The sequence below is a fragment of the Mycena indigotica genome (assembly GCF_014461135.1).
Source record: "Mycena indigotica strain 171206Taipei chromosome Unknown Mind.scaff0011, whole genome shotgun sequence".
Taxonomy (NCBI): Eukaryota; Fungi; Basidiomycota; class Agaricomycetes; order Agaricales; family Mycenaceae; genus Mycena; species Mycena indigotica.
In genome coordinates, this window is record NW_023503010.1 from 1,165,944 (window position 1) to 1,237,019 (window position 71,076).

The 71,076-nt window shown below is 51.6% G+C and overlaps 5 protein-coding genes across 5 annotated transcripts; 1 reads left to right on the top strand and 4 right to left on the bottom strand.

The window, feature by feature from the left end:
* Positions 1 to 1,719: 1,719 nt before the first annotated feature.
* On the bottom strand, positions 1,720 to 2,724 carry MIND_01165000 (uncharacterized protein; the record flags this gene model as incomplete). Its single annotated transcript, XM_037368170.1, has 3 exons — positions 1,720 to 1,748; positions 1,798 to 2,549; positions 2,600 to 2,724. 3 exons carry the CDS (start codon positions 2,722 to 2,724, stop codon positions 1,720 to 1,722), a joined length of 906 nt encoding a protein of 301 aa, XP_037215096.1.
* Positions 2,725 to 26,001: 23,277 nt separating this feature from the next.
* Positions 26,002 to 28,225, top strand: MIND_01165100 (uncharacterized protein; the record flags this gene model as incomplete). The annotated part of the gene is made up of 6 exons (XM_037368171.1): positions 26,002 to 26,305; positions 26,358 to 26,540; positions 26,597 to 26,750; positions 26,804 to 27,131; positions 27,328 to 27,726; positions 27,779 to 28,225. 6 exons carry the CDS (start codon positions 26,002 to 26,004, stop codon positions 28,223 to 28,225), a joined length of 1,815 nt encoding a protein of 604 aa, XP_037215097.1.
* A 297-nt stretch (positions 28,226 to 28,522) lies between these two features.
* Positions 28,523 to 31,692, bottom strand: MIND_01165200 (uncharacterized protein; the record flags this gene model as incomplete). The annotated part of the gene is made up of 5 exons (XM_037368172.1): positions 28,523 to 28,598; positions 28,660 to 29,418; positions 29,470 to 31,310; positions 31,353 to 31,584; positions 31,637 to 31,692. The coding sequence occupies 5 exons, from the start codon at positions 31,690 to 31,692 to the stop codon at positions 28,523 to 28,525; spliced, it is 2,964 nt and encodes a 987-aa protein (XP_037215098.1).
* A 22,665-nt stretch (positions 31,693 to 54,357) lies between these two features.
* On the bottom strand, positions 54,358 to 55,938 carry MIND_01165300 (uncharacterized protein; the record flags this gene model as incomplete). Its single annotated transcript, XM_037368173.1, has 5 exons — positions 54,358 to 54,941; positions 54,988 to 55,062; positions 55,107 to 55,311; positions 55,359 to 55,552; positions 55,605 to 55,938. 5 exons carry the CDS (start codon positions 55,936 to 55,938, stop codon positions 54,358 to 54,360), a joined length of 1,392 nt encoding a protein of 463 aa, XP_037215099.1.
* Positions 55,939 to 57,688: 1,750 nt separating this feature from the next.
* MIND_01165400 (uncharacterized protein) lies at positions 57,689 to 61,171 on the bottom strand (the record flags this gene model as incomplete). Its single annotated transcript, XM_037368174.1, has 14 exons — positions 57,689 to 58,422; positions 58,468 to 58,787; positions 58,842 to 59,061; positions 59,109 to 59,160; positions 59,441 to 59,482; positions 59,533 to 59,541; positions 59,589 to 59,770; positions 59,814 to 59,910; positions 59,958 to 60,122; positions 60,163 to 60,234; positions 60,284 to 60,489; positions 60,538 to 60,704; positions 60,749 to 60,983; positions 61,030 to 61,171. The coding sequence occupies 14 exons, from the start codon at positions 61,169 to 61,171 to the stop codon at positions 57,689 to 57,691; spliced, it is 2,643 nt and encodes an 880-aa protein (XP_037215100.1).
* Positions 61,172 to 71,076: the final 9,905 nt, after the last annotated feature.

Here is a 71,076-nt window from a genome sequence, read left to right on the forward strand (position 1 = left end):
CTCCCGCTGACCTGTCCACCTTCTTCCACTTCCCTCCCCCGCCCGCTGCAGCTCTGACTCCTGCGCGCCGTTGGCCGCTAGCAACGTGTGGCGCGCCCGTCTTCGCCGTATCCGGTGAGTCGTATCTCCATGGCACTGGACCTAAACGAAGTATAAGTACAGCTACCAGCCCCGCGCGCATTGGCTTTCCCTTTCCGGCCCTGGCTCTGACTCTGTCGCCCACCTCCCATCCATCCTGTCTCCCACACCACCGCCCTCACTCGCTGGCCCACGCACATCACCCGCCCCGCCCACCCTCCCTCCCCGTCTCCATCTTGTGGCGCGCGACAGCAGCCAGTCCCGCCTCCTCGGCGTCGCGCTCGGCGCCGGGCTGGGCGGCGCCGTGGCCATCGTGCTTGCGGCCGTCGCCATCGTCCTCCTCATCCGGCGCCGGCGCACTGCCGGCCCGAGCTCGCCGCGCCTCCCGCGCACGCGCAGCCGCGGCCAGCGCTCGACCACCATCCCGCCGGACCAATTCGTCGTCAACCCGACGTGGATCGAGCTACCGGCATCACGGCGCGGCGGCCCCGCGTCCTCCGCTGCCGGGTCCGTCGGCGGCTCACAGCTTAGCCTGCCGGAGCGGAGGCCCAAGCCCGCGCCGCTCTTGGTGCACCACCAGCTCAGCATGCCCGAGCTCGCGCTCTCCGCGTCGTCGGCCGGCGGCACCCCGAGCACCCCCGCGCCGCGCACGCCTGCGGGCTCCAGCATGCGGCGCGAAACGTCTCTCCACGTGATCGCTCCTGTGCGTCGGCCGCGGGCCAACACCGCGGACAGTGTCCGTGGCGCCACGTTGGGCGCGGGTCCGGGCTCGATGCGGCGCACGCGATCGGCCGCGGCGGTGGACGTCGCAGCTGACCTCGCCGCGGCGGGGCTCGGGCGGGCGCAGTCTGCTGGCGTTGGCCGGGCGCAGGAGAGCGTCCGGCCCGCGCACGTGCCGCTGCCTCCCTCTGCGCACTCCCGCGCGTCCTTCCCGCGGCCGCTGCCCTCCCCGCCGACGCCGGCGCGCACCCGCCCGCGCGGGGCCTCGGACGCGAGCGTGCGGCCCGGGCCCGGCGAGGCCTCGCCTGCGCCGTCGGCCAGTCCGAGCAGCTGGCGCCCGCGGAATAACGCACGCCCGTTCGTCGAGTCTGTGCCGGGCGAGTCGCCGTCGCCTGTGTCGCCGCGCACGCCGCCCCGGGCCCGCGATCCGGGGTTGTGGGCTGCGTAGCCCGGCCCGCCGAATCTCAGATCCGTCTCTTGTGTATGTAGTATGTACCTATCCTGCATAGAGTTCTTGTCAAGTTGTATCCTGTGTAATTGTGTAGCACCTGTAATGCGTGTATCGTTCATTCCGCTGCCCCGAGCCAATTCATCTCCCGCGGACAGATCATCTGGTGGTGAAACAGTTTCAGTGATCTGTGGACAGGTCTGATCTGCGGGCAGGGTGACTGACTCCCATCATGATCCCGCTCCCAGCTGTGCAGCAGATGGAATCGCGGAGATAGCACTCAAGCAAAATTCACAGTTAATCGGGGCTGCAATTCAATGATTGCTCAATGTAGTCTGGGTTTTGGATAAAATTGTTCAGAACCATGTTTTACACAAACCAGTTTCCAAAACCCTTGGCGGCGGCCAAATCCTATCTGCTGTATTCTCATCTACTTAATTGCCACAGTGTGCGACCTCGCGGGGAAAATTATATCACTCTGGTGCCAACCACATCTCTGCAGCTAGAAAAGGGTCAATTCGCGCCAGATTGTCAGGATCCAGTAGACGCACCATTTATCCGCCCCTCGCGCTTCGCCTGGACGAACTCCTCCGCACGGGCCCACAGATCCGGCACCCGGCCACGCAGCGTGTCCTCCCACGCGCGCCAGAAGCGCGCGTAGTCGTGGGACACCGCGGCGAACACGAGCCGGATGTCCGCGTCCCCGTCGGCGGCCCCCAGCTGCAGCGCCGCAGGCCCAAAGGTCACGCCCGTGACGAGCAGCACGCGCAGCGCCGGCACGCGCCGCAGCACCGCGCCCAGATCGCGCAGCAGGTCCGCCGCAACGCCCGGCCGGCGCGCGTACTGGATCGCCGTCAGGCGCACGTGCGTCAGCGCCGCCAGCCCCGGGAGCGCGGCGCACACGGCGGCGCGCGCGGGCTGCTCGGTGATCTCGTCGAGCAGACACAGGTGCGTCACGTGTGCGAAGGCCGGGAGGAGGCTGTCCGCACCGCCGGTTCCCAGCGCGTGGCGGAGGACGGTGGTGACGTTCCGGAGCCGGCCCGGCCCGGCGGCGAGCGCGGGGAGGAGCGCGGCGTGCTTGTCGTAGTGCGGCGTCGTGCCGAGCGCGTGCAGGTTGGGGCAGCGCGCGACGATGCGCTCCAGGACGTCCGCCGGGAGGAGCGGCCCGGCGCTGCGGCCCTCCAGCGCGAGGTGGCGCACGTGCGGCAGGACCGCGGCCGGTCGGTGCAGCACGGCGTGGAGGAAGGCGAGCGCGTGCGGCCAGTTGTTCAGGCGCACGGTCCGGAAGACCAGCGGTGTGATCCTGGATGAAGTGAGCACAAAGCCGGGGCATGGGTAAAGCTGTATGCGCACCAGGTATGCACTCTCCGGGCAACCAGCATCAGCGCTGGCATCATCTCGGGCTCCGTTATCGCGACGTGCTCGAAGATTGCGTGCTTCAGGTCCTCTGGGAGACGGGGATCCATGCCAGCGGCCATGGTGGTCGGGAGGAAGAGGGAAAACACAGCATTGTCGTACGTCTCCGCCCGGTGTCGAAATGTCGGTCACGATATGATCCCATCATGCTCAGCGCATGCGCAGGCACAAGAAAAAAAAAGCTTGACCGCACAAGGGGGGTTCAAGATCCTTATCAGGCACATGGGGTAGGGGGGAGGGGGGGGGGTCCCCGGGGGGTAAAAAAACTTTTTGTATATAAAAGATTTGGGCCTTATATGGGTATAAAGGCACTGAAAATATAGTGTATACCTTCTAATTTCTATAGTTCAGCACTCTCATTACTTATATCTATATACTTTCAGGCCCATGTGCTTGGATAGCCCACTCTGTCAGAGGCCTATCATCAGATAATTGATGATAGGTGAACATGTTGGAGTGTTGATATGGCCTGCCATGTGTGTGTTTGAAGGCTCTAGGTAAATACATACCTACACATATACATATACACATGTATAAATTTTTTGCAAAAAAAGTTTCACAAAGAATGAATTTTTTATCCCACTTTTTTGATCGCATCAGTGGTCACATGACACTGATCGTGAGAATATATTACTATATATGGCAGGAGGGGGAGGGAGGGGGTCCCGGGGGGGTCGGAAAAAAACTTTCCGACCCTATATCCATGATTCGAACTTTGAACCCCCCTTGTGACCGCAAGGCTTGACCTGCTAATATGTACGTAGTAATGAGACTTTTACGATAGGATAAATGTTAACTATAATTGCAGATTATTGCACAGACTACTCCAATGGACATTTATAACCCAGAACCTACCCAACATCCTTTGTTTTGACAGAAAAACAGAAATCCGACCCTATATCCGGGATTCAAATTTTGAACCCCCTGGACGGTGATCAACCTTTTCTGACTCTATGGGGTAGAGACCGTGAACGATCCGACAGCATCACGGTCCTCATATGCCGGGCCACCTTGAACACGACACACCCAATGTCGGATTGAACACAATGTAACAACCTGGACACAATCACAAAATGTTAAACACAAAGCTATTTACATTGAACACAACTTTTGTGGAAACATCGAAACAAGTCCGACTCATTTGATCGCCAAAATGGGACCAGTGCGTGCATTAGAGATTAGAGTGAGTATATCTACCTACTGGCTACCTTCATGCCCTTCTTTGACTCGGGCTTCGGAGACACCCAGTTACGTGCTGTCACGGATAAGACCCGGCCCGTCCGCTCCGGCGCTGGTGTCGGGCCATTGCGGGCCCGTAACACGCAGCACGTGACGACGGGGAACATGCGCCCCAGTAGGAGGAACGCACACGTGGGAATCACGTGACCGAGAACGACGTGTCGAGCCGTCGCCGAGCCCAACTCGACACCAGGGGACTGGGGAGGAGTGCTAGGAGGTCAGGAGTAGCGCCTGGCCCGCAAGGGATGTGCGATCGTCCCCTCTGCGGCCAGGAACGGGAGCGAGGAGGAGGAGGAGAGGCCAGGGTGTCCGGTCACCCCCTTTGCGGGCCTGCGTATATAAGGCGCGATAGTGTACCCTGTACTCTATCGCTTAGATCGTCTGAAGAACTACCTTACTCCGTGCGAGGAGACGCTATCGACTCATCGGGCCCGACACGACCCGATTCGAACCTTCGACCACCGACTACGGCAAGGGACCGAGTTCACGGGCCCTTTCGGTTTCGATCTACCCCGCCCGCCATACTTGCGGGCCCGACTATCCGTCTGTTCTGTTCCGGGCGCGCGTTCTTAGGAGAAGTCCTCGCACGGCCCGACCCGCAGTCTGACAGAATCTAAGCGATCCCCCTACACCCGCAACAGAATGGACACTACCACCGTCATCGCACTCCCGGCGTGGGCTACGATAGTGGCTATCGTCATCGCCTCCCTTGCCTACCTATACGGACGCACCCTCGAAGCCCAACCCGTGGTCTTAAACCGCGTCCTCTACGGGAGAAAGGAGCCCGCCCTGAAGTGGGGCACCCCTAGGCGGGTCTCCCTGGACGAACACCATCGGCACATGGAACACGCTTGCCCGGCCCATGGTGCCAGGCCCGCCGCAAAGCGCCGACGCCTCAACAACTCACCGCCTCTCCCCGCGTACGGCCGAACCCCGATCCGAATCGTCTCGGACCGCCCCAGGGCCCCGGCACACTCTGCCTGATGAAATGAGGCACATCTCCCCTCCGTACGAAGGCCCTGGGGGCCATCTTTATTCCTCTCATAATCTGCTCTATTTTAACCTTTGACGGGACCCTCGGGCCCCTAATAATAAAATCTCCTGTTTTTACCCACCACACGACGAACGAGCGCAAGACGACTAGTTGATTGCAAAAAAATACAAAAAAACACGAACGAAAACAAGAAACAAGATGTAGTCCGAATCACCACGGGGAAGTCCTACGGGAGGGGGCCGACTCGGCAAGGCGCGCGAACAACAACAGCCGACGAAAGGACGGGAATACCCGAACGCCGAGACCCGAGTAGACGGGGAACTCCGGCCGATGTCGCCGAAAGACGACCAACGACCCGCCGAAGCTTAGTCCAGGTCCATCATGTCGAAGCTCAGGCCGTCCTGACGGCACACATTCGCATACACCTCTCGTTCAGCGGCCCGACGCTCTAAACCCTCCGGCGTTTCCCAGAATCCCGACCTCTCTCCCTCGGACCGATGGATAGCTAAGAGGATGGCGCCCAGATAGCGGCATACGTCGGCAACGTCTCGCGATGCTGTCAGGGATTCCAGCGAGTTCACCAACCGGAGGTCTGCGTCCAGGGAATGCATCGACGACAACTCCGCGAGGGCGCGGGTCCGAGCATCCGGGAAGCCCCCCGTCGGCCGAATGGACCGCCGATTGTTGCAACAACAGCACGCCCAACGGCGACAAGCGCTGGTCGGCGGGTACCGACAAGTCCCCATGCAACCGGCGAGACTCGGCAATAGCCCGATCCAAGTCCCACTCTCTCCCGAACCACAGGGAGACTCGAGGGAACGAGGGCACCTGGAAACCCATGGTGGGATAAGAAGGAGGGCGGGTCTCACCCGCACGAACGTATGGCCGGGACGATGCCTCTCCTAACGAGCGATCCGCGACAGGGGAGGCCGGCCGGCGGAAATTGGGGCGAGGCCTCGGCGGGGGCCGACTCGACGATGGTGGGGGGAGATGGCGAGCGGGTGCGAACTCGTTTTCGCACGGGGGACGGGGAGGAGTCCCGAGAAGACACTGATGAAAGGACGACAGGGCGGCGACGACGGCCCGGAGAAGGCCCGACCGTCGGGGTCGGGAACCGATCCTCGTTTGAATGGGGCAAATAGGAGAACAAGAATGATCGGTACGGAACCGATGCGGACAGCCCGACTAGATCGGCGAAGCGGGGATCGGGACGTAGCAGCGCAAACTCGCCATCCTCGACTTGACGCTTGTATGCATCTGCAAAAGACCGCCAACGCAGACAGGCACGATGGAGCGGGCTGCACGCGTCACAAGCCCGACGCACGGGACCAGGGAGTTTCTGAGGAGAACTATCTGGGACGCCCCACGCGGTGCACAAACGATCATGAGCGATGCAATACTCGCAGCGAGGGGAAAGGGATCGGATCACTGTTCCTGGTTGACGAGAGGGCTCCCCCCGGAAAAGCGCCAGCTGTCCAGTGGATTCTAGACGAGGGGCCAAGGGGGTGCCGAAATCCCGTTGCAACGGGGCAGGCGACACGGCTGGGGAGAACGGAGGGTCGAGGGCATCCGTAGCCGACTCGTGTTCAGAGGCGTCGATCCCCACCGAAGACAAACGACGAGGGCCGGCGATCACCTCCACATCCGAATCCGAACCCGAGTCGGAAGGTAGGAAAAGTAGGGTCGAAACCAGCGGGGCACCATCCCGTTCCACGTCGACCTCCATCGAAGACGAAGACCGCGCCCGAACCACTGGAGCAGGGGGAACGCGCGCTTCATAACCGGGGCCGTCGACTCGGAACCCTCCGGATCACTCTCGGGGCTCGGGAATTGATCATCCAACCAGGCCGCCAACGGGAGGAAGCTGAACGAAACACCCGCTTCCGCCTCATCCAACGAGGGGCCGCCCGAGAAGGCAAACTCCTCCCGAGGATCAGGCAAGGAAACTACCCGAACGAAGGACGACCACCGGTCGGCATGGAGGAACGGCGGCACGAGAGATGGAGGGAGAGGGCCCAGTAGTCGGGCCAGCGTATCAGGCCGAGCTACGTTCTCCCCGGGAAACACGCGAAAAGCGGCCACGTGGGCTAAGACGAGGAATCGGTCTGAGACGAAGGAGGGGAGGCCGATAGAGGCGGCGCAAGACAAGGCGTGAAGGATGAGGCGCTGAACGGAGCCAGTCAGCACACAGCCGAAAGCACACAGAGAGGGAGACATACCACCCAACGCCACAGACGGGGAAAAAACGAATGACTGGGAGAAGCAGCGTCGGCAGCGAGGAGGTGCGCAAGAAGGCCACGACCCAGTTGTCCAAACAAGGGGCGAACATCCTGCAGAGAGCCGTCCTCACGACGCCAGACGAAGGAGGAGGGGAACGCATCAAATAGAACACCGAAATAGAGGTGATGAGGCCCGAAGACAAGCGGCTGCCACAGACCGGCCTTCATTAGGCGGTCGAATTCGCCCTGCCACAAGATTCGGCGGGAAGACGACGGCAGCCGGGGGCGCTGCAGGGGGGACTGGGAGAGCGGGAGCTCGATGTGAACGGACTACGGGGGCCAACCGAGGGAGCAGCTTGGAGGAATAGTCGCTGGCTTGAGACGGGGGCAAGTCCTCCAACGGGCGGAGGGGCTCGAACGACTCCCGGTACGACGGGTCTCGCCCTTGCGCGATGGGCCAGGAAGCAGGAAACTCGACGAGAGACATAGAGGCGAAACGGACGAACAGACGACCAGGCTCCGAGGATGGGGGAACCATCTGAGAGCCGAGAGGGGGCAATAACCCGGAGCGGTACAAATTGGGGGACGACATGAAGAGGATTAGAAGGGGAAGTCCCGGCTTATATGGGGGAACGAACGCGTTCTATATCGAACTCGACCGAGGCGCGCAGCACAGCCTACTCGCAAGCAATACGAACAAAGGACGCGCAACTGAATTGAAAAACACCTACGCTATACCGCACGTGACCGCGGTGAAACACTTGATGGACAGGAAGAATCGATCTGCGGATGCCACGAGGCGACAGAAGCCGCGGGAGATTAAAATGCGCAGCCGAAGCTTAGCTTAAGCTTATGGGCTGGATGGAATTTGCGATTGGAAGGACGAGCTAGAGTCAAAATTAAACCCGAGAAACCGGGGCGACCGAGCCACGCCGACTCGAGACGAGTCGTTCCTAGGGAGGGGGTGATGTCACGGATAAGACCCGGCCCGTCCGCTCCGGCGCTGGTGTCGGGCCATTGCGGGCCCGTAACACGCAGCACGTGACGACGGGGAACATGCGCCCCAGTAGGAGGAACGCACACGTGGGAATCACGTGACCGAGAACGACGTGTCGAGCCGTCGCCGAGCCCAACTCGACACCAGGGGACTGGGGAGGAGTGCTAGGAGGTCAGGAGTAGCGCCTGGCCCGCAAGGGATGTGCGATCGTCCCCTCTGCGGCCAGGAACGGGAGCGAGGAGGAGGAGGAGAGGCCAGGGTGTCCGATCACCCCCTTTGCGGGCCTGCGTATATAAGGCGCGATAGTGTACCCTGTACTCTATCGCTTAGATCGTCTGAAGAACTACCTTACTCCGTGCGAGGAGACGCTATCGACTCCATCGGGCCCGACACGACCCGATTCGAACCTTCGACCACCGACTACGGCAAGGGACCGAGTTCACGGGCCCTTTCGGTTTCGATCTACCCCGCCCGCCATACTTGCGGGCCCGACTATCCGTCTGTTCTGTTCCGGGCGCGCGTTCTTAGGAGAAGTCCTCGCACGGCCCGACCCGCAGTCTGACACGTGCGGGCCGGAGCATTCCGTATACGGTCTGTGGCCGCACTCGCTTCCCTGTCGGTGCTGGCATCTCTTCAGCGCTTGCGCTCGGCGCTTCTTTTCCATCGTCCTCCGGATCGTTGAGAGCCTTCCACTTCTGGCCGTGGGTTTGTGAGTCCAATGGTCCATGATGGGGGGACTTGGAGTGGGGTAGCTGGGTCGACGATAATACACGTAGAAAATGAGCAATCAACTCAACTAATCAAATCCTAATTTTGTGCGGTTTGTGTTCGAGGTTCGAGCTGCAGGAAACAGCAAACAGATTTAGATATTCTTATGGGATTTCAGTTATAATTGGGATGTTGTTTGAACTGTGTTTAAACTGTTTTCACTTTAGATGAACAAGAGAGCAGATGGTTGAGATGGGGTGAGATTGTTGAGAGGAGCAATATGGCTCAACTCTCCCTAACTTGACCTTACTTGACTTAAATTAACTTGACCTGACTTGACTTGTGACAATTGCTGGTTCGAGGGGGGCTGAGGAGAAGCCGAAGCCACGGCCAGCGTGTAAGAAGTAGCGAGCACGTTAGGCCAGCGCGCTAGTTGGTATTCGGGAGCCCTGTGCAGGGCTTGTGGTTGCCTCGCTCGCGGTCGAGGACCGCCACGGGAGTAGCATGGAGCAGTTGCACGCGTGCTCAGGCCTCTGGTGGGTCCAAGGTGGTGCGGTCGTCGCGCTGTTCTCACTTTGTCATGGAAGGCAAGAGCAAGATTATATTATGCACGTGACTCTAGGTCATGCGCTGATGTAATTACAGTCGATGCAAAAAATGTACTAAGTCCGGATAAAATGTTCGTCTTGAGGCGCCAAATGGCTGACCCTCTTCACAGTGCCCCCCGCACCTCAAACGGACGTTCCAGGAGGACCTCTGCCCGGCCCGCTGTCATCACGGTCGTCGTCATCGTCGAACCCACGTCTCCATTTTCCTCGGGCCAGCGGCGGTTCGAACCCATGAGCTCTCTTCTTTTCATGGTATTCACGCTTGAGTTTCCGCAGCTTACGGTCCCTGCCGGCTCAGGAGCGCCCTGACGCTGGACGTTTGTCGAGGTCCTCGTACCATGGCGTGGGCTCGCCATCCCAATACGGGAGGCTAGTTCCCGTGTCCTGCCTGACACTGTCACTGAGTCCCCATCTTTCCCCTAGCGTACGTCGTGGCGCTGCCGGGGGGCTGAGTGAGCGAGCCCTACCCCTGTCTCTCCGCTCCTCTCTCCACCGCAAGAATTCGCGGAACTCAGCTCTTTCCTTGGAGTAGGATGACGACGCACGTCGTCGGCTATGACAGTGAGAGCTCCTTGGTGACCATGACCTTGAGCGCTGACGAGGACTCCGCCTTCTAGGCGACCAGGACCTTGAGCGACATCGAGGGCTTCGCCGGGATCGAGATCTCTCACGCCTATGGGAGCGGGACCTAGACCGTCGCGGCTTCGGTCGCGTGGCTGGGGCCTGGCGGAACCCGGACCGGTAGTCCGAGCGGGCCGATCGGTCCGAGGACGATGAACTCTGCCTCCGCTTCCCCTTGCAATCCCGTGCCCCCCGTGATGCTGATCTCGGGCGTGGGAATGCGCTCCTGTTGCGAGAGCGAGACCTCAGTCTACGTCGCCTGCCGGAAGAGGAGCTACGATGGCTAACCAAGTGTCGTCGAGGAAAAGGGGAGACGTGCCGCAGAGCCGCTCTGCTTCGCGACCGACTCCTGGGCGACCAGTAGCTTCTGCCTCTAGGGCCCGTGGGCGTGATCGGTCTACGCCTCTGTGATCCGGTCGGCTCGATCCCCGCTCTGATCTCCGGGGAGGGCGACCGCATGTGCACGTCCCGTGACGTTGTCGAGAGCAGTATCCACTGGTCGTGCAAGTAGGTACGCGCGTCGAGAAACTCGGCGGACCCCGCAAATCGGGCATTATGGTGTCCCCGCTGCAGACGTGCCCATTCCAACGCGGTCGCCGCAGCTGCCACGGAGTCTAGGTGTAGCCAGGTGGCTCTCTGCCCGACGACCACTTGACGGGTATGAGCGGCAAGCCCTTGATCGGTCGCCTCCAAGGCTACAGCAAAACTCACGGCGCCGACGTCATCCCCTTCTATCCGAATGTATTCGGAAGGCACGGGCGCTTCTTCAACTTCGCCTGCTTCCGGCACGCTACCCAGGCTCACGCTGTCATCGGTGTCGGCCCGTTTCGAGTAGCTCGCCGCCCGGTAACGGGCGGACGACGGACCAGCGATGCCCAGTTTCTCTGAGGGCAGAGCTCGGTTGCGCAGAATCCTGACGGGGGCTCCTGAAGTGCTTGGCGGGTTTGTTTCCAGCGAAGGATCTCGCACTGCGGCTAGTGCGGGCGGTTCCAGAACTTTGGGGGGTCCGGCCGGCGCCGAAGGGTATAGCGGCCCGAGAATAACTGGCTGGCCGACGAGCGGAAGGTCGGCCTTGCTAGGGTATTCTTGCAAATACACCCAATCTGAAGCTTCTCGTTCCTTCTTGTCCAACCCAATCCAGGTCTTCTTGGCTATTCCGAATCCATACCGGTCAGGTTGGTATGTTCCGAGAGGGAACTGAATCTCCTTGTCAATGGCGATTCTACGACGCCGAGTACGGTCGTAGATGATACGGCCTTCCTCCAACAAGTCGTTGCGACCCTTTCCTACTTGTCGGTAGACTTGATTTTCCGGGTCTTCAGTATCCCACATCCATCGTGTCAGCGCCTTATTTACTCGTCCAGCTATCGGAGGAGGCCTTATAAACTGTCCGGCCTCATTTGCTCTAGGTTCAAGCATCTGGTCGTCTTCCTCCTCATCGTAGTCCAAGAAGTTGCCGATCCGCTCCCCGCTTTCGAGTATTACCGCTTGAGGCAGCGGGGGGAGCTGACGAGCATGGGAGGGGGACGTCCGGCCCTCGTACAGGTGCTGGGGTCCTGCCGCCATTCCCAATGGCATGGCTGGCCATTCCTCTTCAGGTACTGAGGGGCCCCGAATGCCTTGTCCAGGGAGGCTAAGACGGTTGATAGACAGCGTCGAGCCTTTGTAATAATAGCTGGACTCTTCTGCCAAGTCTCCTTCTCGCGATTTGCGCCTGTGAGCCACAAAAGCTGGAGCTCCTTTTGACATTAGCAGCATTACTCCCCGCTCCTCCATGCCGTTGACCCAGAACCCGACGAGGTCGTCGGACGCGTAATGACTAACTTGGCGTAGCTCCGAGGTAGGGCGTGTCTCGAACGCTAGAGCCGTGATGTAGGATAACCACACCCTCTTTTCCCGCAACGCATATTGTAAGCGTGTCGCTAAGGGAAGGCCTTCGTCCCAGGTTAGACCCTTTTGGAATTGTACTCGGCAATTAGCGAGACTGGTTGACTTAGGAACGTTGCTGGATTGATATTGCTCTATTGCGACACCGCAGGCCCTGTGGTAGTAGCCGCTTGGGGTGCGCTTTGGGGCTCGGAAGGGGAGAAACTCACCAATGGAGTCAGAGGAAAAGAAGTGAATGATGTGACGTGTCACTTCTGCCTCGGACTCATCATCGGTGAGGCTTCGGCCGAGACGCGGTCATGTGCATTTGGTGGCTCACCTGCTTAGCCCACAGAACACTGTGAGTTATCAGTGGTAACCCGCCAGGGTGCCATTGACAAGGCTCAGTATTTTCAGAACATCCCCTGAGGTGAATAATTGCTGGGGAGAGGGGTGAATAAAGTTGAGCTCTAAGGCAAAATTTGCACTAAGTCCAGTATGTAAGGGGTGAATAAAGGTGAATAATACAATATAGGTCATCCAGACCAAGTCTCCCGGAGTCACACTACGTGACAGGTGACACGGTGTCCTAAAAAGGAACTTTAGTCAATAGAGATTGGGGTTGGTAGTTTTATTGACTATGTCATATGGTTATATACTATAACATAGAGTGATACATATGAGAAATTTCCAAAAAAGGAAATTTCCACAATCATTGCAGAATGTCACAAATTGTCACAAAATGACAGTTCTCTATTTTGACTATACAAACAACTTTCATTATGTGATGTATAGTGGCAGCTGAATAGTAGTATCAGAACTATCCAATCGCTAGATGATGTTCAACTGATATAACTACTTGATATAAATACATGATTTCAGTACTACCAGGAAGGCCTTTCAGAGTATCATTCCTTGAACATGGCATTTAATCACCATCATATGATATAATCACTCTACTGACCATTTATTCACATGAAAGAGGATATGTGGGTGCTTAAAGTGATAAGACTGCTGACTTGAACCTTCAGATACCCTAAGCCAATGTTTGACTATGTCTACTTCCAATCCAAACTGAATTGGGCGCTGAAAATGCAAGGCATTCTCTCATCAGTGGCATTTGATTTCCATCAACTTTGGAAGATAGGCTTAGATCTCCAGCTGGCCTCAGTGGATAAAGCTGGAGGAGAGCTCATTTGAAAGGTATATTATCCTACTCCTATTTAGCCTAATGTTACATATCATCTGTGACCTATTACCTTGATCTATTTAGTGCCAAGCATGTGTAAACACTAAGTTAAGGAGTATTTTGCTGATATCTTGGGACCCTATGCATGGAATCTCATGATCTAAAGTGATATGATATCACAGGATAGTCCATTATAATTCCACCCATTAGTGATGCTGTAGCATGTGTTAGGGTGAGTCAATTGTTGGAGACCTTAGGTGCCACGTAACCCAGGATGGAGATATGCCAGAGAGGCAGGGGCACCACTTTATGGGAGGTGGATCATACCACTACCATTGAATATACTGAAATTTCTCAGACTTCCACAGGCCATACTATGGTGAACCCATCATTTTGGGAATAGATAACACTGATAATGCTACTGTGAGAGATCCATCATAGCTATGAGGTTGATTCAAGTACTGGACAGGTTCATTTGAAGGTGTATACCATCCTACAATCAAGTCTTGGATCATACTTGAAATTATTTTCTGACCAGTTGTAATAGCGAAGACACTCTCTTCTGCTCTATAGGTACCTACCCTCTCTTTAGCTACCTTCTGCAACACATGCCATAACCCCAAGCAATTTCAGTACAGGGTCCTAGTAGATATCCCAATACCCCAATACATGCATCTCAATGTCCAATACTCAGTCTATAGACCCCACTATTCATGTAAACTAGTTTTGCATCTAACCTGCAGTTGATTGTCTGCCTCATTTCACCATTCAGGTATGTACAATCATCAGTCAGAGTAGGTAGGTATGTGTATATACCTTATTGACTGAACTTGACTTATTTTGATCCACAATCAACTAGCAGATCATGGCTGTATTGTTAATATCTTGTGACAGAGCAGTAATATGTAGAATGGAGAATAACAAGAGATTTCAAGAATAAAACATCATGGTGGGCATAACATCTCTCAGGGCAACCCCTCCTCTACTTGCTACCTTTATCTCATTGGAGATTCCTTACCTCTGAGTGAGTTATTAGGAGATTGAACTAATAGGATATGAGCCATATAGACAGGTATATAGGGTGCCTAAAAATATGAGTGGCTTGTAGGGCTATCAGGGATGTCCATCTAACCATAGCAAAACTGACCCCATGGTCATCCATGCATTTCTTACCTAGATATCAGGTCATCATTATACCTGGTCAAATTTAAGGTACCAAAACTACAGAAAAGTGATATAACAGTATATTCTAAAGGCATGGGACTATGGTCATATCAGATCATATTAAGACAATATTACCACCTACCTACTAGTGAAATAATAATGTGAATCCATAGAGAACTGCCAGAGATATAGCCAGATCAAAATGTCTGATAGATAATCATGAGGCAGTATGGGTATGCTGATGACATGGTACTGATGGGGATATTGACCCTCCCATTCAAGTATCCTTAGTAATACTTCAATTAGCTTTGTAGCTACTCTAGTTATTGAGATATCATTTAATCAGTTGTAGATCAGCTAGTGATTGGCTTGTGCTGGCACAACTATTCAGCTGCTACTATACATCACTTAATGAATGTTGTTTGTATAGATAGAGAACTATCATTTTGTGACAATTCTCTGACGATTGGACTATTAAATGGTGAAATTTTCCTTTTTTGGAAATCTGATATATCACTCTATCCAACTGTGAAAAGGCATTGCACAGCCACTGAAACATCAGTTCCAATGCCTATCGATAAAATTTCCTTCTGGGACCATGTGTCACACATGTCACATAACAGGACTTCTGGGGACCTGGTCATTGTATTATTCACCTTTATTCACCCCTTACATACTGGACTTAGTACGAATTTTGCCTTAGAGCTCAACTTTATTCACCCCTCTCCCCAGCAATTATTCACCTCAGGGGATGTTCTGAAAATACTGAGCCTTGTCAATGGCACCCCGGCGGGTTACCATTGATAACTCACAGTATTCTGTGGGCTAAACAGGTGTGGTGGCTGCTTTTAGCGGAGCCCTTTAAGCTTCAGATATTCGTGTTTGAGGATCGGCGCGTTACACATGTCGTATTCAGATATCCATGAATCGTCAGCCGGACCGTACCCTTCCCACCACACTAGGAAGAACCTCACGCTCTGTCCTCCTTTTTTCCGTACTTCATGCCCCAAAATAGCGTCCACTACGTATTCCTCGGAGGCTTGCAAGTAGTCGCGTGTATCCGGGAGGGTGGTGCGGGAGCCCCATTTTTCATCCGATGGACGGTATTGTTTCAAGTGTTCCAGGTTGAAGACCGGGTGCATGGGGTAGGTGTCAGGCAGACGAAGGCGGTTAAAAAAAGTCCTAACCTCCTCCAGCCAACTGCGGGCACTTCAAATACCATCGGTGATGGGTTGTGCGGCAGATGTGGCGACCCTGCCCCTCGAATCCTGCCTGCGTAGGCGGCTACGCATGTCGAGCTCCTCCGCATTTGGTCTTGACGTGGTGTGAGCTTGCATGAGTCGGGTGCCGACCGGTGTTGAAACCGGTGATGAGTCTCCAGCCGTAGGTTTGTCCAGTACTGCCGAGTTAGTAATACCTTCTTGTGAGAGGCCTGCCTCCCACGCATCTAGACATTCAAGGTCCTCAACTTCCGTCTCGTCTACCCATTCATCATCCTCTGGTCCATACCCATACCAGTGAACTTTGAATTGTCTTCGGCCACGGAAGCTACGCTCGTCGACAATTCGCTCAACCAGGTATTCCTCCTCACCATCTGGCGACACAATAGGTGGAGGTTTGTCCAGGTTGCGATCCGGGTATAGATCTGCGTCATTTTCCACAAATAATTTGACTTCCGAGGTGTGGAAGACTGGGTGCAAGGTTTTATGACCCTTCAAATCCAACTTCACCGTTGAAACTTCTGGGTGGACCTCTTCAATAGTGAAAGGCCCATCACTGCGTACAATAAACTTTGCAACCCGTCCTTTTCCCGAATTCAAGAAGTGCTTCCGCCGCTTCTTAGTGTTTAAAACCACCCGATCGCCCACCTTGAAGGCCACATCTGGTAACCGTGTCTTGTTAGCTTGCTCCGCCTGGGAGGCTTTGGCTGCCAGTAAGTTGTCCTTCGCTTCCGACACGTCCGTCTCAATTTGTTCCAGCAATCTCCCTGTCTGGAAATCTTCCTTTGAAACTGGAGTCGCAAGCAGCAGCGGCAGCAGCCGTGGCGCACGACCAGTCTTCAACTGGAAGCCCGAGAAGCCCGTCGAAGCATTCACCGTATTCATCATATTGAAACGGACGCGAGGCAGCGCTCTGACCCAACCCCGCTGATTATTCGAGACGTGGTAGCGGATACATTGGATCACTGTCTTGTTCGTGCGCTCGCTCGCGCCATCCGTCTGCGGGTGATAGGCAGTTGACATTTTAATTTTCACACCAGTTAATTTGTGTAAGGCCTTCCAGAACTTTGAGATAAAGAGCTTATCCCTGTCGGATATGAGCTCTAGTGGGAGGCCATTCTCGCAGTACCACTTATCAAAGAAAAGCAGCGCGAAGTCCTCTGCAGAGATGTCAGTCCTCGTAGGTACCAATTGTACCTCGGCGCCGAGTCTATCAGTCAGTGTCGCCAAGCAGTTAAACCCTTCATCTTCTGGAAGTGGGCCCACAAAGTCAATTGCTACCGAATCCATTCGCTGGTCTGGTATCGGTAGCGGGTGCAGCGGTCCCGCCTTCCTTCGTGTCGATGACTTGTTGCGCTGACAATCTGCGCAGCCAGGTATGTATCCGGACTCCAACTCCTTCCTCATGGCAAGCCAGTAATAGCTCTCCCGCAGGGCCACGTAAGACTTGTCAAACCCAAAGTGGCCTAACGCGTGACACGAATGCATCCGGACTCGGTCAAGTACACGGCGGTGAATACTCCCCTGGGACTTTACGAATGGCTAGTGATGCCCAAGGTTTGCGAAACGCGCCCGTCTGTACAACAACGGCGAGTAACAGCGGCCTTGAGGGAGTTCATTGGACGCTTTTGTCATGTATACATTGACGATGTCATCATCTGGTCGCAGAATGAGGATGAACACGAGAAACATATCCGCGCCCGTTTTTGCAGCGCTGCGAGAAGCGAGACTATACTGCAATGAAAAGAAGACGCAGCTTTTCGCATACGAAATAGACTTCCTTGGTCATCACATATCGCAGCAGGGAATCGAGGCGGACAAGGCCAAGGTAGACCGAATATTCAATTGGCCTACACCAAAGAGTACAACTCATGTCCGCGCTTTTCTCGGTTGGTGAGGTTTGTAGCCCAATTCCTCCCAGACCTGGCAAGGCATACTGAGGTCCTGTCTTCACTGACGACAAAAGCTGCTGAGAAGGATTGGCCCGGCTGGCAAACACACCACCAGGTTGCCTTTGACGCGACTAAGGGCTTGGTGGTTAGCACAGATTGCTTGGTGTCGATTGACCACCAGCACATGGGCGATAATCGGATTTTTGTGACCACCGATGCAAGTGACTCGCGTTCAGGTGCAATTCTGTCTTACGGCCCAACCTGGGAGACAGCCCGTCCTGTTGCTTTCGACTCAATGACCTTTAAGGTGCAGAACTAAATTACCCGGTCCACGAGAAGGAACTGCTAGCGATCATTCACGCCTTCCGCAAGTGGAGGAATGACTTGATTGGCTCTGAAATTTCGGTTTTCACGGACCATAGGACTTTGGAAAATTTCTCTACCCAACGCGATCTATCTCGCCGACAGGCAAGGTGGATGGAATTCCTGTCACAGTTTGACATGAAGATCATTTACGTACCAGGCAAGGACAACGAAGGGGCAGATGCTCTCTCTCGTACAGATTTTGTGGATAATGATCCTCATGATGTGGAAGGCTTGGAAGTGTCAACTCTTCCCGTAGCCTTAGTGGTTACAGCACAGATCGGAGCGACGCTGGCACTGACCCTGACACAGGACTCGAACGTGTGGGGCAGCGTCAATGTCATTCTGGATGTGCATGCGGATGCATCACTGCTAGATACTATCCGGGAAGGATACCCACTGGACAAGTGGACTGTGAAACTGCCCAGCTTGTTGGGGTCCCTACCGGGGTTACGCAGTGAGAATGGTCTTTGGTTCATAGGCGAGAGGCTAGTCATCCCGCGTCATGGCAACCTGCGGGAGTCCCTGTTCCACATGGCACACGACGCGTTGTCTGGAAGAAGGAGTCGGTAAAGTCAATCTTCGACCAAACTTTGCCCTTTGCACAGTCCGCGAGAATGTCGTCAACCCTCGGCAGCGGGAAGACATCGTGAACTGTGTTGGCGTTCACAGCCCTGTAATCATTCACCCAGCGCGGTAGGGATTCCTTATCAGCCTTTGGTATGAGCATTGCGGGGGGAGGCGTAGGGATAGTTCGAGGGGCGTATTCGCCCAGCATCCAAGTGTTTCTTGATCAAGATGCTCCACGCCTCGCGATACTTGCGGGGGCTGTTGTACGACCTCCACGTCAAAGTCGTCGAAGCTTCTCTGAGCTTAATTTCGCAGTTCACTTCTGCCGGAAGGTCATCGACATGAGGTATGGGGTCGAAGATAGGCCTAAAATCAGACTTTATAGTGTTGCCCTTTTTTTGTAAGCGTTCCCATTCAGCCAGGACCCGAATGCGCTCGTGGACCGCAGTAACCACATTCACAGGCTTACCATATTCCATCAGTCCCAAAGCTTCCAGGCGGTCCCGTCGGGCCTCGCATACGCCCCGAAGCTGATTAGCCAATAATCGTCTGTTATCGTGTACCTCTCGCATGGCTTCACGAATTTTCTTTCTAGGTTTCTTAAGAGGTTCCAGAGGTGGTGGATTCAGTAGATCATAGCCACACGATTTATCCACTACCGTGCGCAATTCATGATCAATTACAATTTTATTTTGGTACAGGAAGGGGTGCCCAACAGAATCGGGACACATAAATCCGGAACAATCATAGCTCGTACGGTGCGAGAAACATAACGGTTGTCCATGGATACTAGTCGTAATTTAACCTATTTGGTAATCATCGGCGGGGAAAGAGAATCGGTCGGTACTGCGAGGTCAAAAGAAAAAGGCGTGTGAAGTCGTCTGCGTCGGAGGCCAATTAACTCTGCTAAGTCGTCCTTGATGAGGACCAAATGGGAGCCGTTGTCGATAAGCGATTGTACAGGGATGGGGAGATTTGTTCGCGGTCCTTCGATCATGCAGTTCCAGAGGTAGTGGGCAGACGCGGCGGGCAGGCTCCGTACGGGGTCGGGGAGCTCTGTAAGAGATGGACCGTCAGCGTCTTCAGACGACATCCTGCACCGCCGGTCCCACTTCCGAACTCTCATCGTCCGACTGCCCGTCATCTTCGTTATAGAAATCGTTGATCAGCGCCGCGACGGGTGCCGACCGTCCTTGGAATGCAGCTTTGGGAGCAGTGCTTGCTCCCGCGTTTGTCTTCTCAGCAAGTTTCACGCGTTGTTCCGCAGTGAGGTTCGCTTTCGCCGTCTGGATCGTCTTCTTCGTCACTTTCTCCACGTCAGGAGGTGGCAAATCGCACAAATTGTCGCGAGCGTAGTGGAAAACGAAGGGCTTTCGGCATTTGCGACACCCGAAGTTTTCGTCCAGCAGTTTGCGCTCATCTTCTCCCAGAAACTTTGCCCGCGTTCCCTGTGCACGTGGCGGCGCGTTCTCATTCGTGCGTGCGCGTTTACGGTCACCGTCATCGTCGTTAAAGTCGCGGCCGCGCTTGTTCGCCGCATGAGCAAGCCCACGCTGCTGTTCTGCAAGGACAGCTGCAATCTCGGCCTTGCGGGCAGTCTTGTCCTTGCGGCGCTTGAAATCAATTGCTTCCACCGCCTTAGACCATTCGCGTGTCGTCGCAAGGGCAGCCAGATCGTCCGCTACGTCGTCCATTGCTTCACTAAGCTTGTCGAGGCAGTGGGACACAGCATGTGCTCGGATAGCCGCTTCGTCAAGGTAGGATTTGGTGCCGTGCAAGAGCTCGTTGTTGCTGACCAGACGAGTGTAGTATTTCAGAAAGCCCTCGTCAGATGTCTGGACACAGTGGCGGACTGCACGCAGCTGTTTCGCTTCCCAGTCGGCGCCCAACAAGAACTTGCGAATCTCCGCCTTCAAGGCCTCCATCGTAAGCTTGTGAAGTCGTTCCTTGTCGCCCCGCACATTCTGAATCCAATTGTTGTCTTTGATGGCCTTCAGCGTGCGAGCGACCATGTTCTTGGCCGTTACCGAGGCTGCCTCGGCGTGGTCCTCAAGCGCGTCGAAAAACTCGCGCAAGAGTTCGGGGTCGTAGGAGCCAATGGACAGGGTGGGGCAGCGCTTCGATGGGTCTGTGTTCATGACCGTGGCACGAGGTAGAGACATTGTGAGGGGAGGTCGCGTTTCTGACACGTCGTTGGTGGGGTGGTGGGGAAGCAGAAGGTACTGCGGGTGGGCGGTAATATGTCACTTGTGACAGGGCAAGGGTTCGGCCCTCGGTGTCCCGATTTGGAAGTCCGGTCCCGGTACGGCCCTTGGTATGGCTAGTATATTCCAGACCTGTCGTGTTTTTAGACGCGGTGGTCATTGTAGTAGTGCGTGAGCGTGGTAACTCGAGTTATGACCGTTGGCTCGGTGGCCGTATTACAGTCCGTTAGGCTTGTGTGCCTTGGGTGCGGCTCGTTGGCCGTCGTTGACAGAACCCGAAGAGTGTGAGAGTTGTGAGAGTTTTCCACGGACTCGCCGAGCGTGGAATGCTTGGCGAGATCTCGGAAGATGTGGCAGAGCCTCGGTGGGTTGCGTGGGAGGGGGGGTTCGATTTGGAGGTGCAACAGTTGTAAGTCAAGGATGGATGTTGTAAAAAAAGTGGAAACTGGGTGTACGGTAATGAGCGGTCAATATGACCACCATATGAATGATAACATATGGACCCCATAAATTCATTTTTATGCACAATAGCTATGGAATATATGAAGAATCTCAGAATAAATGTTGCAAACCTTTGAATCAAATCTATATGCACCCGGCCACAAGGTCTAGGCCTGCTCTAGGCCAGGGACCGGTCTAGACTCTGAACCGAACCAAGGGTAACATGTCCATATTTGGCAAGTCTGACCCAGGACCTATATTAGAACCTTCCAGAAGCCTGAACTAGAACATTCTAGAACCGGATCAGTGGATCAAGTCACACCGTCACGGATTATGTAATTAATTTGAGAGTAGTATATAAGGAGGCCTGTAAAACCCTAGATTAATAGATTAGCCCCCCCTGGGTGTGACTACTACCATCGTCACATCAGTCGGGTTTTGTCACACTTCACATATCGTCAGGTTAAGATAAACGTCAGGTTAGGTTAAGTCAAGTTAGGTTAAGTCAAGTCAAGTCAAGTCAAGTCAGGTCAAGTCAAGTTAAGTCAAGTCAGGTTAAGTCAAGTTAGGGAGAGTTGAGCCATATTGCTCCTCTCAACAAATCACATATCATCTCAACCATCTGCTCTATTGTTCATCTCAAGTGAAAACAGTCAAACATAATTTAAACAACATCCCAATTATAACTGATATCAACAAGAACGTCTGAATCCGTTAGCCGTTTCCTGCGGCTCGAACCCCGAACACAAAACCGCACAAAATTAGGATTTGATTAGTTGAGTTGAAGGTCCTGGTGATCTCCTTGATTGCTCATTTTCTACGTGTATTATCTGGAGCCCACCGCGAGGGGTTCATTCAGATATCTAAATTGAATCAGTTTCATTGTTGTCAAAACTTGTTGTTTTCACATACTTCTGGGTGCTAACTCAGAAGTAACCTGTCAACACGGCTTGGTCAAACTTAGGCGAGCCATCCACACCCCGCACAACTAGGAGGTCCAAGAATACTGACCTAGTTGAACCCCTTTCCATCACCCCTCACCGAAAGCGTCCCAGAAACAGGAACAAAGGCAAAAGCAAGGCCTCAACACCTGCTGATACTGCTAGAGAACAAACTAGAGTTCAAACAGAAGAAAGAGCTTCTGCTTGGGCTGAAGTTATCTCAGTGTTATCTGCAAAATCCTTATCTGAAAGACGCCCCCCTGAAACACCACAAACACAAATCAGTGATACAGATTTGTTTGGTGGAGACACTGAACCAGAACCAGATCTAAACTACTTGGCAGATACTAAGAGTGAATCTTCTCAAGGCTCAGCTAAGATTCCAAGAGTTCAAAGATCTTATTCTGCACCAGAGCTTCCAAACTTCCAAGGACTTGAACCTATCCCTTTTCCAGACTTAGCACCTGTGACACCATCAGTGAAGCAGCAACCTAAGTCAGAATCACAATCACCTATTCTTTTAGGATCAATACCCTTGCCAAGTTTTCCACCACCACCACCACCACCACCACCACCACCACCACCTCCACCACCTTTACCCAGAACACCCTTACCCAGAGTAAGAACAAGAAGACCAAGAATGTCTGTAGCATCTTTTAAAGTTCCACAACCATGGGATCAAAGTGCACCCAAGTTCACAACTGAAGATCCTGATGATTTACAAGAATATATTGATCAGATCAATAGAATCATCATCAAAGGGAACATACCTGTGGATGAACAGAAAGAATTGTTAACAAGCTATCTGCCACTGAAGAAACGTGATATTTGGAAAGGCCTACCAACTTACAAGGATACAGCCCAGGATTACGATGCATTTGTCAAAGAAGTCAAATCATGTTATCCTGAACTGGAAGAAGTCAGGCTTGGGAAATTGTCAGAGCTAGAGAAACTTTGTGCCAAAAATCAAGGAATCTCAGTTACAGAAGAGGGTAAACTGAGAAGATTTGGGCTTGAGTTTCTGAGTCTGGCAGATAAGTTGATGACTGCTCCAGCCATCCTGTTAAATAAAGAAGCATGCCAACGCTATTTAAATACACTAGAAGCAACTTTTGCTTTGAATTTACGTATGACAATCTCTACTAGGAATTTATTGAAAGGGGAGTTCCAAGCTACTACAACAAGTGGTTCTGCTGGGACAACTCAGCAAGTGGATCCAAGAAAGGAAGATCCAATTAGGCTGCAAGAACTTGTCAAGTTAGCAGAGAAACTTGCTGCAAATGGTCAAATGGATCCAAGTTTTGGAGCATCAAGTACTCAAACAGGGTATAGCAATATGCGTTCAACATCCACATTTGCCTTTGCAAAAGTTACGGAGCAAACTGACCAGAGGATTGAAGCCATTGAACAGGAGCTTGCAAATTCAAGAGATTCAACTGATCTGCTGAAAAAGCAGATACAGACCAATCATGAGGAAATGTTGAAGAGATTAGAAGAAAATATGAAATCTGTCCAAAGGGACCCACCCCCTCACATGAATCCACCTGCTGAAAATATGAATAGATCAAACAGGTCATCTGGTCAAAGGACATCAGCCTATGATGGTGCATGTTACTATTGTGGTGACAGTGACCATTTTTCCAGAGACTGTACATTAAAGAGTGTTCATATCCAGAAAGGATGGTTGAAAGTTGAGAATGGTAGGCAGCGTCTAGGGGATGGAAGTATGTTACCACTTGGTAAGGAATATCTTGGACACAAAGTAGAAAAGTATTGGGCAAGAAAATTAGGCCGGAATAGCAGTTTTCTCCAATCTGAAGAAGAGATGTTGGACCCTGATCAGTTGTCTGACACTGATCTTCTCAGAGATGAGATACACACTATGCAGGTCAAAATGAATCAATATGAGAGAGCAATGAACAAGGTTTCAACACCTGGTCAAGTATCCAATCAGGTGGTTCAACCCACCTTTACGCAGGCCAACAATCCAGAGGAAGTTGTCCGTGCCTTTATGTCTCTGATGATGAATCAAAATGGGGTGAATCAAATTCAAGAACAATTTGCTGTTACAAGAAGTGGCAGAAATTCATCCTCTGATAATAGTCAGGATTTTTGAAGAGCTCAAGGATGGAGGCAAACAAGTCAATTAAGCCTCCGGAGAGAACAAGAAAATCAGACTTGTCAGCTAATTGGAGAGATAAATCAGGCCAAAGATCAGAATCTATGCAGGAAGCTGGATCTTCCAAAATTATTGAAGAATATGTTCCATTAACTTCTAAGAAGAAAGGTGTCAAAATATCAGACACAGTTGAGGAAATTCCAAGATCACCATCTCTCTTAGAACTTCCATACAAATCAGTGGTACCGTTGAATACTGTGGCCCGAACTCCGGCAGTATCCAAGGAGGAGTTTCCATTCAATCAATTGGAGTCCGGACCTAGCGAAAAATTATATAAAGTTCGTGCACCAATTGAAAAGGAGGGACTCACTGACACCAGGCACAATGGCAACGGCGGCCGGGGAATGGGAGTTTGATTGGCAGCCCATGTGGCAGACCCAACGGCGGTTTCAACGGCAGCCAGGGCTTCTTTGTCCGAACTCTTTGTCTATAATACTTCAAAGAAATTTCCATTGATAACCCTATAGACATTATCAGACATGATACTGCAGCCTGTTGAGCTAATTTAAAAGCCTATTACTTGTGCTCCCACAAATTACATTTCCTCGGTGCATGCGAAATCTGATCCGCGGCGCCGCCCACTGAATCAGCCCGGCGGCTCTGGCGAAGCATCATTGGCACTGTATGGCACTCCTCGACCTTACCCGTTGCTCCAAGCACCTAGCAGGAGTCTTTGTAACCATCTATCCCATCGACAACGAGAGCCCGGCAACCCAGATCGGCCGTCCGAGTGGGGCTCCCACGCAACCTCTCTTGCTTCCAAGTCCCAACCACCACCATCGACTGAAGACGTTGACCACAGGCTAGCCGGAGAGGAAGGGCAAGGGCCAGGACACTGAGATGGGAGGTGGGTGAGCTCCAGGGATGCAGGACAGAGTGAGTGTGCCGAGCGCTAAAATATTCTGACACCAGCGCAACGTGGTATGCAATGTGCTCGCAGTCAGGCTCCATTCCGGCAAAAAATCGCCCCAGCGCGCCATAGAGGCACAACCAGCAGCTTCCACCACTTATCCCGGCATGCTGCTGCTGAAAATTTCCCAGATATCCATGATCCGACCGCTGAATTCCATCCAGCGCTGACTACCAGCCACCTGGCCCCATGACTCGGCGGTCTTGGTCCACAACCCACCTCTCACCCATACTTTTGCTCTCTCCGCCTCCCTTTCTCATACACCCAACCCGGGGCAGACTGTCCACGCAGGACCGCCCGGCCGGCCGGCCCGGCGCGTTTCGCAAAGGCCGGCTCGGCCGGCTCGGATGCGGTCGGCTCGGCGGGGAACGCCACGGGGGCGGGCCCGGGCGATGTTGCAGAGCGCACAAGCAGCGGTGGCGCGGTGCTCACTGCTGATCGCGAGGTTGCGGTGCACGTGCCCGTGCGACGAGACGGTCTTCCGCCCGCCAGACACGCGGCGCCGGTTCGGCGGGTGGGCGAGCCGCACGGGGGCGCGGCTTCTTCCGCCGGGACGACCCGCTCGTGCTGTCGTCCGATGCCCAGCCGTCGTCGTTCTCGTTTTCGGTGTCCTTGCGCTGGCTCGGGAACCCGGGCAGCGGTGATTCGCGGAGGCGCTCTTCGACGAGGTCGCCGAGCGCCTTGGGCCCGTGCTTGAGGTTGTCCACGAGGCGCCAGAGCGTGGATGACACTGGGAGGCTGGTCTATAGACCAGTCTTGTAGACCTAGACCTAGACCATAGACCATCAAAATGATTTGATCGCTTCACATGACATGTCACATCAAATCCTGATAGACCACATCTGATTCTCATAGACCCTATTGATTTCTAAGATGAGTTGACAATGCAAACTGCCATTTTTGGCCAAAGACCAAGTCAAGACAATAATAAAAGAGCGGCAGATCTGTGACACAGTGTTGTCACAGTCAACAATAATCTTGCCACTCACCCATCCATCCAACCATACTCATCTCATGCATTCTCCCCTCAGCCTTGATGCTACTATATGCTTCATTGAGCTTTTGGGACTTCTCAAACCCTACCTGCTTTCTCTCCAGTCTCCTGCAATTGTTGATCCCCCAAATACCCTGCCTTGGAATGTAGCAGCCTTCCTTTGTGATGCTCTGGTCATTTCTGAGGATCAACTTCATCAAGCTTGGCTTGCTCTCCAGAACCATATTTGGGAACATGATCTACTGGATACAGATGCTCTAGCTGCTAGGACTAAGCATATAGGCACATTTCTTAAGTATGGCTTGGTCCAAAATCGTGAAATTGGTATGTGAAGCATACTTATGCTGTTATAAAATAACTGACACTTGAATTATAGGAATATATTCTCTTGAACCTCCAATGCGCACATGTCCTGATCCTACCTGTGGGCCAACTATGAGGGACAATCCGGGTGAAGTTCTTGAGCGTGACCTTGTAGAGTCAAGTCGCCTTCAAGTTACTATATTCACCAGGGAGTTTGGAGCAATTCCTGCATTTGCCAACTCAACTTATTGCCGCAGTGAGTATTTTATTATTATTATCATTTATTTTAATATTAATTTTTTTTTAATTTAGAATGTTACACCCGGTACTTTCATAATTACCGAGTTCAAGGGAATATTCGCAAATATCACATGCACGAGAATATACAGTTCATCCAGATCGGGACCCATTTTTATGTTGAGCGCAGTCTTTGCGAACTCTTTAGCGTCATGATGGCAACAGCATGGTTCGTCTAAGCCTATTTAACGATATGAAACATTTGGACTAACTAATAGATAGGACTTCATCAACAAATTGTGCTCGTATCTATCACGAAGGCCTTTCAAACCCGCATGTCTCTCGTCTTCTTCCACCTGATTGGCGATTTGGGTTTGAGCTGGATGTCAAAGCAGTCTCCAACGCATTCTTTCTCCATTCACTTCTGTTGGATCACAGCCGCCGTGGAACAGTTCTGGAGCTCCTTCATCAAGCATCATCACCCGCGCGGAGCGCCTCCGCCCTGCTCTTGAGCAGCGTAACTTGCTTATGGCTGGCACCGGTCAAGATGAATGGAACCATGGCTGTACAACCTGCTGTTGGTTTGATGAACAAGCTGACGGCACAACGAGTGAGCCTCCTGCACCACTTGTGATATTCTAGTCGCTAACTCATCCCTAGCTGTTGTTCGGTCCACTGTAACAGATGGTGTGACTTTAGGACGCCCGTGTTGCGGTGTCCATAACTGTCTTGAACGACTGGCAAATGTCAAAAAGCGATTTTGCGAGAGGCATGAGCACTTACATAGTGTTTGCGCCGTCAAACAGTGCTCTGAGCCAGCTAGCACCGGCTACCGGACTTGCGCCGAGCCCACCCATCGCTGGCTAGAGACCTACCACGAGTTGGCGGGCAAGGGCATGTTTCAACTTAAACGGCGCCTCCAACGAGCACAAACCTCACAACCTAATGATGCACTCTCATCTGGAGTGACTGAGCCTGATTCCGATGAAGAGACTCTTGAAGGCGATGGGGCGGACAGCAATGAAGATATTGAACTCGATGTTAACACAATTGTGTGTGATGGCAAGCCAGAAACGGGCAATCGTATCGTCCGTGCACGCTTTGGCCGCACCATGACCCACAATGAAGAGCTTTGTGTCTCCTCATGTGGGATCATTCTGGGTCGCGCCACGTTCTACGGGTCTGAAGCTCCCAACGCCGTCGTGGTGAGTTGTCAACTTATAATCCACGAGACAGTCATATTAATGACATATGTAGCAGTTCTGGGAGGCGTTGTTCCCAACGAAAAAGTCCCTTCCACAAGTATTATGGCACGACAACAACTGTCGCATCATGGCTATGCTTCGGAATGAGCCGCAAGCCCGCCAGGATTACTTCAAAGATGTCGCAAAACCTGTCGATGTCTTCCATTTCAAGTGCAAACACAAGGAAGGGGACCTCGACTGTGGACGGGATTGTAATGCCTTAATCTGGCCCGAGCTTTCTGTCAATGGCAAATGGCGCTTCAACTCATCGGCTGCCGAACAGACAAATGCATGGTTTGGTGGGTTTCAATCTATTGTTCGTGAGATGCCGGTGGAGCGCTACGAATTCTTCCTCGATGAGGTGATTCGGCGTAGAAATATCTGGATGGTCAAGTTGCTTGCTCAACGTGGCTGTCTTCCGCATTCAATTCCACGAGAGGAGCTGCTTGGGCATTCTTAGTAGATCTAGACAGTTGTATTGCGATTACTTGAACAGAAAAAAACTCGACATTGACTCTAAAAGACAGTCTACAATGATAAATTCTTCGCAACATTCGCAAGATAGTGCTGGGCAGCCTCGCAGGCCTGCGCTTCACTACCATCTGGATGCAGTATCTTCCCAAACTCGTAAGTTGCTACGACTAGAGCTCTAGCAGATGCAAGGGTAATTCCACGGTCTTGGCGAATGATACGGAGAACGGCCTCGGGAATAAGGACCTCCTGGATGAAGATGTCGTAGAGGAGTGGCTGACAAAGCTCAATGAGCGATTGCGTCCCGGGGAAACATGGCCTGGATAGCAAGTGAAACGATCTCGTATCCAGGCTCTCCATAACTGCATAATAAGTTAGCATTGAGGAAGACACAATCGGTAACTTGATAATGGAAAGACTCACTATGCTGCCCCAAACTTCGCTCTTCGCGTATCTGAGAGTTCTTGATCCATACTTGGAGTTTGCGAAAGGCGACGATGATCATCACAAGATTCGCGGAAAAATCGACTGTTGTCGATATCCTCCACCAGCTCCTCCAGGATGGCTTTGAGTGCACAGATCCGTGAGAAGAGCGAGGAAAAATCGGGCGCAAATGGCCAATTTTCGGCATATGCAGTCGGAAATGTTGTCCGCTCAAGCTCGTGGCGCAAACAGAAGTCCATCCGCTTCTGGAATGATATGTTGCGATGATGGGGGTTGTCGGGTAAAGGAAATGGGAGCGATGCCAAAAGAAGTGGCTCAAGCATTTGTTGCAATGCCGGAGACAAGAGCTCTGGTAGTAGTTCATCGCAGAACGAGCATAAGTTGCCAGCTGCATCAGATTCAGGCTTGTCGACAATGGATTCGGGCTCATCGAACGAGATAGTCGGAAGGTCTAGAGAGGGAGAAAGCGGAGAGAGTGTGGGGAAGGATTGCCGGCAGGTGGTTGAATGTAGGACACGACCAAAGTCTTCGCTGAGAAGAAGAGTTCGATGCGCTTCATCGTAATCTTGATGGAGCGCCGCCATGATCAGCGCAACTTGCACCTCCGGAACGACGACTTGATGTATAAAAGTCGAAGCCGGAAGTGGCAGGCACGTTGTTCCATCGATGTCATTCCCATCTTGCTGGAAATAGTCATTGACGGCCTTGGACACTTGGGCGAGTCCAATTGTTCCGAAACTAAGTAAATTAACATCAGAAAGGAACAAAGAAAGTGGAGAAGCAACGCACTATCCGGGATGTCCGTGAAACTCAGCAGCGTGTTCTCGACGGAGAACTGCATTCTCAAAGAAAGGGCTTGCCCTTGGGTCATCAAGAAGTGGCTGGACTACCTCAGCGATCACTGCGCAACTCGTCGAATATAGCGCCAAGTAGTCAATTGTTTCTGGCCAGTCTTGCTCCCGCCCTAAAGGTAATATCGTTGCTTCTTCACGGTGTTGTTGGCAGTAATCGCCAGCTGAAATGCCTCCTTGCTCAAACTGTTGCCGCATCCCATGCAGCTTTGGCGAAGGAATGAGCTCGTAAGCTAAATTACAGACAGGACAACGACCAAATGGCGCCTCGACAATCTCCTGAAAGATACTCTCGTCGAATGGCTCCAACCCCGCTAGACCATCATCGAACACAAGTTCGGTCGCTACCTCAGTGGCCTGGGGCTCGGGTAACTGTACGACTGCAGGCAGACGACTAGAAGGCAACACTGACGCCGTGGCTTGTGAGACAGATGGGGAAGTCGGAGCTACTGGGGGGAGCGAGGAAGGCAGTGATGCACTCGTCCTCGGGCTAATACCGGTTTGAGCTTCGGCGAAAAGACTTTTGAGCGATGCCTCAGGCACCCGACCCATAGCAAGGTAGTGGTTGACGAGCTTTTGCGGCACCTCGTTGAAGCGTTTTTTATAGCCGGCAACTGTGGGCTTCACGTAAGGGATCTTAAAGACTACCGGAAAGGCATTCTTATTGAATCGATAGATGGGATGTCGTTGACGCTCGTATTCTTTAATCGTCTCCCAGCCATCGACCCATTCCGAGACAGGAATATGTGCAATGGTGCGTGTCGACGCTACAGCGGTCACCGGTGGGGGCACTATGGTATTTTCTCGCGCATGGGCTGGAGGGGCAGGAACGGGTAGAGTTGGTTGCATTGGAGTCACATTTGGAGTCGGTGAAAAGAGGCGTTCATGGATAGTTGGTCCGGTTGCAAGACTGCCGCTGACTACCAGATGTCGGGCGACATCGCCAGCGCTGCTCTCGGAGGTTGTCTTGGCCACCTTCGAAGGACTAGATGGAAGCTGGTCACTTGTGCTGAAATCATCGAGACGGCGCTTGCGAGGAGAGCCCCGCGGCGAGACTGCTGCATGCGGCGGTTGACGAGACACCGGTTGGAGCTCAAGCTCCCGGTCTAGCCCTGGGCAGTCAATAACAGCCCACTCGTCGTCCAGCGATGGTCGTCGTTTGAGAATGACGGCGCGCCCGGTTTCCACTGTGAAGACGCTGGAAGTCGAAATGATCTTCCATTTTCCGTTCTCGTGCAAGTCAAACATCTCAGATGGACCGAGAGTGAGCATTGTGAGGATATGGGGGAAGTTGTCGAGCCTCATACTGGGGTAGGTTGGAACGGGAACGGGGAAGCGGGCAGCTTTGATAGATTTCTGGTCATAGATATCAGAAGAATGAAAACGGGAAAGTAACGAAATATTTCCAACCTTCCAATAAATAACGAGCTCGACTTCGACCTTCCGCTGTGACTCCATTTCGAGTTTGAGAGATTTGGAATCAAGAACAGTGGCTGTCATTGACTGCTGAGCAAGTATACGCTCTTGCCATGCTGGGCTGATTGTTTGCGCGAGGCCCCTTTCGACGTGCCGCAGGACGAGGAGCGGCAGAGACAGAGACAGTAGTCGGGACAGCGGAGGCACCAGATTGGGCATGACTGCGTGTAGTTCGTGTGTCCGAATTCGGTGTCGTGTATAGATGGTGGTCAGAAACGCCTTTGACTTGATGCGCCTTGCACGGATCTCGCGGCCGACAGGGCATCGCTTGGGCGGCTTCACGCTCCGCTGCTCCACAACACCCTTTGCAGAGTGATTCGATACATTTCACAGCCCCAGCGGTACGATTTCCCGAGCGGGTTGTACAGGCTGGGTTGCGGCAGAATATTCCTCCCACAGGATTTGATACAGGGTCGGGATTGGGTGGTGAAAGTCGTAGTGGCAGACACAAAAGCTCTGGTGGGATGGTTTGGCCGCTAGATCGCCGTTTGAACCGCTCGACAAAAGCTTCAGCATCGGCCCAATGGTAAAAGTCGGTGGTGTGAAAAACTGTATAGTGGCAGCGAGGATTCGAGCACTAAGAGAGGGCGCTGTGAGCAGCATTCAAGAGGTGGCAATGGCATACGCACCGTCTGCACGATTCGTCCGCGGTCCCGGCGTCCATTTTTCGCGTCGTTGGTGCCATCGTGGACGCGGAGGGGTCCCATATGGCTGCCACAGCTGGGTTCTCCACAGGTAGCTCGTGCAGCAAATACGGGGTCGGGTAGGGACGACATGGAAGGGTAGGGTGGGAGGGCAAAAGAAACCTGGTCGCGCTTTTATACGCGTCGCGGTGGATGTCCAAGCACAGCTGGCCAAAGCGCAGGGGCGCGTAATGCCGGCATCACGCGTGAGGTCTATGTGGCGGTCTACGGCGGAGGTCTACGGTGGAGGGCTACGAGGTCTACATGGCGGTCTTGAGAAAAGGTCTGCGTCACACGTCATGACGGCACTTACCCGATTAGGCCAGGTCTACTGATGGGGTCTCATAGACCAGTCTAATAGACCGGTCTACGAGACCACCCTCCTTACAAACGGAACGTTCTCCGAGGCGCTGGCGCGTGGACGGCTTGTCAGAAACGCCATCCAGCGATGTGTTTCGCAGGACTTCGACCTTCACCTGAGAAATTCATCAGTCACTTGCAACAGAGGGAAACAGGACCTAAGCACCTCCTTGCCCGGGTTTACCCGTCTGCCGGCCGGGTCGAACGGCGCCGGAGACGTGAAATCTTACCAAACGAAGTCACCGAGCCCTGTAGTATTGTCACAGTGTCGTTTCTAGCTCCAAATCATTCAAATGAAATAAACAAAGAAAGAACAAAGAAACCTTGGCTCCCGTTGGAACCGCCGTTGGGTCTGCCATAAGGTCTGTCAGACAGGGTGTCAATCATACTGCCATCTCGCGGGCCGCCGTTGACATTGCGCCCGGTGTGAGGAAGTTATAAATCAAATTCATAACACAGAAATTTTGATAAAGTTGGGAGACCTGCTTGGAATTTCTCAGGAATTAAGAGAAGGTGAAAGAAGAAAACTCACCAAAGTTAGACAGAAAAATGATGCACAGAACCCTGAGCCGATTCAGGAAGTAAAAGAAATTTCACTTCCTTTTCCTGATTCAGGTGGCTCAGATTTGACAGATGACGCACTCAATATGGATGAATTACCTTCAGTTCATGGTGTATTTATCACAAGTTCCATTGATTCTGGTATTCCTGCTGGATCAATCATTGCAAAAGATCCATACTTAGAATATCTGGATAACTTGGACAGGGATGAAAAGCCCAGACAAGTTTATGTTGCTTGGGAGTCAGCTCCACTTCGTGTGACATTCCCACTAGTGAACAATAGGGAAAAAGTAGAAGGTCTACTTGACTCTGGCTCACAAATTGTTTCCATGTCTCTGGAGATTGCAGAGAGATTGAAACTTTTATGGGATCCAAATATTAGAATATATATGGAAAGTGCCAATGGAGACATGGAACTATCAGTGGGAATGGCCAGAAATGTTCCATTTAAATGGGGAGAAATGACTGTATACTTACAGGTTCATGTGATCAGGAACCCTGCATACAAGATACTCCTTGGAAGGCCATTTGATACACTAACTAGAAGTCAAATCAATAATTCAGAAAATGGACAAACATTGACTCTGACTGACCCAAATACTGGCAGAACTTGGTTTGTGAAAACCTATGATAGGGTTAAAGATACCAAGCCAACTAAGACACCAAAAGCCACAGTTGAGTCAGTACCAGATGAAGATGATCCATTACCATATCACAAGACTGCTGAGTCAAATGAGGGTTTTCACCAATCTTCAATGAATTCCTGAATAATCAAGAAGGAGAAGAGTTGGCAATTCAAATAGAATATGACCCAGAAAATGGTGGAAAAATTACAGGAATATTTAGACCAAGGAAAAATAAATTTACTCCAACAGAAGTGAGGGAGGCATATATTAGTGCATCACTAGAGTGTCAAGCACTGAAACAAGATAAAACTGCTACAGTTTTGTTCAATGAATTCCATTCAGGATCAACAGTATCCAAACCAGAGAATGGTAGAAACCTTGAAGTGTTTACTTGGAGTACTGTCAAAGGTGACGTACAGAAAGACAGAACAGCACATGTCTTTGACAAGGATGTGAGATGTGCTTGTTGTCAATCCATAGACATGATCACTGGTGAAAATGAGAGTACATATGCTGAGTCAGAGAAATATCCCTCTGAATCAGTATTTGCAGGTAAGAAATATAAACCTGTTGGACTTAAAGTAAGACCAGTTTACACTGAGTTACCTGATAAGTACCGGATAAAACGGGAAATAATTGGTGACCCTCTTCAGAATATACCAAAACTAAACCCTAATCCTCCAGAATTCAAACCAACTGGTAGATATACTCAGGAAAGGAAAGAAACTGTAGAAAAATTACATGGAAATAAATTCCTGCAACCAGAGGAATATAAAGTCCTCCATCATCTCATGAGCAACCAAGAAGAAGGCTTTGCATGGAATGATGGAGAAAGGGGAAGCTTTAGACATGACTTCTTCCCACCAGTAGAATTTCCACTTATAGAACATGAAACTTGGGTAGAGAAAAACATTCCTATACCAAGAGGACAACTAGAGGAATTTATGAAAGTCATCAAGAAGAAAATTGATGCAGGGGTATATGAACCATCAAATGCAGCATACAGAAGTAAATTCTTTGGTGTTGTCAAGAAAGATGGCAAAAGCATCCGTTTAGTTCATGCTCTGGAACCATTGAATGCGGTAACAATTGCACATTCTGGTATTCCACCAGCCACAGAAGAACTAGCAAATCATTTTGCAGGAAGAGCTTGTGGAGGATGTCTTGACTTATACTCTGGATATGATCACAGAGATATTGCAGAAAGCTTAAGAGACTTTACTACATTTCAAACACCCTTTGGTGCATTGAGACTTGTGAAACTACCACAAGGTTGGACCAACTCAGTTCCAATATTTCATGATGATGTTACTTTTATTCTCCAAGATGAGATTCCTCATATAACAATTCCATACATTGATGATATTCCAGTCAGAGGACCAGGAACCAGATATCAATTGAAAGATGGAACTTATGAAACACATCCTGAAAACCCAGGGATAAGACGATTTGTCTGGGAACATCTTGAAAATATAAATAGAATTATTCAGAGAATCAAGTATTGTGGAGGAACCCTATCAGGTACCAAGTCAATCATCTGTGCTGAGGAATTTCATGTTGTTGGTCACCTTTGTTCATTTGAAGGAAGGAAACCTGACACAGACAGAGTGGGAGTTATATTGAGATGGGGACCACTTAAGGATGTATCAGATGTTAGAAAATTTCTAGGAACAATTGGAGTCATGAGAATGTTCATAAAAGATTATGGTACTCTGGCCAGACCAATTCAGAAATTAACTAGAAATGATGAGACATTTGAATGGGGACCAGAACAGCAACAAGCTATGGACAGGTTGAAACAAGCAATAGCTATTGCACCGTGTCTCAAACCTCTAAACTACAGTTGGGACTCAGATATTGTGTTGGCTGTAGACACATCATGGATGGCAGTTGGCATACAAATATATCAGCTAAACCCAATTGATCCAAAAATAAGGTACTATGCAAAGTTTGCATCCATAACCTTAAATAGAAGGGAAGCCAGATTCTCTCAACCAAAAAGGGAACTCTATGGTCTAAAAAGAGCATTAGAAGCTATGCAGTACTGGCTGCTAGGATGCAGACGTCTGGTAGTGGAAACAGATGCACTGTTGTGGTAGCTGGGCTGGGCCGCGTGTGGTAGCTAGACTGATGCAATGATATGTGACTAGTGTGACATGATCCGACTACGGCCCGACGCCCGGCCTCCCATCACAGGTGCCCCCATTTAAAATGGCGTCGTCCCCGACGCCTGCACCCCTTCTATGCGCTTCAGCTCCGACTCCATGTCCTCCACCCTTTTCCGCTCGGCCATCTCACCCTCCCTCTCTCTTGCCACCTGATCTGCTTCGTTGTACCTTCCCTTGCTTGTTCTTCCCGTACCCTCTCCATGAACGCGCTTTGTTCCGCTGCCAGCTCCGTCCCGTTCCTAGGTGTGAATCTCCTGAGTCTTCGTGCGCTGTAATAGCCCGACGCCGCTATTCCTTCCAGTGTTTCCAACTCATATGAGTTTACTCTTCGCGCTCTTACTCGATGTGGGTCGCTCCATGGCCCTTGTATCTTGCGGTCCGCGCTTAAAGTCTTCATTCTTGCTGTGTCGTAAACCTGTACCAGTTCTCCGATGCCGAACTTCACCTCTCCCGCTCTCGACTTCTGTACCGCCTTATCGAACAGCGCTCTTCTTTTGTCTGCGTGCACTAAGCGATTCTCGTAAGCGTCGAGACGTTGCTGCTCTGCGTAGCGCATGTGGTTGTGGATCTCGGCTTCCGTCGGCCCGCGTTGTTGCTACCAAGACTGGGGTCGTTGTTGTGTTGACCGCCTTTGCAAATAGAATTTCCTTGGGTGTGTACCTGATTGAAGGTAGAATCCGTTGATTGAGTATGTGCAATGCTTGCCTGAAATGCCTTGGCCACGTTGCCGGCAGGTCTTCCGCCTTCGTGTTCCTCCAACCGTCCTCCCCTAGCTTTGGCGCGCACAGCCTTGCTAGGACAAATATCAGCAGTTTGTTCGTACCTTCCACCAGCCCGTTGACCCATGGTGAATATTTGGGCACGGGCATAAACTGTGTACCCCATTTGTCACACGTCGCCTTGACCGCTTTGTTGACGAAATGCGAGCCATTGTCCACCATCAGGGCCTCCGCTGGCATGTAGTCCCGGAATAAGTTGTCAAGCACTTCCACCGTGTTTCCTCCCGTTCCCCGCGCCCTTGTATATCTCGCCCCATACGTGTTGCGACGCCACGTCTATGTACAGCCCCGTTGTCTTGAAGCCATCCACGCCAAGCGGCAGCGTCATGTAATCTGCAGCGATCAGTTCAAATGGGTGTCTCCTTATAATCGGCCTTAGCAATGCATGGATCGCTGTTGGGCCGAAGTTCTTGCACTCGGCGCATTCCTTTATCGCGGCTACAATTGAGTCGTCCATTTTGGGGCTGTGAAATCTATCCATGAGCGCTATCTTGATATGATCTCTGTGAAAATGACCCCCCTTTTGCGTGGGCTAGCGCTGCCTCCCTCTTGGCTTCGTCCTTGGTGATGCATTCGCGTCTCGGCCTAGCTCTACCCCCCGATGCACCGCCGAGCCTCCATAGCTTGCCGTCCTCCACAAAGTATTGTGAAGCTCGATGGCGCGCTCTCTTGCGCTCGCGTTCGCTCGTCCCGAAGTCAAGTTCTGTAATGGCGTTGATTACCTCCAAATATACTGGCTCCTTCTTGAACCGTTCCCTTAGCGCTGCTGTCCCGTCCGGAACTGGCATTACCAGGTAGTTGCCGCCTGCCGTGCTTACCGTGAATATGTCGTTCACTATTCCCGAGCGAGCTTCCCAATCCGGAGAGACCGTCCACTCGCTTCCGTCCTGGTTCCCTTTCGGCTTGCCCTCGTCCGCCCTTGACAACGCATCCGCGACCACGTTGTTCTTACCCTTAATGTGTTCTGCCCCCACTATATTATACCCCATGATACCGTCCCTCCATCGTGTGTGTGTGACGTTGAGTTTTTCGTTGACCATGATGTCGCGCAGGGCTTGGCAGTCCGTTTCGAGTTTGATGGGCTGTCCCCAAATGATATCTGAAAACTTATCTAGAGAAAACTTCAGCGCTGCGAATTCCAGTAGGTGAGGTTGGTATCGCTCTTCTGACGACGAGGTCCTTTTCGACACGAATGCTATCGGGTGTCGTTTCACGACCTCCTTTCCCCCTGGTAAAATCGTTTTCATCTTCTGGGATAACATTCCCGCAAATGCCTCCTTGCTCCCGTCCGTTGTAACTATGAATGGGTGTTTGTCCACCTCGTCGTAGTTCGGCGCGCGCAAAACTGGTTCCCGTAGCAGCGTGTTCTTGAGGTTTATGAACGCCTTAGCGTGTTCTTCCGTCCACACCGGCGCTAGTTTGAATGCCTTCATCGCTGCCTGGTACACCGGTTTCCTGGCGCCTGTGGGAATCTGGACTTTAGCTAACAAGTCTCTTAACGGCTTTTCCAACTTAGCGTAGTTCCTGATTAAGTCTCTGAAGTACCCGGTCAAGCCCAAGAAAGCACTGAGGTTCGCCGCATCCTCTGGTTTTTCCCATCGCACTATCGCCGTAAGTTTCGCTGGGTCGGGTGATACTCCGTTCGGTCCGACTTTCGCTCCCACGAATATCGCCTCCGTCATGAATAGTTTTGTTTTAGCTGCTGATAGCGAGAGCTTTTCCTCGCGTATTCTGGTGAATATTAGCCTCAACTTGCCTATCATTTCATCGAATGTGTCCGCCACCGAGCCACTATCGTCCACAAACAACTCCATCACCCTCTTAACCAACAAATCCGACAACTTGGTCGCTGCCATGTGTGCGAACTCTGTCGGGGCATCTGTCAACCCGAATGGCATGCGCATGTACGCATAGTAGCCCTGCCCCGGCACGAACATCATGATGTACGGCTGTACATCCTCCGCTATCTGTATTGCGAAGAATCCGGACGCGAAATCGAACACTGACACGTACCTGTGTCCCGACAGTCGTCGCTGTTTTTCGCGTATGTCTCCTTGTGGCATCGGCACGACTTTGAGCAGTTCATTGAGTTCGTGGAAATTTTGACAGATCCGCCATTTCGGTTGCTTCTTGACCTCGGGCTTGTGTTCCGTTTTTCCCGTTCTTGGCGGCAGGTCATAGACTGGTGGGAGTCCTTCTTTAATGCACTCGTCGTTGAGTGCGTGTTGGAGTTCCTCCAATGTCATTCCCCCTCCATCGTGTTCCTTTTGCGCTAGCTTTATCGGCGACACGCATTTGACATCTCTTGGGTGTATCTGCCTGATTATCCCTGCGTCTTCCAACACCTTCACCTGCTCCCTTAGGTATTGTGCTTGTGGCTGCGACAGAGGCTTCTGGTGGATTTTCGTGCTGAATTGGTGGTCGTTTGGGATATGTGGTGCGTATTCTGCACCTTCCACCGCTTGTACTTCACTGACAGCCAGCGCGAAGATGTCCGCATACTGCGTTACAAGGTCCTCGACCTTTTTCCTCTCCTCCACCGTCATGTCCTCGCCTATTTGCACTGCCTTCAATATGCTATCTGGGGTTAAACGGGTCTGTCTTGCGGGTGAAGATGCTCGGTTCTTTCATGCTCTTGGTTTTGACCTCCACCGCGTGGATTCCTTGCGTTTCCTCCACCACTTCCTTGTCCATTCCTAACGCTCTCATCGCCTCTTCCGCGATGGCTTTTGCCATTTTGACTTCCGTTTCCCCTTCCCCTTCTCCTCTTCCCTCTTCGCCTTCCCACTCCACCCATTCTCCTTCTTCTCCCTCACGTTCGTCCTCGTCCTCGCTTTCTGACCCGTCGCTCTGTACCTCGTGCTTGTCATCTGTATAAAATATATTGTCGTTTGCTTGCCTTGCATTGCCCTCTCTCTTCGTTGGCTCCCTCTCTACCCTTGTGTTCTTGACCCTTCGTGGTTCTGCCTGGTTGTATAGCGTTGCTTTCGCTTCCCCCACCTGTAACTCGATTCTGTCGTTCCTGTAATCGTGAATTACTCCGAATATTGCCTGTAGCGGCTTCCCAAGCAAGACTTCCCAACCTCCTCCACTGTCGAACACTTCCAACGTGATTGGTGCTTGAACGCCCTTGATGGTCGCTATTCCGGTCCACTTGCAAATTGAGGGTATGAGCTGGCCACTTGCCATTCTCAGGACTGTGTCCGATGGACTTCCCGCTCCCAGTTGTTGCAAATTTCGCTCCCATATCTTTTTGTCCAATGCTCCGACCAGCGCTCCTCCATCGAACAACATTTTGACTTTGACTTCCCCTTGTACTCCTCTTAATGACGCTGAGTGCTCAAACAGTTCACACCCTTCCTTCCTCTCCGTCGTCGCTCCATACATGTTAACAACGTTGATTCGCTTTTTCGAAGATACACGTGTCATTTGTACGTCGACGGGACCGAGGCATTTCTTTGGCCGCGTTTCCCGGGCTGACTGTTGGCCTTTCACATAGTCAGCCCTCCACCAAAACCCTCCGCGCGCTGCGCCTTGTTGAATTCTTCGATGGTGTATTCCAAGTAGTTGACCCCCGCAATGTTTTGTCTGGCAGATGATCGTGCTCGTCCTAAGTACTTGCTGCATATCGCTCTGAAGGCTCGTTCGTTTCGCGGGATTGATTCCGCTTTACAGTTTGCGTCGTTTGCTCGGTGGGGCGGGATCGTTACTTGCCCGCACTGGAAGCACTCGCCTGAGCAAAGCTCCGCCGTTCCCGGGCTAAGCGGGTACCCTATTTCTTCTAGGGCCGGTCTCGTTTCGCCGCCGTATTGTCGGTTCCACAGCTCGATCAACGTTTCGTAGTACTTTCTTCCGTTTTCGTCGTCTGTAGCCGGCTTCATTTTCCCCACCATTTCCTTGAGTTTTTGCAACCCTTCTTCCGACAGCGCTTCGCTCCTCTGGTTCGGGTTGAACAAGTTCCCTCTCCCACCTCCACTCGTTCCGAATTTAAAGACGTCTCCCGTTGGTTTGCGAGCCGTAGTGGTAATATATAGCCTAAAACCAGTAGGTGTAGCTAGGAAAACGCTTGCCTAGGAGGGTAGCTGTACCTAGGCAGCCTTTTATATGCCTTTATTAGAGCCAAATGTGACGATTTGTAACGTGTGACAGGTGTGTGACAGGTGTGACAGGTGTGACATTTTTAAATAAAGAATACCTTATTATTCTTTATCTAGTATCCTATAGGTCGAGATAATGCCCTTATCTGAGTAATGTTTTTAATGTGGAACCATTTTTGATTGCCATCAGTACTTTTAATGATTGTATTATAGTACATCAATTTTGTCCTAATTAGGATTGTTATTGATTCAGGCCTTCCTAACTATAATCCGGGTCTTCGGCCTGAAGAAAAGGAGTTAAAAGTAACATATATATATTATTATTAACTTATATGTATTAGATAACAGTTTAGTCCATCATTGATGCGATTTAGTTATCTGCCCATTAGATAGAAGAGGGCTTGGATAGCTACGTGTAGATAGCCCTAGGTACAGCTACCCTCCCCGGCAACCATTTTCCTAACTGTACCTAGTACTGAAGGCTAAATCTTACAGCTACGGGTGGGTTTGCTTGGCGTGCTTCTTGGCGTGTTCAGGTTTGTTGCGACTAGTCTTGCTGCCATTTTGGATACTGGTGTCGTTGGGGTCATCGCCTTTCTCTGCAGCTCCTCTATCTTATCGTCTCTCTCTCTGTCCTTTTGCTGCTTCTCTTTCGCCTCCTTGACGTCTTCTCGCAACTTCGCTCTGTCAACGTCTTTGATCGCCTTCGTGAAGTCGACCCAATTGTTCGGTTCTCTCGGCAGGTTTTTCCGGAGCGGCTCTGGTATCGCGTCCCGAACTTGGTATATGTAGCTTGATGTCTTCTCTACACCCGCCTTCCTTGCCAATTCCAACAGTTTTTGCCCGTATTTGATGTGCGTCGCTACTTCTTGGCCCGCTACTTCGACTGTTCCCCCTAACTCGTTCAGCGTGAGTTTCAGCCCAACCAGCTTTTCTTGGTACTCTTGTTTGGTCGGTTCGGCCTCTTCGTCTGTTGGGAATTGCGCTAAGAACTCGCTTGTGAAGTCTGCGAACTTCGTGATGGGGTTGGTTTTCTGGCGCTCCGTCCACCACTTTGCTGCCGGTGTGCGTGTGGGAAAGTGGTCTCCCACCGCGTCTAGTCGTTCGCTGTCCGTGTCCCTTTTGAGGTCTCGGCTTCAGATTCGGAACTTTCGAATAAACTCTTCTGAGTTCACGCTGTTTTTCTCGTCTCTTTTGTCCCCGTAGAATGCGGGCACTGTGTTGGCTTCTGACATCGTGGCTATGTTGCTGGCACTTTGCTGGGTTGTTCGTGTGATGACGCTCGTGTTTTGTGGGATTGGCACCGGTGATGTGGGTGGCGTGATTGTAGTCTGTCTCGACTGCTGAGTTGTTGGGGAGCTTGGTACTGTTGTTGTGGTTTCAGAGTCTTCGTCTGGGGTTTCTTCTCGGTATACTCTAAGTCCTCTGAGTTGCGCCGCCCAGTCTAGTCCTGGTGTTGGCGATGTCTTCGTGTATCTTCCCTTCTCGTCTCTTTCTCTCTGCTTTGCCAGCTTTCTTCTCTGCTCTGCTCTGCTCTGCTGCTTTTGGCTTCGGATGCCGCTCTCGTCACCACAATGTGGTAGCTGGGCTGGGCCGCGTGTGGTAGTGAAACGCGGAATATGGGACAATGGGTGGAAAGGATAGGGAGGATGGATACTAGCACAAAACACAAAACCAACAAAACTCAACACTCAAATCAACACTTCTCTCTAACCCTAATGTAAACCCTAACCCTAGGCTAGGTTTACTATCCAATCCAATCAATGTTCGTGTTCAGCGCGCGTGTTCGGGGGTTCCAACCAAAGTATATGGTTGTTGCAATTCAGATAGGTTCAACAATGGGTGTGGTGGTGGTGAAGAATGGGTGGGATAGACAACAACAACAATAAATCTGCAAAGATCAGCAATATCAACAGCGTTCGGGGTTCTCGGGTAGCGTAGATCAACAAAAACAATCTTATCTCATTCACAAAATCAAAGGTTCGTCGTCGTCGTAGGCGTTCTCGAGAGCAGCAGTTCAACTTTCCACTATGGGGAGCAAAACAACCGCTATGAGGGGCGCGTTGGATTCTAAAGTCTACTGTAGTATACAGCGGGAATATATACCTGGAGGCTCCCCGCCTTATCTAATCACTGGCCGCGGCCCACGGCGTCTCCGCGGTCACGTGCCCCGTTCTGAAACGGTTTCATCCGTCTCTGACGCGTCCCAGCCCCGCGTTTCGCGTTTGCGACGCGTCCCAGTCTCCATAAACGTTGCATCCCTTCGTTTGAAGGGTTCGCGTTTCACCCTGCTCGCGTTCGAGCCAAAACGCTCCCTCCTTTAGTGTTTGGGGGTGTCCGGCCGGCCGCGGCCGGGTCCGAGTCCGCTCCGGAGCTCACCCGCCTGCCCGAAAATGGCCCGAATGGCCGTTCCGGCCCGTTTCCACGACTTGGCGCGTTGCGCGCACGACAGTAGCTAGACTGATGCAATGATATGTGACTAGTGTGACATGATCCGACTACGGCCCGACGCCGGCCTCCCATCACACTGTACATCAAGGGCATGTTGAACAACCCAGGAATGGGACCTAATGCTACAATCAACCGTTGGATCGAACAAATATTGATGTTCCACTTCAAGTTGAAACATGTAAGGGGAGCTAACTTCCCTCCAGATGGTTTGTCTAGAAGGGAACCACAACCAGGAGATGAAGAATGGTTCCCAGATGAAGATGAATTTGAAGACAGCAAACCACCTGCAGATCATCCTGATTGGGATTATTTCTCCCAACAACCTCTGGAGTTTGAGAGTTTCAAAGATGATATTGATGAACGTGGAGGTTATGTTCAAACACTCAAAGGAGCTGCTGAAGACATAACTGCATTCAAATCTGAATGTGATATGGCCAGAGAACAGGAAAATATCAGAGTCCATTATGTTCAATCAGTATACCACTCAGAAGGATTAGAGATGCCTGCATATGTATACTCAAAATCAGAGAGCAAACTACTGCCTGATTTAGAACTACGTAATGATAAGATAAAACAAGAACCCTATGATGAAACTCATAGAAGTGAAGGTTCTAAAATGCAGGATCAGAAAATTGATCATGTCAGAAGATGGCTTGAAAATCCATTACAGAGACCCGTTTCAATTGGAGAAAAAGAAAATCTGAAATATACAAGATTTATGAAATTTAGTAAACGATTTTTCCGAAGTACAAATGGAAAGATTTACCTACGTGGAGACAATTCAATGCATAAGTTGGTTGTTGAAAAGCAACATCGAATGTATATGATGCGAGCGGCACATGACTCACTAGGCCATAAAGGGGTATTTTCTACAAAATCATTAATTGAATTGCGATTTTGGTGGCCAGATATAGAAAGTGATGTAAAATGGTACATCAAAACATGTCACGAATGTCAAGTCCGTAAACAGGCATTGATTCGTAGTCCACCGGTCATCACTGCAACCCCAAGTCTGTTCCAGAAAATACACACTGATGTTATGCATATGAGTGAAAAGTCAAATGGATGCTCTTATATTGTAGATGCAAGATGTGCTCTATCAAGATATCTTGAAGGACGGGCATTACGTAAACAAAACGCAGAATCAATTGGTCGCTTTCTTCTTGAAGAGATAATCTGCCGTTGGGGTTGTCCAGCTTGGTTAATATCAGATAATGGATCTCCATTCATAGCAGCCATTGAGTGGCTCAAATCCAAATATGGAATTGTTGGAATCCGTATATCTGCATATAACTCTCAAGCAAATGGTGTAGTTGAGAGAGGCCACTGGGACATCAGACAATCAATCAGTAAAGCCACTGGAGGTGACTTAAAGAAATGGTTTTGGTTTCTGCCCCAAGTATTATGGTCAGACAGGATCACAATTAGGAGAGGACTTGGATGCTCACCTTACTTTGCTGTCTGTGGAGCACATCCTATAGTGCCTCTTGACCTAGAAGAAGCTACTTGGCTAGTTGAATATCCAGATAGAATTCTAACTACTGAAGAATTGGTTGGTTACAGAGCACAAGCACTGGCCAAACACACATATCATGTACAGGAAATGAGGAAAAGAGTTGCAGAATGGAAACAGAAAGATGTTGAAAACTATGCTGAGAAATATAAACATGTTATCAAGGACTATGTGTTTGAACCAGGAGATTTGGTTCTAGTCAGAGATATGGCAGTAGAGAGTTCACTCAACAGTCGTAATAAAAACAGATGGAATGGACCTATGGTGGTCATTGCCAGAAGCAAAGGTGGATCATATATCATATCAGAACTTAATGGTGCACTCTTTCATGGAAAGGTTGCAAGATTCAGGGTAATCCCCTATGCTCAAAGACAGAAATTGTCAATTGGTAAAAGAGTTCAAGAGATTATTGATGTGTCCCAAGAAAGGCTTCAACAACTTATAGAGGAAGATGAAGATCACACTGAGACAGAAAAGTATCAAGGAAAAGACTTGCAATTTCCAAATATCACAATTAATCCAACTACTGATTCAGAAACAGAATCTGACTCTAACTCTGAGTCTGAGTTGGAACTGGCATAGTCACATTATAAATATACTTATCGGAGCGAGGCTAGATCACAAGATCAATCAAAATTGATCGGGATCGATCAATAGATCAATAGGACCGAATACAGTCCAAGAATACAGTTGAAGTTATATAATTGCAATCAGGAAAGAAAGTACAAGAAATGTGCTACTAAATTTCCCACTTCAACTGGACACTATAAGGTGAACCCAAACACAAGAAGAAATCGTAAAAAAGGTCGTAAATTGAAACAAGTAAGGGATAAGCATGGATGATAGTACAGTATTGGATCACTCCTTTGATTCAGCAACAAACCCCTCAAGTGTGGGGAATATCCTTGCAATATTCACAATTTTTTGGGCGCCTGAAAATGAGATAAGTGAGAAATCCCAATATAAAAAGATAACAAACGGAGTTGGGGGTCTCATCAGCGTGTCAGCGTGAACGAGCAACCTCACGCTTTGCAACCGAGAGTTCGGCTTCCGCGGCTTTGAGTCTCGCGGTGGCGTGATCGCGTTGGGCCTCGAGGTCCTTGCGCGGAGTGCGCTCGGAGATCGGGTTGAGCTGCTGCTCCCGGAGTCGGCGCTCCAAGGCTTTGACTTGGAAGCGTTGATCCTCGATGTCGTGCCGGATCTGTCCGGGTGAGCGGGGCGCTGAGACAAACATAAGCATAAGCCAAAATTGAACCAAAAATAAAGAGTGCACCTGCGACGGGTGGAGGCAAGGCATTGGCGATGACGCGCTCGGGCGTGATCGGGCCGGCCGCACGGATTGATGCCAACGCAGCCCGGGCGGCGTCGGAGAGAACAGCATCGATGCTGGAGGAGAAGGGAGCGGCTCCAGAGCGCTCAGAGGCAGAGCCTGGATGTCTGAATAAGTGTAATCCAGAAAAATCAGAAAAGTACATACCAGTGGGCTGGGCTGCAGGCTGAGATGCCCAATAAGTATGGATATGTCCGCACTAGCAGGACAGCTTACCATGGCTGAAAATTCAAATAAGCTATCAACAATTGCAGCAGATGAGAAAGGCAACATACCAGCATCAGACCCCTCCTCGGAGGAGGCATCAACGCTCTCGAGCGGAGGCGGAGAGTCACGCGTAGCGGCAGGAGCCTGCAAAGAGGTTACATATGGATATAGATGAAAGTTGTAAAACCTACCGTATCAGCGGCGTCATCAACATCCATCGCACCACCCTCACCGTAGTTCGACGCGGAGTCGGGCACGGTGTTGGAACGCGAAGGAGGCGGCGGCGGGAGGTGGCGGAGGCGAAGCGCCCGCGCACGCAGACGACGTGGGGGCAGAGCTATCGTCGTCAGAGCTGACGACGATCGGCGCGCTGAGAACGCGAGCCGCGCGGGAGCGTCCAGGCCCCTTCGCGATCTAATAAAACGGAGGATTAAAAAACACCAATAACGAAGTAACGAACACACCTGCATCGGCCGACCATGGCGGCTCGGAGCCGCGTCACCATATTTTGGATGCTGGCGCGCCCTGTTGAAGGCCGTGGCCACGGATTTGGCGCCCCGACTGAACCGACCGACGCCAAAGGCGTGGTTGTTCTGGTCAAGGCGCATGTTGATCTCCGTGTTGATGTTAGCAAACAGGCAGGATAGAACACGGAAATTTAAATTTACCCATTTCCAGTGCTCGCTCGCAAAGTGCGTGTCGCGCGCGTTGAGGTCCTTGAAGACAGGGCTCGCGTTGAACTTGGCGGAGGCCAAGAGGCACTTGCGAACAGCCGCGGGCATGCGGTGAACGTCGGGGTTCCACACCTGGATGGTGGGAGTGGAAAGAGAGGCAGTCTTGAGGTTGGACACCATGGTTGAGATGACTAAGTAAGAGTGAGCAGAGGGGTCGACGAGTCGATAGGGTATACCAGAGGAACAGGCCAGCTTTTATAGCTGAAGCCCGGACCCTCTCTTTATGACGCGTCGTCCTCCCCCGCAGAACTGGGGACAGTTCTGGGTTCTGAAAAAGGGACGGGAGGGCCCCGCAGCGCATGTCGAAGCTTACACATCGCCACGCGACATCCTAGAACCCAAGAAAGGGAATTTTCGCGCCTGGAGGCGCGCCTCAAGGCCCAATAGAAGCAGGACAAGAGCCTATATTGACAAGAAATAGTACACAGAGCGGTACAGAAGACGAAGCGTCCGGCCCGGAGTTGCCTGCGCAGTGCGCACACAGCAGCACAGGACGGCGCCGACACAACCAGCGAGCACGCTGAGTTGCCTGTGCAGCGCGCACACAGCAACACGGAACGCAAACGCGCTCACACCAGCTGATATAGCTAGTTCTATGCAAAAGATGTGGACAGTTGTCCAGGGCCCTAATGCAAAAGATCCCGAGTGTTGTCCACAGGTCACCACTTGTGACCCGGAGGCCCATTTTGGCCCCAAATTCCCCAGCTGTCACACTGATGCTATCAAATACCCAGGTTCCAGCCTGCCGGCCGGCCCCGGCATATCATATGACGTGCCATCAACTTCCTATGGACGGAATACGGGCCATATATTCTACGGATCACATATCACGCCACATCATTCCAAGAAAACGACATCATTCCAAAAAGAAAAAAGACACGTGACACTGATTTGACGTTCTGCCAGCATTCCTCCATACTCTACTCTGCGGGCGTTGCTGCCCGCGTTGCTGCGGGCGTCGTTGCCGGGCGTCGTTGCTGGCGTCGTTGCGGCCGTTGCTGCAGCCGTCCCTTCAGGTATGATTCGGCTGTCGTCCGTCGTCGTCTTTGTGCTGGCGGCGAGGGCGCGTTCTTTCCATCTGGGAGCAGAACGGTCAGCCTCCTTGATGTACATCCATCGGCTCACTCACTCGTCCATTCTAGTCAAAACCCAGGTCACGTCGCGCACCGCAGCCTGCCATTCGCTCTGCGAGGCGTAATTTGGCATAGCCTCTTTCCACCATTTCAAGGACATCAACACACTGTAAAAACCGTTCTTGCCCGGAACGTCAAGCACGGTCCAATCCCCATCCTCCTCCACCAAACGGGTCGTCTTCCCTTTTGTTTGCTTTCGCCAATCGGGATTTATCGCATTCCACCACTCATGCCATTGAGCGGCAAATCTTGCGACGTTCGATATACCGGGGTCGTAACTGGCGCGGCGGCCTACTCCAATCCAGCTACCCACTTGAACTGGCCGATGGGTGGTTATGAAGCCCTCTGTCTGGAGGATTGTCAGCGTCCATTCGCAAACTCGCAGCGACAGCTTAGACTGACCGATCGCACAAATCCGGATCGCCCTTCGAGCCTCATCCAGATTGGGAGCAACAACTGCCAGGCGGCGTCCTCTTGACTGAGAGCCAATGACGTCAGCGCCGGCTCGGCCCACTCTTTGGGATCCGTCGCGACTTTCGCGGCTTTCCCTTTTGTTTTTCGAGCCTTGGATTTTTTGGCCTTGGGGACCACACGTTCCTCCTCCTCTTCATCGCTAGACCCACTCGAATCCGAATCAGAGCCGGAGTCAACGCTGGCGCCTTTTTTGACGGGCTTTTTCCTAGAGGCCTCCTTCTCTTCAGCTCGCTTACGCTTCACCGAAGCGAGAGCAACACCCGCGCCACTCCAAGTAGGAGGGGCAGTCGCTATTTCTTTGGGCAAAGCCTCCACCGCCAGGCCCGCCGGCGTAGTTGATTCCTCGTTAGCCCTTTGGCTTGACTGGCCATTGTCGATTACTCGTTCGGATATGCCCTCCATCGACACGTCCTCAGGCGGAGCGGTAGATTCAAGCGCAGTGGTTGATTCACGCGGCGTGGTTGATTCAGGTAGCGCAGGTGAATCAGGCGCAGGTGAATCAGGCGCAGGTGAATCAGGCGCAGGTGAATCAGGCGCCTGGGTCGAGGCTGCAGTATCTGCCGAAGGCAAGGCTACAGTGCCTGTTCGGATTTCATCTGGGCAGCTTGTCAGCACGGCTGTTAAGATCGCGTAGCGCGCAACGTACGTGCCCGAGCGACAAACTTGGCATACGCCTGGACCATTTCAGCGTATGCTACGGGCTCGCAATGCGCGAAATCGACTTCATTGGCATTGGAAGCCTGTGAATGTCATCTAGATGTTTCCAAGGTCAATATGCGTCCTTTATGCTCACAACAACCAGTTTCTTACGTTCTAACTTTGCAGTGCACCTCATTCGTGCCTACAACAACCCTTCCCCACACCAAAGCGATCTCGCAACCAGTGTAGGCTTGCATCGCATCGAGAAGGGGTTGGAAGGTGGAGGCTATCCGGTTACGAGCTCTATGGACGAGAAGGGTCAGGTCGCCACATTTACACAGCATTCAAGATCAACATACTCTGCCATGTCGTCCTCATCCAGAGAGACTTCACCCAGCTGTGCTGAGTTGAAAGCCCCCCGACTCGACTGTTGGTCTTCATCAGCCTCTCGAGCGATCCTCGCTTGCACATCGCTAGGTTCGTCATCAAACAACTCTCTCGCGATTTCACATCGTCTGCTTATTCTTTCTTTGGCGGGAAGCTGTTCGCACCCGTCGTCTTTGCAGGCTTCTTGGACCTTCGCCTTGAAGTCAGGGTGGCGCATGTAAAACTTGTAGTCTGGAATGCGACGAGGAGCGCAACCTTCCGGTTGTCGCAAGAGCTTGAGCAAGGGCTGGAAAGGGTTCGGCCTATCGTGGGTGTTTTTTTGGCGACTAAACCACGACTTAATCCTCTAGAGATGATTCAGCAGAGATATTACACGTGAAGCAGGAACCCACCCCCTCCGTCTGGTTCATGATTTTCAGCCGCCGTTCCCTTTCTTCGTCGTTCTGCGCCGGAAGTGCAAGTTGCTCCAGCTCCTCCTCGTCTTCAGGCGGGTCTGCTGTGGCCTCCAAACGCCACGGAAAAGCCCTCCACCATTCTGGGGAAAAGACGATCCCAGATGCTCTTTCCTGAGCCCCGCTGCGGCCTTTTCCTCGTCTGCGTGATTTTCGCGTACTCCTTCACCCAGCCCTCCAAAAACTCTAATCGTTGGCCGTGGAAATTGCCCCTATTTCCTCGTTTCTTAGACGGACGAGGCGCATCGTTATCTGTTGCATCCTCGGTGTCGGATCGCGCCTTGTGGGTGCCAGCTTTTTGACGCGCGTGGGGCAATTGGGAGGAGCCCATGGAAGAAGGCGCCAACAAGCGTTTGCCGCACTGAAGCCCTGCCCACCGCACTAAATTCGACCCACCGTAATAAGATGCGTCAACACGCTTCCGCTGTCTTCTTATTTCGCTTCAATCGCACGACTCTCGCTTTCTATTAGTCAACGCCATTCTACCGCCTACCCCTCAGGCTTTTACCATCATGTCCTCTCCGAAAGCTCCCAACGCCGCTACCGTCGCGCCCGCGCCCGCTGATAAGCCGCATTCTGGAACACACATAGGAAACCACTATTTTTGTTCGTTTCATGGTTACAGCGCACGTCTAGGAACTGGCATGAGTCCCGAATGGCCAGTTAGGGAGATATCTGCGAAGAGGTGTTTCGATTCGACCGTTGTTGATAGCAACTGGCCGTTCAGAACGACTCTTACAACAACCAAAAACAACAGCAGAGCCCAACCAACATAGAGGATCCATCCAATCCTTTATATATACCAAAAGGGGAGTGTAAACCAAAAGGCATATTCGGTCTGGCACGCGCTGGGACTCGAACTCAGAACGCTCCGACGAAGGTTCAACCAGGCTTCGAACGGATCAGTCCCTGACAGCATTGGAACGCGGTTTCGGAACTTACGCAAGGATAAGGACATGTGGAGGTGCGGTTAAACGGGAGGCATGACTCAGTGGAAACGAGGGCTTGGCTGCAGATCGCGGCGACCTTAACCCGCAACCGTCCAACCGAACAACTCGACAACAGATTGCGATTATCTCGTTAAGAGATTTGCCTAACGGTGTCTGGCGGTTAACCTCAAGTCATGGATATCGATGGAAAGCTAGGAAGTGGAGCAACACGACGATAACAACAACGGTTAGCGGACCGTTCACAAAAACGCATAGACGGTCGCAATAAAGGAGGATTTACAAAGGTCATTGACACCAAAACACGCTACCGGTCATCTAGACCTGGATTTTCGACTCTGGGCCTTATGGCGAAACGATACCTTACAAATTATGCACATGGACCATCATTCTGTTGTGGCGATTTACCTGATCTTATCATTTTCTGTTTTAGTATTTATATCTCTGTCCTGTATTTGAGCGATTCACGGATTGCCCCGTTACTAGGTGCATCTGGGGATCTAGCTTGTCAATATCATCCTGCTAGCTCTTTCATTCAAGTAAAAAGGCGTTGTGATCAAAGAGTTGAGGGTTCCGGTTGCCGTATAAGAGAGTTTCGGTTGGCGTACACTTGGTTTCGGTTGGCGGTCGAGAGTTTAAGGCAGTTAGTTCCTGACTTGAGACGACTCCTTGGGTTTAAGGCAGTTAGTTCCTGATCCAAACGAGTATAAACGGTTCTGGGCATCGTATTGGCGCTTTCCTATTGCTGGATTTCGTCGATAGTACGCTTAAGGACAACCACAAAACAAATCTTTAACAAGATTTCATTCGATCTACCCTACAACCTTGCACACCCGTGTACAGGCTCTGTTCCCAGGGTTCTGCACTCGTATTAGGAGACGGTTATTGGTGGTTGTTGGACGTTTGGAACGGTGTTATACGGTTATCGCTCAGACAGAACGACTATTTGTTGTTTTGTTGTTGAGTTTTAGTTGTGTAGTGTCGGTCTCATCTCCGGTCTCCCCACCCGTCATCCACCCTCATCATCTGGAGCCCACCGCGAGGGGTGATCGAGTGTTATATTGCAAAGAACTCTGTTTAGTGCAAAAACAGCTGTGACAAGAAAGAAGACAAGCAAGCGCCCACACGCTTGGATCAAAGTACAAAATTCCACCAAAAGGGAAACAGAAAGATCTCACTGATTCCCAACCAAACGACTTCCCTGGATTGTTAAGAGGCGTTGGAGAACTGCGACCAACACCACTTTTCGTTCCCAAATTAACGAAGAAACCAACACCGAGAACCACGCTCAACTCACAAGGAGCTCGGAACAGAGAAGCACCACAAAAATCGACGAAACCTCAAGCATCTTCGTCGCGGAAACCGATTCAAGCATCGAGCAAAAAGCGCTTACCAACAAAACCAGCTACAAAGCGCAAAACAACCGAAAGGAACACTACAGTCGAAGAAGAACAGCAATCGTCGACACCATCTTCGCCTTTAACGGACCTATCTGAAGGTGAACACAACACAAATCGGATTAACGAACAACCGATTGAACAAAACAACAACATGGGGGATAACGGAAACGTAAATAATGGAGGTCTTGGAGGAGCGGCTGCGCGTTTTAAAGTACCGGAAACCTGGGATTCGGGTCGTCCGAGTTTCGATGGGAAGACTCCTGGCAAGTTGGAGAAATTCCTAGACGAATGCGATCGCATTATCGACCAGGCAAGTATTACTGAAGCGGCGGAAAAGAAGGAGACGGTGTTGCGGTATTTGGATACTCGATATGTGAAGGAAGCGTGGAAGAACTTGACGCCATATGGAGGAGGAACGTTCGAAGAATGGAAAACGGCGATAAAGTCGATGTATCCAGAGTTGGATGAGGTGAACGAAGGGTCGAGGAGGCGTTTGAGAGAGATTTGCGCGGAAGCCAAGGGGGCGAGTCGAGAGGATTTGGGGTTGGTTACTCGTTTTTGTGCGTTCTTCGTACCAGAAGCAGAGAAACTACTCCTGCCTCCCTCGTTGGTCACGAACAAAGAGTTGGTGTCCTTGATCTTGAATACGTTGCGTAGCGATTTCGCGTCAGCAGTCGAAGCGGCGCTGAACCAGCCAAATATCGCGAATATTCTAGGGCCAAACGCAAATGCAAATCAGAACGCAGCAAACACTCGTAGAGGGGATCGTTGGAGCTACAAGGAGGTTCTCAAGGTGGTGGCATGGCTTGCGAACAACTGGTCAGGCAGAGAAGCGGATGCGGTATCGAGGGATGATGCTAAACCATCGATCTCGATGTCGAATCTCAGTGGAGGACCGTTAACCTCGGATACGAGGGTCAAGTCGGAGTTTAGAGACCAAATGGAGAGTTTTGCGCTGGAAATAAATGCGTTAAAGGACGTCATGGCCGTGCGGGATAAGCAGTTGATTGAGACTATGAAGCAGATGCATGTAGCAACTGAATCTAGATCGAAGGAAACAGCGACTCACCAGCACCAAGGGCAGCCTCAACGAGAATATCGCCAGGGTGGAGAGCGAAACTATGGTGGAATGCAAGGAAATGAACAGTGTCATTTCTGCGAAGAGACTGGGCATATGGTGCGGGATTGTCCGAAAAAGAGGGCGTTATTGGACCAAGGAAAGATCGTTATGGAGAATGGGGGTTTGCGATTACCTGGTGGATATTATATCCCCAAGTATCCTGAGAACGTGTCACGTTATCAACGAGTGTTGGATTGGTATAGCAAGGGAGGAGGAGCTGGAACGACTGGGAACGCGCAAGTGAACTATCAATCGTCGTTCTTCAACGAGTATACTCCGAACGAGCAATACAATCTCTTGTATGACACAAGCGAAGCACCTGCCCTGCCCTAATATAGCAAGAGAATAGATGTGTTGATCGGACCACATCAGCACATCTCCGCGGTATCAAAAACGTCAAATCCTCTTACCCTCCGACAATCCCCCCCGACATTTCACCCCGGTGGACTTCTCCCTGCCCCAACGAGGGCCTCCGGCGGCATCGGCTCGCCATCAGCGGCTGTCGGAACGGTCACCGTCCGTCACAGCCCGATCACACAGTGACCCGCCTCCTTGTCACCTGCCATGTCGTCCACTCCGCTGTGCTCGTCGTCGTCGCCCACATCACCGGGCGCGCCTGTCTGTCGGGGGGTCCCTGTCTGTCGGGGGGTCCCAGTGCGTTCATGACCTCCCACCGCCACATCACTTCCACTCCGCGCCTAGCGCCCACGCCCGCAACCCGCGCTGCTGGCTGTTGCTGTGGCTGTCACTCACTGCCCGCCCACGCGCCCAACGCGCGCCTGCCGTCATTGTCTTGCTGAGTTGTCACCCCACCATCAATCCTCAGCTCACCGTTTTGACAGTCCGCTTGTCATCGCACATCACTGTCCGATCACCGCGTACTGCCCACTACTGCGCTGGCTGTTGTTGTGCCGCGCCCGTCACTCACTGCACACCTGCACACCTGCCGCCATTGCGAATCGGAGAGCGGCCCGCGTTCGCGTCCTGCTGGGCCGCCTGCCCCCCTCATCAAGCCTCAACGAACCATTTTGGCAGTCCGCTTCTCGTTATCACTTGGCAACTAGGCAGGCACCTTGCCACGGTCCGATCAACACATCTATTCTCTTGCTATATTAGGGCAGGGCAGGCGCGCGCGCCATCGCTGCCAGTCCCGCTCTCAGGTGCCAACTCTTGTCAAACCGGTGTGGCGGACATCACCACTTGTTTTTGCCAAGAACATGCTGTTGCCGCAACATGCGACACAAGTCTATCAGCTGTGTATTAAATGTATAATGTCAACGAATAATATATCACACTTCATCATCCCCGCTATCCTCTATGGTCGCGGGACTAAGAACTTTCTTGGCTTTCAGCTTTGCCACAGCTGCGCGTGTCACTGCATCGTCGCGCTGAGTTGCTTTCCCCTTGTTAGCCTTCCCCCCCATTGTGTTCTCCTTCCCCGTGGCCTGACGACGTGGCTTGCGCTTCGGTCGTGAAGCAGGCTCTGTCACCCCGTCATCATCTGCGTCGCTGTCACCCTCGCCATTGCCGTTGACCTCTCCTTCTGCCATCTCCGCATGCTTCCGCTTTCGAGGGACCCCTTTGTCGCTTCGCTCCTTCTGACTCTTCGCTGAAACAAGTCCCGCAGCCACATCAGCTTCCCATTTTTTGCGACGTTCTGCGGCTTCGGCAAGTGTCAGCTTGCGGAACACAATGGTTCCAGACCGAAGTCCATCAACCGTCTCGCGGAGTTTTGCAAGCGACGTGCTGGCTGCGCTCGGATTGTCAAAGGGGATGCCGCACCACCCATCAATGACAATGTCGTATCTCTGGACGACATCTTCTTCAAACCACCGGTAGGCAATCTCAGCGTCTGGGTTGCCTGTAATAGCAACTGGGGGGATATTAAGCAGCAATTTCGCGAGGAAGACGACGCCCACCGAGCTTTTCCTTGATCAGAATTCGGATCTCCGCCTTCAGCCAGTCAGACTTTTGCTTCGATGTCCGGAGCAAATCTGCCATGCGTGAGAAGTGAAGTGACTCGGAAGATTTGCATTACTTAATGCATCGCAACCGGCAATCGCGAAAGCCTCCAGTTTGAATCCCACCTCACCGGTATTCCATGTCTTTCGAGTCGCAATCGGCATGTACTCTTCCACAGCCTTGTTGCTGAACCACCAGTATGGCTCCATTGCGAAGTCCGGGTTGTTACGGAACAGGCAGAAAAATGCGTCAAGGCCAACGCGACGTGCCAGCGCGGTGATCTGGAGTGTGTAAGCGGACGTCCGAGCCCGACATCAGACATACTTACCAGCTGTGTGATGTTTCGTGCGGTATTTGCAACGTCTTGGGCACGGGCCTTCGGCGTGTCTCGACGCAAAACGACATTCTCCTCGCGTTCTTTCCGCAGACGCTCTACCAGCTCATTCTTCTCCTCCTCGGATAGCTGTTGATATTCAGCATGATGGGCTTCATGCAGTGCTTCGACATTCTCTTTCACGCCGTCTGTTCAGAAAGTCAATATAAATGTATCATTAGACTGCAATACAACACGCACTTTTTTGGTTCTCGATGGCCTTCTCGTGCTTGAATGCATTGTATGGGTTGACAGCTTCTCGGGAGTGGACCATGTGAGCCCCGCCTTGAAAGAATAGGTCGTAGAAGTATCGTTCCTTCTTCTGATACTTTTCGGCGAGGTGCTTGGCGGTTGACTGTGTGTCTGCCCACCACTTAGCAACATCATCATCCATCTCCTTCTGTCGCGCGGCGTGGGTCGCACGTTGTTCCCGTTGAGCAGCAGCTGGTCGTGGTGCTGGTTTCTGTCGTGGCGCCGCATTCTTGCGTAGTCGTGGGTGGTCAGCGCCTGCAAGTGTCGAAAATACCGCAGGCATAGTGGTGCAAATGAAGAATGTGCGGCGACTTACTATAACCCAATGAATTTATTTGTCCGTCGCCGGTCAAGCCCACACTTCATACTGATGTCAATTGCTGGCTTGTTCTCCGATTCCCTCGATATTTTCCATGACATCGCTTGCGTGTAACTAAACAAACAGACTAAGGAGTGTGTTAACCGAATCCACAGGCACATTGGCTGCCACCAGCCGTTGATGCCAGCTGGCTGGATGGAACGTCGGCTCGTTGACAATCACCCGTATCACAGCCGCATGTTGTGAGAGGCCAAGCAAACCGATGAGACTTTCCAGATCCGTTTGTTGCGTGTTCCCAGGCATGTAGGGTGGAGGCGAGGCTCTGATCGGTGGCTGTTGCGTACGAGAGCGAGAGGGAGATTTCGCAGCAAGGGGATTGTTGGCTGTTGTCGTCGTTGTCGCAGTAGACTGGGCATGGTGTGTGCGCGAGTGGTTGGGCATTGGGAGAGCAGCCATAGCAGCGTCAGCTATAGAAAAATGAGTAGCAGCTCCAAACAAAACATGGCCTTACCGGCATCGTTCCTAAAGACACAGAGCTGGCGGGTAAGGCTGCGGATTGTCTCCTCCGCTTGACGAAGCTTCGCCCGCAGCTCAAGAACCTCTTGACTGTCGTCCGGAATCTCGATGGGCTCTGGTGCGAGGCCCAATGACCCAGATTTCTGTCCAAGAAAGGTATACGAGGTCGACGACAATGGGTAGGGAGCCGGAATGAGCCGCGTGGAGACTGGATTGGCAGATCGGCCCTGAGAGGTGGATTTGGAGCGTGGCCATGCCTTGCGATAGTTCTGAGTATAAGCCTTCACTGTCGGCACACCAACAGCTTCCGCAAATAGCTGGACCATTCGTGCGATAGGGACATGTGCATCTGGGTTGTCGGCGAGAAAGCCCGGTGGAATGTGTGTGTCAATGGTGAGGTATTCAGGCCGGGCAGGCGTGTTGGGCTGTGTCGCACCGTCAATGTGAAGGACAAAGGTTGTCCCCCCCATCGAGCGGTCGAGCATGGTAGCCTAGAAACCTTAATATCAAGACGAAGCTCTCATAGAGACAACGCACCAAGTCCCAGATAAGTTCCTTTACTGCATCTCGTAGCTCTCGTCGCGCTTGACCTCCTTCCTCCCGCCCGGTTGCTTCGAAGAGTGCGCGGAGCTCGGGACGGAAACCATGCTTGGATGGGAATAGATGATCGTCGTCATTGCTGGCACCAGTTGCAAGCCACGCAATGTCTGAGTGGTAGAAGTGGGTGTAGAACTTCATAATGTCGGGATGGGGGCCGATTTGGCGACGCAAATCCCAGAGAGCGAGAGGGTGGAAGCCAAGGCCGCTCAGAGGCTTTGGGACAGGCGCAATGGCAGGCCCAGATGGTGGCCGTAGCCCTGCAGCGAGGAGGGCATTACCCAGAGGGTCAAGGACGACAGGCTTGTTGACCATGACGGTCGAAGAAGAGAAAATTGGCATGTCATCGCCACTGATTGACGATTGATAATCCGTCGCACGAAACGCACGAAATCAGCAATACAGTAGACGACAAGCCGTGGACAATCAAGCTCATTATGCAGTTCAGAAAGCACTAGATAACATCCAAGCTCAATGCTGACTGGAGTTCAAATAGTAAAATGCATGCATTATGGCAATCGGCGTCTGGTACGAGTGGTCACTGATGATTATGGATATCATAAACTTATTGATTTTCTTTGCTATGCTCAAACATCCTGTGTTATACATCGTCGTAAGTGCTTAGGTGGTTCATAAGACGTCCCAAGTCATCCTCATCCAAGTCTATCTCATTAACCACTTCGAGTCCGTCAGTCGCTCGCATCTCTTCATCGTCGGTTCCAACCGGAATGTCGTCGGACACTTCCTCGTATGAGACTTCGGTTTGGATAATTCCCAGCTCTTGCCCGAGCCACGAAGGCAACGGAAGGCCATCATTCTTTGCTTGTTGACGCCCCACTCGGGTTCCAGGAAACAGGCTGCCCGAGAATCCAATGAGACGAGAACACTTGCGTATCTGCCAACATATGGATGCGCTCAGCTGTGTTGCATGCTCCCAGCGCCGAGAAAGCTCTCCAGCGAGGGCTGGATTGGTGATCAGGTGCTGCGCGATGGCACGATAGAAGTCAAAATGCTCATCGAGTAGATATGTGATCAAACGTCGTATCTCCACATTCAAGCGGCGGATTTCCTCTCTGGCTCTCTTGATTCCGAAGTACAGTGTTCGCGCTTGACGGCGTGAAGGCTGAGTCCAGGGTTGGAGCCGAACATCGCTCCGCGTTTCTCGAAGAAGGTCAAATTCAGCCAAAGTTGCCAGGTCGTTGACTTCCTTCCACCCGATTTGTGGACGTGGTGGATTTAGACGAGCAGCAGCAGCATTATAGCGTACCAGAGCTCGGCGAACAGCATCTGACCGGGTTCGAAGGGAGCTGTTGAGCTTGTCGCGCAGTTTGTAGGCTATCGCTGATCAGAGAAGAATGTCTGATCTGTTCGACCACGCACCAAGACCGCTCATGTCGAGTTTGGTAAGCTCCAAAAGACGCGCTACTGTCAGCCTTTCCAGCTCGGATAGTGCAGTATGATATTCGCGCTCAGTCATTATCAGTGCAGCACTTTGGTATTCCGGCGAGTTGACAGTCCAGCGTGTCGAAATGTCATGTTCTTCTTCGAATCGCAATGTCGCCTCCTGTGCGTTCTGATAGCGGGTCCAAGTTGTTCGATACCTAGTTTTGATGCGCTTGATAGCTTTCTCGTCGTAGTCGTCGTCATCTAGTACACGGTCAAGTTTCCGATGCTTTATAGCCGCGTCATCGGAATCTTGTCTGGCAAATCATGGACACTAAGTTATTGACATTCCACAAGTATCGAACACTTACTTTGTGAGATTCAATTTCAGTAGCAGCTCAATGTAGTCGGCCTTCTCTTTGATATCAGCAGGCTCAGATCGCAAACCCGCAAAGTACTGTCGTTCGTTTTGATGGTCTTGCTCATAGTCGGCCGGTGTGGTGCCGAGTTCCTGTTCGATCAATTCAAGCTGGCCACGGTCGAAGGCGAGCTTCTCGACCGCTTGTCGATAGTTATCGAAGATAAATTTCCCTATCAGCAAATCAGTGATGCTCACGACATTGTTTGACAACAGGTACCTGACGCAGCATGCTTGTCAAGATCATGAAACTTGAAATGCTCGTCGATTTGCTGTTGACGGTGAAAGGCAGTCGCAAAGCGCGTGCACGATGCAAGGTGGTTTGATTTTGAGAAAGTGCGTTCACACTCCTCAAAGTCCTCAAGTCCAACGCCCTCAACATGCAACGGATGCCAATCTAGTTGGCATGGGCGGTTATGAGCATAGCCGTGGAATGCCGGGACAACACCCTTCAGCCGCATGGCAACGACTTTGGCGCCAAGAGAGCTACGTCGCAGAGTCTTGAAAAAGGCACACATGATGTCATACCCTAGACACAGGTCCTCGCCATACCAATCGAGCAACGCCTTGACCATAGCCAGTGGGTATTTCATTCTGGGAATATCCATTTAGTTACTCGAGAACGCAAGGATGAGAAAACGTACAATTCCCCACTGCGGACCATGTCACATTGCACAATCACATGGCCGTGTCGACAGACGGTGAGAAAGATACCAGAAATCGCAAAAAGCGCAAACATTCTCTTGCGCGCTTCTGGACCTGCCGCCTTCCAACGCTCTACACAGACATTCACCGATTTCCCGACATCATCGAGCTCTTCTGGGGTGAGCTCTAATTCATCGAGCCACACCGTATCGGCATCATCAACGGGTAGAGCTGGATCTGACAGATATTCAGATCAGGTGGATGACGGAAACGACCTTACCCGGTGTCACCGGTACCTCTGGTGCCTGAGATGAAGATCCAGGCATTGGGGGCGATTCCATTGTTGAGGCGGGGTCTACTGAAGCCGGTTTTGCTTTCTGCATCGTTTTTAGAACATGTATAATGTAAGAAATCGGTCGCAAACCTTTGAATTGACCACTTCATCTTTGAAGACGTCCACCTCCTCACTTGACAGATGCCGGAATGAGTTGGATGTCCGATCATCGGCGCGGACATTACCGGGTCGATAACTAGGGTCCACGAGTTTCAAGAGGGCAAACAGCCTGCCGCTGCCATTCAGTATCTCGACCTTGATCTCGACCCAATGCTGCATTGACACGTGCATCGACATGTCGTAACAGCTCTAAGTAGGCGTCGTAAGCCGTGCTGAGCTGTTCGGTCAGGTTGCTGATGCGAGCTTTCTTTGAAGGCGTAAAATCAATCACACCATCAATAACCAGGATAACCTACCTCATGCAGGTTGGTCAAGGTTTTGGACCAAGTATCTATTGTGTACCTGGGGCAAACCCGGTGAATTTGACGGTATATCTCCAATGTGCGGATGGGGAATGCGCGGGTCACGCGGATCGGAGCGGCGCCGATATAACCATGTCGTAGAAGAGATTGATTGACATAGCGTGCACCTTCAATATGAGAGAATTGGTGCGGTCCGAACTCTTCCAAATCATCAGAAGATATACCCCAAAGCAAAACAAAACACAGACCGTCAAAGCCAATGATCTCAACAGACCATGAAGCCACCTGAGGATCAGTGTCGGGCGGCCCGTGGAGTTTGAAATCCAGATACGCATCTGTCAACGACTCCATAGATTGTTGCCAAGCATTGATCATTTCCTGGACCCGCATATTCCGGGTCCGAAGGTCAGCGCGTCTGGAAGCGTTAAGCGTGATTACATGAGGCTAAATCATACACACTTAGGCTGGCACTTGGCCAGTATTTCATGAAACGCCGCTTCCTTGCCTTCGTTGCTATTGAAATAGCCTTCTTCACCAGGGGGGAGATGCCTTAGGGCTTCAACTTCTTGCTCATTGAGGGGTTGCCAAGACTGAGGTTGCTCGTCGGCAGCGTCATAGTAATCAGGCGCTTCACCCATTTCAATGTCGTAGTTACCGGCGCCAATAAGTTCCTGCCGCTGTGTATAGCTCAAGCCTGGGAAGAGTCAGTGAGTTCGTCCATCCCGAGCCGGGACTCATACTCGAGAGAAGCTGGGCTTGTCGGCGCCGATCGGACTCGCGCTGTGTCAGCATTTTGTTCGCAGAGATTTTGGTTCTGCTGCCGACTCCATACGACACGCTATAGCCCGTCGATACGCCGGTCCGTTTTCTTTTCTTGTTCATGAAAGAGGAGGGAGAGGAGAGGTGGGCCACACCATAACCACGAGGCTCAGGAACACAAAATGCAGTCAATCAGTGGATATCATATGCTAATACATGATGGACCCGAATTCACGGGTCAGCCGACTTATGACGTAGTTGCGGGTCGAGTTGGAGACCTGGCAAATCACCTCGGGGGAAGACGAGCCGGATAACCGAGGCGAAGGCGAAAACTAAGAAATCGAGGACGTCGGCGTCACGTCTGCACAACATGGGGGAATTGAGCAATGCAGGGTCCAATGGTGCAAGGACAGCGGCGGGCGTGAATCAGCGCCAGAGTTGTCACTGACGTTAACCCCGCCGCCTGCGTAACCGTGACTTCTACGCAGGTCAAGTTTCGGCTATTCGAACTCCGGGCATGTCGCGAGGATCGGCGCGAGGGAAAGTCCTACGCCAAGAGTGGGGATTGGGTGGAGGTGGCTTGCAGGACGACCGTGAGGGACAGCACGCCGCGTGAGAAAGACGTGAGCGGCCGCCAGTAAGCGCCGAGACTTGGCAACTTGGCCCTCGTGTGCGTGGGCGGATGACAGCGCTTGCCTGACAAGCGGCGCCGGCGCGCGCCCGGATGTCAGCGGCGCCAGTGCTGGTAGCGAGACGCGAACGCTGGGGGCTCCGAGGGCAACGAGTAAGGGAGGGACAGACAGCCGCGACACAACGCGTAGGCGGGGGCGGCAGTGGCCATTTGTTCCGATGGCGACAGGCGCACGCGGGGGCAGTGAGAAAAAAACCCAGGCGCGAGTTGTGGGGCCTAGGCGGGAGAGGTCGCTGGGGATGCCCGACAGCCATCGAGGGCAGCGCTGACACCGCTGGAGACCTCCATCTAGGCAGGGAGAAACCCGCTCAACGGGGAGGGCCGACTTGAAGGCCAACGGCGGCAGCGGTGAGGGAGTAGGTGACAACGACGAGCACAGCGGAGTCGACGTGGCAGGTGACAAGGAGGCGGGTCACTGTGTGATCGGGCTGTGACGGACGGTGACCGTTCCGACAGCCGCTGATGGCGAGCCGATGCCGCCGGAGGCCCTCGTTGGGGCAGGGAGAAGTCCACCGGGGTGAAATGTCGGGGGGGGATTGTCGGAGGGTAAGAGGATTTGACGTTTTTGATACCGCGGAGATGTGCTGATGTGGTCCGATCAACACATCTATTCTCTTGCTATATTAGGGCAGGGCAGGTGAGCGAAGACGAAATCCGTTCGTTACGGGCCCAGATGGCGGCTATGGCGAAGCAAGTGCAAGTCAATAGCATGTCGACTGGTGGCCAACAGCAGCGTTTTTCAAGTCCTCAAGCACCAGTGCAGACCTATCCACAGATCCTTCAACGGGAACCCATGGTGCAAAACGGAAGTGGTGGAAGAACGCAGCAGCGAATGGGGGAGAGTGGAGTTGGGAACGAAGCTTATCCTTCCTTCATTCAAGCGCCCGTTCAACCGGGCTTGCCGGCAGGGGATTCGAACTTTCAACAGTTCTTGACGATGTATAACATGGTTCAGGCAATGCAGAATTCGCCGGGGTCGGGTTCGCAATCGGGAGGACAGTCGATGGAGTCGCAGTACGCGAACACACGTTCGCAGAAAGACAACTCGGCTGGCGGAAACCAAAATTTTTAGATAGTTCGAGGATGGAGACCGGAAGCAAACGAAAGAAGGCTTCCGAGGCAACGAAGTCTCTTGAGAACCGATCTAAAGTTGCGAAGGAAACGTCAAAACGGAGGCAGGACCGAAGAGAACTGGAGGAGGAGTCGTCGGATAGTGGAGAAGAAACAGAACCCGAAGTGTTGGAAAAAGAGGATGTGCCGAAGAAGAGACAAAGGCGCGTTTCAGAGGAGAAGACTCGGAAGATGAGAAATTGGAATACGCAGCGAGGATGGCTCCTCATTCGGAATCTCCAGGGCGAGAAACGGGGAAACGCAAGAACGGCGAGGAACGGGCGTATAAATTGGCTACCAAGTTCGATGACCCAAATATTATTAAGCGTATTGTTGAGAAAACGGAGAGTACAGTCGTACACGATATTACCGTGGGCGATTTGATCTCGCTTTCGCCAGAATATGCCAAAGCTATGAGGAAGTCAACGAATCGAACGAGGCAGCAACCGATAAAGCCAGTGTTACTTAACGGAAAACTTGACGAAGGATCGGAATATCCATTCATGGAGGACGAGGGTGTCGAAGCTCGACTCCAAAATGATGCTGTGGATATAGATGAACTACCAATGGTTGATTCGTTCTATATCTCGACTGAGGAAGATCGTCAATACGGGATAAAGGAAGGGTGTTATGTTAGCACCGACCCTTATCTGCAGTATGTCGCCGTTATCCCCAGGAGAACCGCCTAAACAAGTGTTTTCGGGAAAGGACTCTGCGTCGTTACGAGTTGTATGGCCGTTAATCGCAGCAAGGGAACATGTGGAATGCGTTATAGACAGTGGCTCTCAGATAGTCTCGATGGCGTTATCGGTAGCTGAGCGGTTGGGAATCCCTTTGGGATCCAGATCTGCAAATCTACATGCAGAGCGAACGGGCAACTGAAGAAGTCGGCTGGATTAGCGCGGAACGTTTGTTTCTTGTTTGGGGACATACCCGTGTATCTGCAAGTCCACGTTATCGACCAAGTAGCGTATGAGGTATTGTTGGGACGACCGTTCGACATCGTTACCGAGTCAAAATTGGAAAACTTTGGAAATGGGAATCAAATGCTCACCATTCGCGACCCTAACAAGGAGCGACGATGTGTCATTCCAACCCAAGCGCGGGGAACGTTTTCATCGACAACCAATTCGAAGAGGATTGAGAATGCGCAGAAAGAATCGCCAGGGCAAAAGGAGAACCGAGACCATCGAGTTAAAGTCGAAGCGGAGTCGGATTTTCAGAGCTCGTCCAGGAACTAGTGGAGGACTGGGGAGGCGAGGAACTGTGTATTAGGGTAGGAGTGGACGAGTCTGGAGAGTTGAGAGTGGAAGGATATATGGAACCTGAGGATGGGCGTTGTTTCTCGGATGATGAATTACGAATGGCGTACTTAACAGCAAGTATGGACTCCAAAGCGATGCGGAAGGACCAGAAAGCAAAGGAGCTGTTGCAGGATTTCGTTAGAGAAAGGTCTTCAGATTCAAAAACGGAGAAATATGTGGTGGAAACCCGAGTTGTAGCAGAGGAAAATAGGGAAGACGAAGGTCAAGACGAAGAGCGTAGAGCGGAAATAGAAGCATCTTATCTGGGACATGTCCACAGACACGATCCGTTGATACCGTGTCTTAGATGTGCGGATATGGCTTTCGATAAGGAGAAGAACGGGACTGCAGTGGAACCGGGAGTCGAAATCTTTGAGACGTTCGCAGGCAAGAAGTATAAGCCAGTAGCCTTAAAAACGAGACCGGTTTATGGCGAATTGCCAGAGCATTATCGTATCAAACGTGAGATAATCGGTGATCCACTCGCAGAACTACCCTCGTTATCAGCTAAGCCAGTGGACTTCGTTCCAACCGAACGATACACGCAGGAGAGGATGGAATTCATTGACAAGGTTCATAATACTGGATTCTTGTGGGACGAGGAGTTGAAAGTTATTCATAATTTTATGATGCTTCAATGGCCTGCGTTCGCCTGGAACGATGAAGAACGGGGGACCTTGCGACATGATTTCTTTCCGCCTGTTGAGATTCCGACCGTGGAGCATAAGGTGTGGATTGAGAAGAGCATTCCGATTCCAAGGGGACAACTGGAAGAGTTCTGTAAAGTTATCAAGAAGAAATTGGACGCGGGAGTGTACGAACCATCGAACGCATCCTATCGCTCCAAGTTCTTCGGAGTCCTCAAGAAAGATGGGAAGAGTATTCGCTTGGTGCACGCTTTGGAACCATTGAACGCGGTAACGATCGCACATTCGGGTATACCCCCAGCAACGGAGGAACTTGCAGACCATTTTTCGGGAAGAGCCTGTGGAGGAGTGTTGGATCTCTATTCTGGATACGATCATAGGGACTTAGCGGAAACCTCAAGGGATTATACTACGTTCCAATCGCCCTTCGGAGCGTTGCGACTGGTAAAACTGCCTCAGGGATGGACGAACTTCGGTTCCGATCTTTCATGACGACGTGAATTACGTCCTGAGGGAAGAAGTACCGCACGTTTCGATGCCATACATCGACGACGTACCTATTCGTGGACCTGCAACCCGATATGAAGATGAGAAGGGAGTGGCGGAAACGATTCCAGAGAACAAGGGGATCAGGAGATTCTTCTGGGAACACATGCAGAACGTAAACCGAGTCGTTCAGCGATTGAAGTACTCTGGTTTAACGGTTTCTGGGATGAAGGCGGTGTTGTGTGCGGACGAGTTCGTAGTTGTTGGGCATACCTGTTCGTATGAAGGCAGAAGGCCATCGACGGATCGAGTAGGGGTCATTACCAGATGGCCTCCTCTCAAGAATGTGTCGGAGATTCGACAGTTCCTAGGAGTCCTCACCTATATCAAGCATTTCATTCAAGACTTTCACATAATGAGCAAACCGCTCACGGATCTGCTGAAGAAAGGAGTGGAATTCGAATGGGGAGAGTTGCAAGAGGCATCCATGGCGATTATAAAGAAGGCTGTCGCGGAATGTCCTGCGATCCGTCCTTTGAACTATTCAGAGGATTGGACGACAGTCATTCAGATCGACAGTTCCTACAAAGGAATCGGCATTGTAATCTATCAATATCAAGAAGGGAACTCAAGAAACGATACTATTCGGGTTTTCGTCCATTCCGTTGGATGAGCGACAGGCAAGGTTTTCGCAGGCGAAGAGAGAGTTGTTTGGAATCAAGAGGGGGCTTGAGCATATGCAATATTGGATACTGGGATGTCGAAATTTGGTTCTGGAAACGGATGCGTCGTACATAAAGGGAATGCTAGATAACCCTGGCATGGGCCCGAATGCTACGATTAACCGTTGGATAGAACAGATCTTGATGTTTCATTTCGAATTGAAGCATGTTGTGGGAAGACCTTCACGCCAGACGGACTGTCTCGACGAGACAAGGTTCCAGGAGACGAGGAATACGACTATGTTGACGACGGACCGGAGATAAACAAGCCTGGGGTTCATGAAGACTGGGATTACTCGATCCCTCAGCCAAGGGAGTTCGATGATTTCAAGTCTGAAATCGATACTCGGGGTGGATATTATTTCGGGCGCTGGATCTTGACGATGATGACGAGATGGAAAGCGAAACGTGGAGAAAACATGGCCAGCTGTGTCTCGACACTTACATGGAGTCTATCGACGAAGCGGAGGTCATTCGAAACGCTTATCAACGAGAAGGAACGGAGTTGCCTCAGTATATTTCGAGTTTTGTTCGGGAACCTGAGAAGTTGCTGCCTAATTCGGCTTTCAAATGGGACGCACGCAAGCGCGAACCATACCCTGAAGAGCATCGAAACGTAGAAGCGATCCGGGCTGATGAAAAACTGGAGTTGGTGGAGAAATGGTTGAGGGATCCAAAGAAGAGACCGAGTGGTTTTACGGATAGGGCGTTCGACGTTAATAATGCAGTACGCGGAAGTTCTTTCTGAGTGAAAAGGGTCGACTCTTCAGGAGGGATAACAATGGAATGCACAAAGTAGTGGTTAAGAAGGAACATCGGATGTATGCAATGCGTTCAGCACATGACAGTCTGGGACATCGGGGCGCTTATGCTACGAAATCCTTGATAGAAGTCAGGCTGTGGTGGCCCCAAATGGATCGGGACGTGTCGTGGTACGTTAAAACGTGCCACATGTGTCAGGTTCGGCAGAGTACACTGTTGCGCATACCTCCTATTCCGACGAAAACACCAAGTTTATTCCAGAAAATCCACACGGACGTTATGGTGATGGGGGGCTTCGAACGGACACAAGCTCGTTATCGCAGCAAGGGATTCGTTGAGCAGATGGCTGGAAGCGAAGGGACTTAGGTCTGATACAGCAGCCGCGATTGGCATGTTTTTGTTGGAAAACGTTATCTGTCGTTGGGGATGTCCTGCGGAAATCGTTACAGATAACACTCCTCAGTTCATCGCAGCGTTGGATTGGTTGGAAAACAAGTATGGAATCAAAGGCATTCGGATATCGCCCTATAACTCTAAAGCAAACGGACCAGTAGAGAGTGGACACCGGGATGTGAGGCAGTCTATAGTGAAAGCCTGTGCAGGGAACCCTAACAAGTGGTTTTACTTCTTACCGCAAGTTGTTTGGTCAGATAGGATAACGATCCGACGGGGATTAGGCTGCTCTCCGTATTATGCGGCGACAGGCTGTCATCCGATCTTACCGTTTGACATTGTGGAAGCGACTTGGCTAGTGGAATACCCGGGGCAGATCATTAGTACCGCGGAATTGATCGGTTATCGAGCACGTGCCTTGGTGAAACATAGGAACCACATAAAGGAGATGCGGGAACGAGTAACTAAGGAGAAGTTGGAAGCTGTTAGGAGATACGAGCGGATACACGCGGCAACGATAAAGGATTACGATTTCAAGCCGGGGGACATAGTCCTCGTTCGGAACACCAGGATTGAGAAGAGTCTCGATAAGAAAGCGAAACTGAGGTACCTAGGCCCAATGGTCGTCGTTAGACGAACAACTGGTGGATCGTACCTCGTTTGCGAACTGAACGGAGCAATGGTTCCGGGAAAAGTGGGCGCTTTCAGGGTTATTCCTTATGAAGCAAGGAAACGTGTTTCGTTCTCGAAAGACATTGAGAAACTCATTGATATGTCAAAAGAAGAACTGGATTCGTTGGCCTTGAGTCGAGAGGATGACGAAGGGACAGACTTGCAGTTTGGGAATCTGGATCTGGATGACGAAGAAACGTCCGATAACGAGGGATCGTCCGACGAGGACTGAAGAGTTCTTAGGAAACGAACCGAGTTAAAGAGGAATCGCGGCATCAAGATACAAACGCCTTGAGGCGCGAGTACACAATACAATTCGAGCAACAACCTCGTAGGTGTCGCGGGAGTACGCCATTCGTTGCACGGCGAGAAGGACTTGTTGTTGAGCGAGTTCGAGACAAGCGAAAATTTGCTTGTTCGTAACGCGGACTTCACCACCTTGTGCGATTGGTCGAGGAGCTCTTGAACGGTCTTAAACTCAAGATCGGCAGGTGCGGAATCATCGACAGTGTAGGGATTAGTCAGAATCTGGAAACGGGTTAACGATTTAACGGAAGTCGATTTTGAAATGAACGCACGATGCCAGCGACAGCAGACGGGAATCTTGAGTAGAGATGGTCAGATCGAGTTTTGAGCTAACGAGGAACGCTGACCACGGGAACGTCTTTGGAATCCTTCTTCTTGGAAAACGAAGGATACGCTGCGGATTTGGCACGAGTTTCATCTATCAACTCGGGGGAAGTCGCTTTAGTGCGCTTCTTTTTGGAAGGACTCTTATCAGTGTCGCCCGAAGTGACCTGTGAACGAGGCGAGACAGGAAGATTAACGATGGGAACGGGGTCCTCTGAATCGTAAAACAAACGACGGACCTCCTCTTCTTCGTCTTCTGGATCGGTCGAACGCTGGCGCTGCAGTCGATAAAAACGGGGATTGTGTGGATCGAGAGCTTACCTTGTTGGATTGCGCTGCGCTGGTCGAACGAGTGTTCTGAAACGAGCTTGAGTTGCGAAGGAAACTATCAATAGTAACAAGAGGAACCGGGGTGGACTTGGAGGAGGTGGCCTGTCATTGATAAGATAAGCGTTTCCCAAACGGGAATTGTTCTTGCCTTTTTGGTCTCAGGGGCCTTTTTCTTCGCTTCTTCGGCGGCCTTGCGTTGTGCTGCGTGACGCACGAGCGGATGCATCGATATGATTGAAGTGGGCAATACAAGCGTTCGTGTCGCGAAGATGCTGGTCCTGTTTGGCAGCCCAGGTTGATTCGTTGCGAATGTTGTTCTGGATAGCGTGGAGCTTTTGAAGGCAGTGAGGAATGTCCTTGTAAATGAGCGGGCTGGCCGCGAGGCGTTCGCGAACAGCTTCGTCTTTGAGTTGGGGCAACTGTAAACGGTCTCAGATGGTTGTGAAACGGTCGATGGCCGCAGGCACGGACCAGATAACGGTACAGCTGGTGGATCTTGCGAACGTTTTCATCGTTGGTCCGAATACGCAGGTCCTGGATGGTTGTAATGAACTCGTGAACGTCGGTTTCGAGCTCTTCTGAGACTCCCTCAGAGGGGTTCTCGAGGCGCGTGTTCGGAGTCAGCCATGGATTCGTCACTGGAGGACGACTGGAAGCTCGTTAACGCAAGTATTCGGGTCGCTAGATCGATGGACCGTACTTTTTGGGGAAAGATATGGAGCGAATGTTCTGGGGTAGAGAGCGGAGAGGAACTGGAATGGGTTGTCTAACCACGGCATCCTAAATAGGTGGGCTACATTGCTGGGACAGCAAGATGTTAAAAATGGGGGAGATGGGCACAACGTGGTCCGGATGGAGCGCAGCGTGGCCGTTTGACGAGGAAAGCATGGTTGTGGGTCGCAATTGAATTAATCGCACCAACGGCGATGCTCTTAAAACGACTAACATCATGTTTTCACCCTCAAAACGCCTTACTACCGGTGAAGGGACCAACTATGGTGTGAAATAACGTGGAGAACGATATATCCGGAGCTCGACCGTATGCTCTATCGCTGAAAGGAGTTCGATCGTAATATCCGGAAACCAAGATCTTCAAAAAGTACCTTATCAACGAGATTTTGTTGGGCCAGAACAAAGGAAATCAAGGCACAACGCATCCTTGGCATTTCAAAACGCTACTGTAACGACAGGAATGCTTGTTTTTGACGGTAACGACAGACTACGAGTTGGACTAGGGAGAGCTTCGTGGAGGATGATCAAGGGAGACGTTCGGTAGGGCAGGAACCGAAGGAGTGTGAGCTACCTGGAGCGCAGGAGACGCAGGGGGCATCGGTGGCACCCATAGGAACCTTACGGATAACGGTCTGGTGAATGACAGGGGATACCGCCTCGAGGTCAGGAAGACTGGTGAGCGACGAACTGCTGGAAGATGCGATATTGGCGATGTTCATGATCGTTGTGTGTCCGTACTCTGTGAGGAAGTCGTTATCTTGTACGAAACCATGAAGGGAAGCCTGGAAAACGGAATGAGAACCGAAAGAAAACAGAGACATCGGGAGGAATAACCTGAGAATGAGCAGAATCGAGCCGAGCGAGCAGCAACTCGCAGGCAGCGTAATACTCCGTTTTCAGAGATTGGATCTTCTTGCGGATCTGGTCACGACGGATCTCAGCTTTGTCTTCGAGGAGAATGCGAGAATAGTGGGCGAGTTTGGAGAGTCGCTGGGTGCTGGGGCTCCCTTCGAGACAGGACTCAAGGCCTTGGAGAGAATCGTTATCGAGAGTGCCGAAAATGCTTTGGATGCCGCATTCGAGCGTTTTCTGGACCTTGACGCGCATAGAGTCCAGGAATGTTTCGAGATGCTCACTGGAACGAAGCTCATCCCAGTTGCGGAGTAGAGCGACGGTTTTAGCAATCTTCTCCTCGTCGCTTTTTGGTATCGTCGTGATCTGAAAAACGGTCAACCAGAAACAAGAAAACGGGAGTTAGAACGAACCAAGGAACGCCAAATGCGATTCACGGTTGAAGGAGTAGAGAACGGAGAAGCCTTCAAGGGTGGAATAGTCGCAGGAATCATTGCGCGACAGACCGCAAGGGAGACATGGAATTCCTGCCATGATGTGAACGCAATCACGGTTGAGAACTTTGCAAGAACTGCAAGGATCGAGAATCTGTGTTCTATATCAGGAAACGCTCGAAAAACGGAGTAAAACGATAGGACGTACATCGAGGCTTGCACACATTTTGAAGATAGCAGGATAGGGTTCTTTCGAGAAGAGA